The sequence below is a fragment of the Pyrus communis genome, chromosome 13 (genome assembly GCF_963583255.1).
Source record: "Pyrus communis chromosome 13, drPyrComm1.1, whole genome shotgun sequence".
NCBI lineage: Eukaryota > Viridiplantae > Streptophyta > Magnoliopsida > Rosales > Rosaceae > Pyrus > Pyrus communis.
This window is the reverse complement of record NC_084815.1, coordinates 11,988,426-12,049,373: the sequence shown is the minus strand read 5'-3', so window position 1 is coordinate 12,049,373 and position 60,948 is coordinate 11,988,426. Positions and strand designations below refer to the sequence as shown.

The window sequence follows — 60,948 nt, the reverse complement described above, 5'->3', positions numbered from 1 at the left end:
TGGCATTTTCATTTCATGACAAGTTTAAACAGGGACCATTGCTTTTTGTGGTAAGTCCCTGCTTAAATGTTGTGTGCTTTGCCCCATCACATGTACTTGGAACTCTTGTTTATGATTCCCATCTGTTGGAGCGTATTTATATTGGTTTTCTTGAAAATAAATGCTGCAAGTTTAGCCTAACTAGTGCTTTACTTTTTTAGTGTTGGAGTAGTGGATTTTGCTGCACCTACCCTCTCATATTTCGTTCGCATCTTCTTCCCTAGTTTGTTACTACAAACGCCGGATTTTCCAGCGACGAGACTTCATAGCTTATTTGTAGAGTTAGACTAGTGTAAGGTGTGATTAGCGGTTCCAACAAAGATAAACCGTTTTAGTTGGATTATTTCATATAATTACATGGGATTAGTTTGTATTTGATTACACTGGGACTGAGTTACTCGAGTCACTCGAGTGACTACATACTACATACGATACAATGTTTAAATAGAAGATACAGAGACAGAATCAGCTCCAGTAGTCCTGATGATATCGCTCGATTCCATTAACAAATCAATGGAGGTGAATGAACGCGGAAAGATTACAACCTCCATTTCCTCACCCGCGGACTCTAGCAGGCTCTGTTTGGGCATCACCTGCATTCAAGTAAGGCCAATTAAAATCATATCATCGTCGATTTCTCATCCTAACATGCAGGCAACCCAAGGATATGAAAGACGAAAATAGTAACGTTACAAGGTCGATTCGGTTACCTTCGTTGGGTCGTTAAACGAATTCTCGTCCATCTGGTTGTTTGATGTAAGCACAGTTTTTGTTGACCCAGACAGACTAATAGAATTTGGCTCCAACCCATCCACAAAAACCTGCAGATTCACTGTGTTGGTTCCCAAGTTCACAACCTGGACAAGGGCAATAATCATCAGAGTAATAAAACGTAACAGAATACGATATGCGTCATACTGGTAGAAACTGTATTTTAACTCGGTGATAGGAGAAGCAGTTAACATGCAGTTGCTTCAGTCAAGATATGTACGGAATTCCAAGGCTGAGCAGAAATGAAGAAAAAAATAGACAAGATACGTATTTATAACGAAAATAAAGAGTAGAATACTCCAGTCAAAGTATAATATACGTTATTCTGAAGCAACAAACAACATACGAGTTTAAGAGCAATGTGATAAACGAGTTTGTTTGTTTCTGTTCTAGGCATTCCAAGTATGTTAATATTAGATGGCTACAAACACTTTAATGGTATCGACATGTTATAAGCTACAAACTCAATTAAGCATAAAAAAGTAATACCTTTATTCTTAGGTAAGTATTCTCGTTTTCTGAATTTTGCCACGAAATTGCAGATGCAAGAAGTGAAGTAGAAGAATTCATTTGGAGTGTTGAGTTGTAAAGAGTTGCTCCACTAGATTCGTTGAACAGACATTGCACCCAGTAGCTAGGAGTCCCGTAGAGCTGTGAGGAGTCGAAGACAATTGCATCCGGATTCCACCTTGATGAAAGAAAAGTTTCAATTTTAGTAATAATAAACAGCATTGATCCGATCCTCTTTTGAAAACAGCATCAATCCACCGTAATACATAAAAGTTGCATTATACAAAAGGAATGAGAGGAAAAGTATACCGCCTGTCATGGGTATTGACAAAGAGTGGTGCATAGCTTGCCATCTCAACAATATCACTGCATTCGTACGTAGACAGACAAAAATAAGTACTCAATAGCTGCCATTTTAACAATTACAGATGTATACTTTTGCAAAAATTAGATGTAAAGATGACAACCTCAGAATCCCGGTGTACATATAAAAATGCTTAGGGAAGGAGTTATAAAGATTTACAGTGAAATTATGACGGGAAACTGTGATTTCTACATATTTTAGTAGTATCACGGTGAAATCCTATGCTACAGGTATATCGGGGCATCCTCCAACTTTAAATTTATTCAATTATCCATGCCACTGAGAACTCTTTCATGAATACCATCTTTATTTATCAGATTCCCAGACCACCTCCAAGGACTTTCCATCTCTTAGTCAGTTCAGTACTATTCTATTGGATCGGGTTGGGAAATACCAGAAAGATTCGAATGCAAAGAAAACATGTGCAGCTGGTCTTACACAAGGAGATCTTGTAACAAACTACGTGGTTGTGACATGCAGAAATGCAGGAATGATATACACTTTTTCAAGAAGAAATACTGTACTTGTAAATATATATAAAGAAGTCCAATCTTTAATGTTTTGTAGAACATATGCACAACAGACCTGTTTTTCTCCAGTCCAATAAGAAATCCGGCTTCAGCTAATGCTGCTAGAAGACTTCCTCTCCCAGCATCTTTTCCAGTCACGGCATACTCGCTCACAAAAGCCTGGATCATATTGAATACTAAGAATGGAAAAACAGGTAGGAACTTAGAGCAGATTAAATCATACAAAAGCTCATGAACTACCTTGGGGCCGTTACGTGACGTGTGATCAAAATGATTGGCCATAGAAAACAAGTTGCTAGCAGATGTATAGATCTAACCAAAAAACAGAAGGTAAGAGGACTATCGCAAATGTTATCCATGTAGCCAAATTTTCAATGGCCCCATATGTCGAATGGTAAAGAAGATTATTGTCAAGTGGAATACAAGTAGCGGTGTTATGATATTTACATGAAAATCATACATATCAGCTGGATGATCCAACTGACGAGAAGAACCGTCGCAGTTTGAAATCATTTTGATGTCAGGATAGGCATTTCTTATAGCACTAAAGAACTTAAGGTAATTTCCTGGTCAAGAGAAAGAGGGAAAGCATAAGTCTTGACATGCTGCACAAAACAGGCTCCCACAAAACAGAGGCAAAAATGCTGCAGCCCCACCTCCAAGGCCGCCTAGGCGCGCCCTGAGGCGAGTCTTTTAAAACACTGATAATAATCAATCAGTTCCATCTCAACAAGAAGCATGAACTACAAAACATACAAACCTCGGTAGTTCTTTTTTCCACAATCCTCATTCCCTATAGCAACATATCTCAAGTCAAAGGGCTCGGGGTGTCCCATTGCAGCACGAAGAGAACCCCATGTGGAATTAGGACTGCCTCTAGCAAATTCTATACCGTCGAGAGCTTCCTGTAAACAAGAAATGTGAAAGGTAATCCATAAATTTGAGATCTATCAGCACATACTGTGCATAAATAACAAGACTGAGAATTGAATAACAATAGTTATCCAATATTGACACCAAAAACGTTTATTTTATGTGTGGTTCTTTTTGTTTATGCACTAAACCAGCATTCAACAGATATATACAACTGATATTTATAATAAAATCATTGAGAAGTTAGAGCGTATTGCAGAGATTCCTAGTAACAAACAATGCATCACATGCTTTGTACTGCAGTTTTTTACAATGTTTGATGTACTCCTTGAGTGGCAATTTGGGGCTCGAAGCTCTGCCCTACCCTTGCCAAAGCAACCCTACTTGGCTTCTGAAGAGACTACATTTTAAGAGGTTCACATCCTCCTATGTGAATAATGAAGTTGGGCTTTGAGAACAGTGAATTCACTTGAAAACCAAAAAAAAAAAAACAACTAAATTTGATATCTTCATATCATATTTGGCAAATCTTATGCGTCTTACACCAAAGCACATAAAGTAAAGTCGTTCATTTTCAAGGCTTAAACATAATTTGAAAAACTGTTGTCATCGGCATATATTCACTTCAATTGAGAAGATATAACACAGATAAAGTAGTTAATGTGATGATATATCAATTTCGGTAACAGCGAGCCAGTTACTCATTAGTTACGGAGAAATGGGCAGCTGTTCGGGCATACCTGTACAAATGGTAAGACACTGGAAGTATCAACTTGATCATTGTGACTGATTCCTACAAATTGAGAAAGTTAATAATGACGTACATATGTGATGATATAAAGCGTTAATGAAATGTGTACCGTTATTGAACACCCATATTGGTAATGAGCCAAGGTCCTCTGATAGCTGCAGAAACAAAAGTTTTCTTTACTAATTGTTACATAGGGTAGCAGCATTAACCGGGGACCCCGATCATTCCACAACAATAACAAGATACCTACTTGGAGAAACTCAAAATAACCAAGTCCATCGTCAGTCCAGTACATCCAAACATCACCAAAGTGTCCAGGTCTCTCTTCCCAGGGTCCAATTGTTTCTTTCCAACGAAATGCATTGCGTAACCATTCACCTTCAACGAAACAGCCACCTAACCAACACAAATATAAAAGCCAACTGTATTAGGTTGAATTCTAAGGAACTAGTGTATATATAAGACTTATCTATTTACAGAAAAATCAAGGATTCTTAGCACTGTTTGGAATTTAATTAAGCTTCCCCAGATTATCTTTGTCAAGAGGTCAGGACACCAAGCATTAAGGTTCCGGAATAAGAAAAAAAAATATCATGTCCAAAAACGAAAAAAACTAAAAGTCCAAAGAAAACGGTGAATGTAATTTTATATCTGCAGAAAAAAATCGATAGCAGGCAAAGTAGGACAAGGTTACTTCTATTTGAGCTTGTTTTATAAAGATCTGCTTATTGTTTTTGAAACAAACAAAGATTCTTTTAATTTATTAAATATTTTGCTAAACTTTGCTCTGTGAAGTGTTCATTGCTAAGAGGATTGAGAAAATTAAGCATAATGGATAGGTGTCACTAAAGACCATGTAACCAAATGCAAATATGAAAGAAAATGAGCCATCATAGATGTCTTATGTGATAATATAGTTAAAACATATGAAAAACATGAACCTCGGCAACGAAAATGTCAAACCTAGAATCTTCCATCAATTTTGGAGCCTAATTTACTTTGACGGTACATTAGGGAGCATAAAAAAGAGTTTGAACTCATAATATACGTACATAAACGTCAGGATTGGAAATATTAGACTTCCGTTTGATGAGTAATCATCCTTCAGGAGCTTTTAAGTTTGGCAAGTGTTGTATAGTAACTTTGCGATCACACACACAAAAATACATATGTACATACAGTTCATCAATTGACCTGCCATAGCATAGATGTTTTCTTCACATTATTCATAGAAAATACCGCCCTCTTGGTATGATTGTAACTAATTTACACACAATAAAGCGAATATAAACAGTGTTTATTTCTTCATCAACAATATATTTCTGTAAGATCGTTAATACTTTCCAACCTTGAAAATTCACTACTAAATCATATATCAACAGTTTAGGCAAGGTGGCCCCACTACAGCTTGCATGTTTCAGCTCCCATATATTTTAAGTGAGAATTACATACGACGAGCTCAAGTTTAGCAGCAGTCAAGTATCAAGAATCCAGATTTACCTGGAAATCTGAAAAACTGAGGTTTTAAATCAGCCAACATTTGGACAAGGTCCTTCCGAAATCCATGTCCCTATGCCAAAATAATAGATTCATAATGAGTAATAAGTTGTATAAGGATATCAATAAGTTCTTTACAAGTTAGCATTACCAATTTCAAAAAAAAAAAAAAAACAAAAAAAAAAAAAAAGGAAGAAGAGTAAAATCTAAGTTAAACCATTTAGGATTATTTTAAACATAGAAAGTTTGGAGTGGCAATAACAATTCCATTTATTTATAAGAACATAATTTTACTAATAAAAAAGCACAAAATAACATAGACAAGGTATGAAAACAAAGGATACAAGGTCAAGCCACAACAACTAGATTAGATCACTACAGCTTTCCAATTATAAAACACCAAGAAAAAACAAAAAAATCCCTCAAGTGTGGATTCTTTTCCTTCCTCACACAACTTTATCCATAACACCCAAGCGACCGGACAATGAATAAATAGGTGAACTATGGAACACAACAATCTCAGTTGGAAAGAATTGAGGTTATCTCTAGCATAGAATCACATGAGAAAACCTTATATTTGTAAATTGTAATGACCTTGGAAAACAAGGGGAAATAAAAAGGTACCTTATATGTATCCAAGGGAATGGCTGACACTTGATCAAACCATATCACCCCTTTACTGGTTGTTGTCAATTGCAGTCTTGAGTTAGGATTTGTTCCTTGGGCTATCAACTGAACCTCGAATTTTGTCCAGTCTGAAACTTCTGAACCAGAAGCACTGCATATTCAACGAAAATGGAAATATGAATCTTAAATGCAGAATAAAAAAATTTTAGTAAGAAACTGTTGATTGCAAAATATATTAGAAGAGAGGTGCGTACATAATGTTCGCAGCAGCAAGTTTCTGCAACCCATCTGAGCCTGTCAGTGATACGGATACATTGATTGATCCAGATGAACGAACATAAAGAACAGCATTGTATGTCTTCCCTTTTTCTATATTCTGAACAAAAAACATAAATAAAAAGACAGTACCAAAGAGCAAAAAGGAAAATATGCAGTAGTTGTAGTTGTGTGTGTGTGTGTGTATTATCTTGCGATAAAAATGGTCGCGTTGCTAAACCATGAATCTGGACCACAAATTCTGGCAAAATCAACTTGATGAATGATCAAGTTCACAGCTTAGGTTGCCAGCCAGTCTGTCAAGAGAACATTTCCATATGTGTGCATGTAAGTTGCGAAGGTTAGGCATTACAGCGAATAACATTACTGCCCAAAAAACCCCTCGCAAATGGACAAAGGGGAAACTTTTCCCAACTTGTAAATGGGAGACCTAAAGCACTAGGTGGAAAACTGAACCCATTCAAATTAGGTGTAAAAGTTCATACCATGCCCCAGAACCCAGGGTTATAAATTCCAACACCCCCAGCAGGGCAGCTATTGGCACCTTGGGTGTCACATAGCACCTCCATTCGGAGTGCAACCTTATTGCGGTCAAAGCATGATGAACGGTCCGTTGACACAATCAAAAAGGACTCATTTCCAATTATCGCCCAAGGATCAATGTTAGAAGGAGTGTTAGGGCCCCCAGCTTCAAAACCTGTGGGAAAAAATTAATGAGAAGCCCAGCTTTAAGCATGCAGTTAACATAACAAAGCAGGATAGCTCATTATAATCTTTGATACAAAATATTTCTTCTCTCTGTATTGAATGCAGAATTTTCAACAAAAACTCGGTAACCTCATACTGAATAATCCAAACTCATTCCGACACTTCAAACAAACTTAAAACTGACAAGGCAGACGAAAAAATCGAAGGGTTGAAAAAAAAGAGGGATCTGGTGGTACGTATTCAATGCAGAGAGTCAGATAGATAAAGAAGGAAATAGGTGTCACACAAAAAGGAGAAAATTTCTTGATTGTCGTCCACCAACCACACTTGCACAAGCGGTAGAACACTTATTAACTCAAATACAATGGTTTTGCATCAAGAAAATTTATTTTGGTGAAGTACAGCCTAGTCCATCTCTATTTGCACATTGAAGCGTGACCTGATAGAAACATATAAAACCAAGTACGACAACTCAACAGAAAGAAGGATCGGATGGGACCACATGCGATCCCTTTCCTTTCTTTTCAGACTGGAAATGAGTCCTCTTTGATTTTTTCAACGGACCTCAATCAAAGAGGACTCATTTCTCTCAGCATTCCAATTATGCTGTGAGACATCCTGCAATGGTGGGATCCCTTTAAAGAAGCTGACTATAAATAGTTTGGTAATGTTCTCTTGCTAGCGAAAGAAGTGCTTGTGTCACCAGACAATTTGAACCACACGTTCATGCTGCAATTAATCTAATAAATGGTCTACATTCATAACTTAGCAACACAAAGATAAGCATCTGATATTGCCGGACAGTTTGTGGAGAAAACATTTTCCTGCATTTGCTATAATTTCACTTATTTTATTAGCTGGAGTTCAGAGAGTTTGGAAGTAACCTCTGTTGCTTACAAGCTCAGCCCACACCCCGCCAGCACCAGCATGGTTAATCTCCTGCAGTGAACAAGTTTTAGAAAGCTGATAATTCTGCACAATTCTGAAATTCAAGTTATTGGAACTGAAACCAAAGATGAATAACGCAACCTCAAAGAAAATTCCGAACAGCGTGTCAGATATTGGGCGTGCAGATGCTTGAGAAGCATCGATAAGCAGGTTTGCTGTCTGGTTTGCATCGACTCCAATGGCAAAGCAACGATAGACGGAGCAAAGCAAGACATATAGCAGAAGAACAATGTGAGGGGACTTGCAAGAGCCCATTGCTCCCTTCCCACACCCACTTCTGCCTACAGCCTAATAAAGTATCGATTTCCGAGATAATTTAGTTACATTCTTACCAATTAACCACACAGAAAGAACAAACACAAAGTGCAAAATGGTGTTTCAGGTGATTAGATTAGATTAGATATAATTAAGGCAGCTATACTATACACAGAAGCTCAATCAAACTAAGACAATTAACAGGAATTACTTCTTCCACCAACCATTAATTCATTGAACTGAAGCTACTATTTACCGAATTTACAAATTACATATAAAAATTAAAAAAAATTTAAATAAAAACCCAGCAGAATACCCAGAAAGATGGTGAATTTTGTTTCAAAAACTATGCAAAGAAATTACCTAATAAATTATCGTCGTTTCGTTTTGGGTGTTCGGTCTCCAAGACTCCAAGTCTCCAACTCCAATCAAAGTAAGAAAGATTAGTTTATAAAATCGATATTTCCAAGAGGCAAGAGGCAAGAGGGAGAGTGCGTTGACTCGATGATTCTGTATAATTATCCTTATCTGGTGCTACAGCCTATAGATATACGTGTGTGTATATATAGCGGAGCATCCGGGATTTGCCTTGCTTTCACGTAAACAAATGCACCAAGCAAGCAATGAAGCTAGCTAGCCGCGGCACACTCATTGGGCTCGCTCGCTCAGTGGAATGGATTGCAAGCAAAACCAATACCAAACCATTTTGCTTTGTTTAAGAAAAATCTTTTGTGGGTCCATTCATGTGTCTTTACCTGTAACAAAAAGAGCTAAATATAACTCCGTTCAGAATTATAGCGGTAGAAATCGAAATTTCGGTAAAATAAATGTTGACCAATGCATTAAAATTACAATCTCCACTCATTTCACCTATATCATTCACTTACTTCACCTACAACATCCACTCATTTCACCTACCTACAACCTTCACTCATTTCACCTACATCATCCACTTACTTCACCTACAACATCCACTTACTTCACCTACAACCTCCACTCATTTCACCTACAACATCCACTGACTTCATCTACAATCTCCACTCACTTCACCTACATCATTCACTTACTTCACAAAGAAAATTTGTGGTGGTGATTCATTCTCAAAGCCTATAAATAGGCTTCTCCATCAAGGTATCAAGGATCCTAAATCAACCAATTCACCAATACATTTCTCTACTCCCAAAATGGAAGAGAATGCTCCACACACATCCAAATCCTTGAAGCTTTGAAACTCCAAAGCTCTCAAGCATCCAAACTCCCAAGAATTCCGAAGGATCGAGAAAGCACTCTTCGTTCTTAGTCAAATCCTTGAGGCAATCGTTCATCCAAGATGAAGCCCCGACGGCCCTTGCATCAACAAACAACAGTTCTTCAAGATCAAGCCCCAAAGGCCCTTGAAGATCCGTTCATCTATTCATCAAGATCAAGGCCCAAGGGCCCTTGGATCAACACAACCACAATCTAAGATCAAGCCCCAAAAGCCCTTGGATCAACACACCCATTCCTCCAAGATCAAGCCCCGAAGGCCCTTGGATCAACACATCTGACAACCCTCAAGATCAAGCCCAATGGCCCTTGAACAAACTTCCATCAAACTTTAAGATCAAGCCTCGAAGGCCCTTGAAGAAACTTCCTAACCTTCAAGATCAAGCCCAACGGCCCTTGAAGAAACTTCTATCAACCTTCAAGATCAAGCCCAACGACCCTTGAAGAAACTTCCATCAAACTTCAAGACCAAAGCCTTGAAGGCCCTTGAAGAAACTTCCAACCGTTCATCCAAGATCAAGCCTCGACGACCCTTGAATCAACAAATCTACATCCGACGAAGATCAAATCAGAGGACCAAATTTGAGAAAGATCGTAACCCCAAAATCATTAAACACAAATATTATTTTGTACACGTGTTCTTGTTTCAAAAAATTTCCATGTTCACAATAGCACTGTAAAAAAGTTATTTTGATAAGTAGTGTTATGCCATACTTATATACTATCTCCAACCCAACTGAAGGAGCTAAATATAGCTCTCTTAATAATTTATTAATTTTAAATTTATTGGTTAGTTTAATTAAATTACCTTTGAATGTTTTCAAATCTAGTCTTTGGATTTAAATCAATTATTACAATTGAAGAGCTACCCAAAAAGGGCTAAGAGGGAGTTATATTTGGCCAGCTTGATGTCCCTTTAGTCAAATAATGGCAAGTTAGGCCATCTCCAACAAACCTGGCTAAAGGGCTTTTGGGCCCCACCGGGCCAAAACACCCAAATTAGGCCAGCATACTAGCCATTTTCAGCCTGCCAGCTAGCCCTCTGGCCCAGCCCACTTGCCCTCCAACAGCTACCTAGCGTCAGCATAACGCCAGTTAGCAACAACTAGCTAACGTCAGGTTACCGTTGGAATTTGAATTTTTTTTTTCTGGACGAATTTAAAATAATAATAATAATAATAAATTTCTAATTTTTTTTTCCTATAAATACCTAAACTATTTCTACACCATTTTTACATACTTTTCACTATTCCATACTATCCGAAAAATTATTAAGATTATATAACTATATTTTAGTATATCCGAAAATTTTATTTTAATATGGTAGTTTAATTTAATTAACTATATTAATTTAATTAAAATAATAAATTATTAAGGGGATTATGACCCTCCTTGGGTTGCAGATGGCTTTAGACTCCATAGAATTATAGCCTGTCATTGGTTATTGATGAGTTTTTATACAAATTAAACTAGGTTTTGGTTTTTGAACGTTCAGCACTGTCCACTGAAAGTGGCTAAACTCATGACGTACCGAGATGGATACATGAAAAATGTCTTGATCTTATCCCGTGGACCCCAACATTCATCCGTTTATCCGGCTGACGGATGACGAAACGGCTTGCACGGCACCTGCCGTATATGGAACATTCCACATCATCATTGGATTTGGGATAAGTCTAGTCCTTTCCAACCAAACAAAAATACCATATACATGGTCGTTTTCAGTTTTCTTTTTAAAAAATGTTATCTAGTTGTACATCATTCGTACTAACTCTCTTATAAAAATGGAATCCACGTACATTGACAGACCCTACCTTTATTAGAGAAACGATACAAATGATAATACAAAGAATATAAATGATGGTATAAGTAGATGGTAAATGTAACACTACTCTTTCTTTTTTACGTCAGTTCTCACTCAATTCATCCAAATTTTGGTTTTAAAGAAATTAAAGAGGAGTCACGGAACACTACCACGGTGACATGTAAGTCATTCTCTTGTTTAGTAACACTTTAATCACATTGCTTTAAGACTATCAAACAGATTAGTCCTGTCTTAGGAGGGCATAATGAATGTGCAATCTTTGAATCGAAACTTATAAAGATGAATGAAAATAACTCGTAAAGAATTTATGATGGCCTGCCCCATTGGACTTGGAAAGACATAACCCAACTGTGACAATTGAAAACGACATGTAGATACATCATTTCCAAGTAAAAAAACTAGCACAAAATAACTCATACAGAATTTCTGCTACTGTCCTGCCCCCATTATAGTCGACGAACCAAACTCACCATGAGAGAATCAGTGTGCGCGAGCGGCCAAGCAAAACACTAAATCATTTTATTCGCCCACTAATATTAAAATGTACCGTAGAATCGTTCACACGAAATTACCGCTTGAATTTGAAACCACACACCTAAAGCAGACCTCGTCGTACAAATGCCAACCTCCTACTCCTAGGGTACAAGTCACAACAACCTCCTCTTCTACCAGAAGAAGCTCTACAAACCGCAACTATGAACCTCGCTTACATGCTCTCAAAGATGGACTAATGGACAATATGATTTTGTACGATAAAATGACTTGAGTAACCATCACCAGGCTCCGGTCTAACAAGCTTGGGGCCTGAAGGAAAACACGAGCCCGCGCACAGATGGAAGCCGGTGCATGCCCTAGAGCAAATGCACTTATAACCCTGTGCACAAGCACATGGGGCTTAGGTCCTCCGATTCCACAAAGCAAGTCGTTAATAAACAAAGAAGAAACCTACTTTTCCACTAAAAAGGAAACCACACACAAGTAAATAAACTAATCCACAGGAAATCTCCTAGTAATTTTAATGTTACAAACTTCATACATTAATAGTACATTGACAATGCTGAGAACGGATCTCGCATGTGCCCATTAACTAAAGTCACAAGGGGGAAGTATGATGTTCCTCAATACCTGAAAACCAGATGCCTTCCAAGGTAATGAAAACAGCAAATGGACACACATACCGCATCACCCCCTTCTTTCTGCCAAAGTAATACAAACCAACTGCACAAGGGGCAAGGCAATATGGAAGGGTAAGAACTTCATTTAAATAGAAAAAACATGAAGTCGCGTATAAATATTTGGACACTGAGAAGTGTCAGTATGGAAATAGAGCAAATCATATATGCCCATAGCGACATAGTTACATTATATAAGTTTACAAGACACAAAATTTGATAGATCAATGCCAGATGGGCTGTGACCTAGTTTTACTTTTCTGCGTCTGGTTTATGATATTCTCACTTCTCACCATGAAGTGCGTAATAAGTGAAGACAGTTCCTTGAAAATTTAACGCATGGGTGGCTATGGCATTGAACTATTAAATACAGGATTCAACAATAAAGATAAGGATTGCTGGCCTGAAGGTGGAAGGGATGTAGATATACAATAAAGATGGATCATGGATAAACAGGACCCAAGTGAACGCCAAATACTAGACGGGTGTTAATGACACACTTTTACTTTGGAATCTGAGACAAAAATTGATTCAACCAAGACACAACACACAGAATCGAATCCTTCACACATTTTCTGAACCAACATTTTAGGAAAAGAATGTTCCTTCTACATATTTTGTCTTCGAACACGTGAGATATTCATGCCAAATCAACATATTTCAAGATAACATGAACCGTAAAACCACTACTAAGTGCCAAACGTAAACTGTTTTCATGATCATTCATGCTACGTTCAAGATTTAATCATTCTTTGAAGTCCGGTTAATTTAAGAAGCATTTATATGATAAAACAAGAAAACAAGACAAACAGAAAAAGTATCATAGTAAGAAATAAACTCAGTCAGGAAACTGAAGGCCTCTAACCTTTTTCTAGAAGGATAATTTATCAAAGTTCATCCTCATATGGTACACCCATTAGTAAAAGAAGCTTCTGCATTTTATTGACCCACAAAGGCACACTTTCTTCCTATGGTATGCTTTCTCTTGAGGGACCATCCCATAATCATATGTCAACTCTGTCATAGGAGGTATGTGTCCAACCGCATAAAACGCAATATGGAGGTCAGACTCATTTTTGTTTTCCCTTAAGACTGGCTGCCAAAGTACATTTGGAGAACAGCTGTGATTCATAAAACGAGCAACATTTCCATCAGTATTTGCACTTATAATTAGAGGAAATGGGGCCTTTGAAGTCTCAGTAGAATCACCAGGCAGAACCCCGAGTGGCTGACAGGTACGAGTAGCATCGAAAATGTAATCGTCTTCATAATCACTCCCCATTTCTTCTACCCCAGAAATATTAAGAACTTGTCCTGCATATTCACATAACAAAGAACCAGCGCGGATGGGATCCAAAGACCGCAGACCCCAACCTTTATCCTTAGTTCTAAACACCTCCAGACGAACTTTCAGGCCACTTTGAGACACTCGATTCCGACAATTAGGAGGGCACTGACAGGATGGACCACATTCATGCAGTAAGGATTTTTGGTTCACAAGAAGCCCATTTGCAGTATATGGGAGAAAATCTCCATTTTTCTTAATGCAAGAGCAATTGGAATTACCAGGGAGACACCCACCAATACAGAGACATCCATCAGAGGGTTCTGTAAGATTCACCGGTTTAGAATACTGCAGGCTAGAAATATATGTGAAGTGTGCAGGACCTTTCTCGCCATCAACATCATTTACGAGAGAAACAGGTAAATTTTCAGCTCCGGAAGTAAGGTCGGGCAATATAAGTCCAACCCTTGTAGTAGTAGTTTCTTCTTTCCACTGTTCAATTGATTTCCAAATGTTAAATGCTTCAGGCTGGCCAGGTAACCTTACCAATTTATACTTAAATACATTGCAACCACTCTTCCCCTTGTCGACCCATGATTCGTGAATTTTATATAGACCATCATAGACATATACCTTCCCAGTTGGATTAGATACATCCCTTAAACCTCGAATTACTCTGACATCATTACCCCGATGCAAACTTTTCTCCAAAGCAAGATTACCCCTTTCAAGCTTCTGATCCTTCATTTCCTTATCTCTCCTGAAATCATTGCTAGCATTACCACCTTGGCCACTGTATATCAACACATTCGAATCCTCCACAGAATCCTCATATCCTCCAGAAGAAACAATGCTCAATGCTAAAGGCTCTTCCTCTGTACTGTTCTTGACTCCCATGTAATCAATTCCACCCATAGTTGGAGCATGTAATCCAACCAAGCACAGTTCCATTCGGAAAAAGAAAATATCCCCGACTTCAACACCAGGCACTGCACCAGTCCTCTTCTTGGCATTTGTCCTAATTCCCTTATTCATGAAGAGTGTTCCTGTCCTTAGATCAGGGCGTCCTGTTCTTGGGGCTCCTGGTATTCTTTCCTTCATCTCTTCAATTTGTGTAATCCTTCTTCGCACCAAGTCATAGGACGTGAGTGCATATACAACCGATTCCCTGTCACCATCAGTTTGTTGGAATGTATTGGTATATGTTGTAAGAACATTATCAATTATTGCATCAATGTCAACATCAGGCAAAGCAACATTAATGTCCTGGCCACCCCTTGTCCTCTTTTGGGACCGGAACTTACTCCTTGAGCTCCCTACCTTCCTTGTATTTTCTCCATCAAAACCATCTTCCTCTGCATTCCCACTTTGGGATTGTGGCTGACCACGACTTCGAGCAAGCCTTCTTGCTGTCCTCGTATCTCCATTAGCGTCTGCGGATGGAGGCGTCCTAAATGAATTAATTGGGACTGCATTTGATATTGGTTTGTTGAAGACAAAAGATGCATTACCACTTGGTGTTTGCAGATTTTGTTCAAGTGGCCTTTGCGACTCCGGTGAAATGAAGAACGGAAAAAATGGGGCAACCCCGGGTGGGAAAGGGCCAGCAGGAGAAACACAAACGAAAGGAGCAGCACCTTGTGGAGTTGAAAATGAAGTATTATTAGAAGCTGACGGGAACAACGGAACAAGACGTCTCAAAGGCCTTACATCTAAAACCTTAGACTTGTCAAGTGACCCAAAACCAGGAACAGACTCTTGACCTAAACTTTGTTCCATTAAATCGTTTCAGGCAAGAAGCACGGTTTTCAGCTACGACAAATGCGGTAAGAAAGACTGCCTCCACTACGAAAGCAGCCACAACATAAACTTGTCACAGAATCAAATTGCAACCATTTCAACCAGAATACATTGCAAAATAAGCAGTAATCTTTGCAGAGTTCTTGAGGATACAAAGTTGACTAATCTCCTGCAACATGCAAAGTTTTAAATAAATTAGAGAGACGATAAAAACTAAATTTACCCAAAATTAATAGATTTTCATAGGGTGAAAAGAAAGAGGTAAATCCAACTACTACACTTTTTTGTTGGTGGAAAATATAGTAAATTGAAATAATAACTCGCTTTAAGTTTAAGCTAAGTTGACAAAATGATTTTTGCTCATCCGAACCCAGAAACCACATGCAACACATCATTCAACTAAAATTCTTTTTATTTCCCAGTTTTCACTTTAATTTCCCAGACTTCCAACAAGTGAGAAATTACCTTCAATTAAGTTGTATAATGAGAAAATGAAATCAAAACTAAAACGGTTTTCACTTTTCAGACTTCTCTCAGCAACCAAACAAAGGATATGAGGCATAACGTAAAACTAAGTGAGAAAAGTTACCTTTAATTCACAAGGTAAACCAGTGAAACCAAGAAAACTAACTTATTTTCTCATAATCATCCTATTTTCTCAGAAAATAATCAAGAAAACGAAAAAGTAAAACCCAATCAAAAAAGAAAAATTAAAGATCCATAGAGATCAAGATCGAACCTGGAGATGCAGCGGCTACGGCGGCTACGGGAGAAGATCAGATCGAACCTGGAGATGCAGCTGCTAAGGAAGAAATCAAGATCGAATCTGGAGATGCAGCGGCTACGGGAGAGGATGAGGAGGAAGGCCTACGGGAAAAGAAAGGCAGCGGCAGAGAAGATGGAAAGAAGATGAACGAATTTTCGGAAATTTGGAGAAGTAACCAAAATTTAGAGCCTGTATAGAATTATAATCAGCCTTTAAAATTTATGGTAATTATAAATAAAATTTGATATGAAAAATACTAATATATCATTAATACAACAAATTTTAGTTAAGGGTGTGTTTATTACATCGGATTATTTCGGAGTAGATTAACTTCAGGAACTAAGCTGAACTGACATAAACTAGATTAAAAAGAATTAATTTAGTGAAATATTTGGTGCATTGTCAGACAAAAAAAACAGAATTATAAACAAACTCTCCAATTATATTATTTAATTCTTATCTATTAACATTTTATTATTAATTCTATTTTTTCCTATATCTCTCTCGAAATCTCAACCATCCTTGCCTACATCAACCATGCTTTTCAAAGCTCTCCAATTCAGACACATTTTTTTTTTTCCTTCATCAACCATCAGAGCCAACATCAACCATGCTATTGAAAGCTTTCCAATTCAGACACACAAATCGTTTTACCTTTATCAACCATGATTTCATGGAATTCCCATTTGCACAGATTCCCATATGCTAAAAATCACATTTCAAAATCCCCAATTCCTACTAATTGCCATTCCATTTTCTCTATTAATTTTCTCACCAATTGAACACCTTTCAAAATTCCCTATTCCTACTAATTGCTCACCTTATCTGTCGCACAAATTCAAATTATGGTTCGCTGAATTTTGGCGATGAAACGCGATTGGTGAGGGAGAATCAGCGAAAGCAGGTATTTGGTAAGGGTGGAAATTTAGGCGTTTGTGAGGTTTTGAGAGTGATGTGCATGTAGTATGAGATAGTAAAAGACCCGTCTTTGCTGTGTTCGGGTCAACCCAGATGGTGGAAGACAAACCGACGTTGGGTTTGCGGGATGGTGGAGATCGGCGAGAGTTGTCTCTACTCTGGTCACTAGAGAAGGGGGATGCAGCTGTTGCTCATGTACGAAGGAGAAGGATTGGGTTTGTTGCTTGTAGACAAAGGAGAGGGGACTAGCAATCCCATTGTTTTTTTTTTGGGGGGGGGGGGGGGGGGTCTAGAGGTGGGTTTAAAAAAATCGAAAACTGAAAAAAACTGAAACCCAAACCGGACCAAGGTTGAAAAAACTGAACCGGATCTGCCCAATTCGATTTCGGTTTTTGAGGTTTGGAAATTGAACCGAACCGATATATATATTTAATTATTTGTTTCAATATTTATAAATAGTTTAGTCATACAATCATAGCAAAACAAAACCTATTGCCAAGTTGGTTTCAGTGAAACTTTTCAAGTTAGAGTGCATGGGTTCGAACCCTGCCTTTAGGATTTCAGAGAATTTTTTTAATTTTTTTGAGAAATCAACAAAAACCTTTAACCTTAGCCACCAGTAATAGTAGCCACACCTTTTCTATTTTTCATTCCCCTCTCCTCTCTCTCGTTCTATGATCTTTAACCTTAGCCACCAGTAATAGTAGCCACACCTTTTCTATTTTTCATTCCCCTCTTCTCTCTCTCGTTCTATCCATTCCTCCAATTTCTCCATTCTTCTCCATAACTTGCATCTTCCTTTCTATTCCAAGCTTCATATTTGTGAGACCTTCCATGTCCATGCCTCCAAATTCTTGCAAATTTGTGTTGCTAGAACAGTGTCGTTTTACCCCAAGTGTAACCCTAACCCAGTGACCCTCTCACGCAGCCTGAGCCTCCTCTCTCTCGCTCGGTCTTTAACTTCAATAGCTCTGTCTCTCTCAATCTCTCAGGCGACTCGTTACGGCGCGACCCTTCTCACTCTTAATCTTTCACACCTCGCCATCAGTTTCTCATCTCGCCGTCAGCTCTTTCTTGCCGTTTCGAGTCTCGACAGCAAAAGGTTAGCCTCATCTCTTTCTCTCGGTCTTCAACTTCAATAACTCTTTATCTCTCTCAAATTCTCTGTCTCTCTCGGTCTTGAATCCCAGGTGACCCGCGACGGCGCGACCCTTCACATTCTCAATCTCTCACACCTCGCCCTCGTCGTCAGTCTCTCATCTCGCCGTGAGCTTCTTCTTGCCGTTTCGAGTCTCCACTGCAAAAGGTTAGTCTTATACTCTCATTTCTCTGTGTTTAATTTTATGTTCTATTTATCCATTGAAATTGGTTCTTATTAGAGAAAGATTCATTTCATACTTTGCATTTTCTATTAATCTACCGATTTTCTGGGTTTCTTTCTGCTATTACTACTTATTCTTGGATTTATTAGTGTTATGAAGTGACTGAGAGATCTATGAATGTGTGCTCATTTTCAGTGTGATTGTTTATGGGTTTCTTTCTGCCGTTACTACCACTTTTCGAATTATGGTTAGAAGGATAAGACTTTGTGACTCCATATCTACCTTTAAAATTCAATGTGATTGTTTTTCTATTTTCTGGATTTTAATCTTGCTAGCAAATTAAAAAACAGTAGGCTAAAGAATAACTGGGCAACCTAAAACAACTGGGCAATGGGAGAGCTAGAACTGGGCAACTGGATTTAATCTTGCGAGCAAACTATTATCTGTTTGTCATGTTTGAGTGTGCTACCAGTCCAATGGGAGAGCTAGAACAATTGGGCAATGGATCACTCCCTAATTAGAAAGCTAGACAGTTAATTGTCAACTAATTAGTTTCTATAAATAAGTCAAGTTTAGGCTGATCCCCCACTAATGAAGTAGAGCTCTATACATTGTACATGTATAGACGATTGCATTGTACATGTATGCTGATTAACGGGGTGGACAATTTGCAACAAATGTGTTTGAGAAAATTGATGGTAAATGGTTTATCTGTATTCACCATGCTTCAGTTCTTGACTTGTGAATTTTACAAACTTAAATACATGTACAATGTATGACTTCCCCGTTTATATTGACTTGGGGAATTTTACAAACTTAAAGTAGAGCTCTCTTTCATAGCAACCGTTGCATTGTTAACCTCCCTCTTATATATATATATATATATATGCTGATTAACCACGTACTGAGATAACGGTTGCATTGTGAATTTGCTATGTTGCCTCCTAGGCCACCTAAGCGTTGAGCTTGAGGAGTTGAAGAGAAGAAGTGCGTGGAAGACATGAAATCTTGAAGGTTTATTTGAGTTTATGATTTTAGTTAAGTGGAATATTTCTGTAAAATGTGGACTTTGTTATGTTATGATTGTCTTGGAGTTGTTAGAATTTTAGATTTCAATTTTTATTCATTTAAAAAATAAAAATAAAATCGAACCGGAAAAAACCGAACCGAAAAAAAACCGAACAAAAAAAAATCGAAAAAATTGAACCGAACCAAACTGTTTATGTTTTGGCAAAAAATTGAACCATTTCAAACCGAACCCAGCCCTAAGGGGGTCTCGCTAAGACCTCTTAGTGAGGGACTTAGTCGATGCGAGTCCTCCTTTGTCCCATTAAACTTAATCCTGCCTAGAACAAACACAAGCCTACACTAATGTCTAATCCAGTCCAGTCCAGTGAAAACTTAACAAGACCAAACAAACGTGCCCTAAAGTCCTTGGATGTCCTTTTATTTTATTAATTTTCTTTGAACTACAAGTGTAGTGTGGTATTATTTATTGTGCCTGCTAAGCACCTTTGTTGTCTATTCCTTTTAATCCTGGAATTGATGTGCCATTTGCTTTATTGGTTACCCTTTTTTATTTTTGATAAGTTGCATAGTGCCTCCAGCAATGAAGATGAGGTCTTGAAGGGAGAAGCTACTGCTAAGATTCAAAAGTTTACTGAATGGGCTCTGAAATGTTATAGGTTTTCCATTCTCGTTTCCTAGGCAATAAGGATAGAATTAACATAGCTGATTGGTTGAGATCCAACTTTAGTTATCAGCATTTAAGTCGTTCATTGATCTTGTTGGTAACCAGCTTTCCGGGAAGGGACGAGCTAGTGCAAAGAGCGATTAGTTGTTTTAATTTTTTCACGGTTAAGAACATGAGGAAGTTTATAACTTTTCACCCATTAGGGGTACATTAGTACTTGCATATCAAATTTTGGTTATAATTATCATAAACTTAAAAGGATGGTTATAATTCTCTATGGGGTCCATATTATGGTTATTTTTCGAAATTTTCCCTAGAATTTTGGGTTTGTTTTATGATTTGGATGGTGTAAATATTGAGAAAGATATGGGGCATTTTTGTCTTAAAATTTTATAATTTTGTGTTCCACGGGAGTGGAACGAGTTGTTCTAAAGGGGGAGCTGGAACAAAAATTTAATCAAAATTCGTTCTGTGGGACAGCGCGTCCCACTCTCTTTGGTGCACCAAACATGGGATGAGCGCGTTCCGTCCCATCACACGTATCAAATGGTACCTAAAGGACATGATAAGTGTTATATTTTTTTGGCCTATAAATTACCCTACCTTTTGCCACTTGTCCTTTTTTTTTTTTTTTTTTGTCAAATTTGCCACTTGTCCTTCTAACTCGATGTAAATTTCACTTTTTCAAACCTTCTAAATCTCATATTTCGGTAATTAATGAAGAGTGAGGGTTAGGGGTAGTTGAATTAGAATTTGATAGAATTTTAATAGACTTGAAAATACAGGTGTAGTCAATTATAGTCTTAAAAGAGGATTTTAAAAGATTTTGAAATCATAGTGTAGTCAAGTTAGGATTTGAGAGGATTTTAAGAATACATCCAAATCCAACGATAGTCGATTAGAGCATCTCCAAAAGAGATGTCAAAAGATAAATGTCATATGTTAATTTGATGGCTGATGTGGCAATGTTAAATTTTTTCTTTTTCTAACCGATATGTTTTTTTGTTATAAATGATATTTGTATGACCCACTTTAAAAAGAAATCAATTAAAATAAATTTTGACGATCTATAATTGATGCATTAATGGAACCCACACAATAAAATAATTAAAAATAATTTGACACCGCGTTTTATCATATGTCAAATTTGACATATGAAAACTCATATGTCAATCCACATAGGATTGATATATCGGTTGGAGCTTGCTCCTACCTTCAAATTTGATTACATGACATTCTACTTAGGATTTGACATCTTCGGAGATGGTCGTAGAATTCTAAAAAAGGCCACACATTCTAGGTGGTGAGAATATCAAAGATTTGCTAGGATTTTAATGGGTGAAGGATTTTGATGGATTTGAGGGTAGATGGTATAAATACCAAATACTTTCAACAATCCAAACTTGATAGGATTAAAAGCACACCACAAAGTAGCACACAAATGTCCTATTGATTTTCCTTATTAACACTAATATTTGTCAATTGTAGCATATGAAAATAAGGGTCTTTTCTGCAGAAGATTGTTTTATCTAACTACTTAAAATGTCACAAAAACTGGGCTGCTGTCCCTACTGGCCAGCCACCGAAAAATAATTATTAGACCGACATACACTTATCTAAAGTCTATGAAATTTTATATGCAAACACTAGACACATAGAGCTACACTCACACAAATGTTTGGGATTTTTGGAGTTGATTTGCTATTTAAATTAAATCGAACAAAAATAGAACAGAAATAGATTTTAAGTAGTTCACAAATTAAGAAAAACAAGTTAGGGGAATTGCTATCCACCACCAAATAATCATACAAACATGTTATGTTTCATTCAAATTCCTTTTATTTCCGGATGAAGATGCTCAAGTTGGCTCAATGTTAGAACTCAACCTATTACTCTTTCTTATGTACTATGTTAAGAGAATGGCGTTTTCAACTTAACGTAGTCCCTAACGTGCAATCTAGAATGGCGTGTTCATAGATTTAACAAGTAGAAATCATTAAGAACAAAAAGAGTTTGAGTCATCACAAGGCATCGTAAGTACTGGCGTTGTCTTACTTATTCTAGAAATTGGTTCACATGTTAATCGCAATTAACAAGTACTACTCTAGAACATATGTAGGTCCTCATTCGACAAGGGCAGACACACACATATTCATAGTATTAGAATCCTAGATATGCTTACTAAGTATGCATCTGTAGAAAACACATAAAGAATTCATCAATGAGACAAGTAATGAATCAATTTTCATCCATTCATAAAAGTAATTCAAACGAAATGTCATAACAAACTTGCAATCATATTCGGGGCTTCAAACAGCCCCTAACTACTAAAAATTTAGTTACACAATCCTTAAGTTAAAACAAAAGATAGACATGAGTTTGAGAAAATAGAACCGAAAGAAATTGACTGAGGCCTCCCCTTTCCTTCATTCCCCAACGCTACTTTTAAACCAATTTTTGCTGCATCAATTTCTTCTCCTTAACTCACCCACAATAGCCAATTAGTGATGACAATAAATGAGAGGAAATGGTAAAACAATTGTAACTCCTTGGGGTAGCCTTTATGCCAATTACTCCCTCTTAATCCTCATCTTTAATTCCATTTCCTCTGATATTTGAATAGGTGTCAGCTGGTTTGTTCTTGATTGCATCAGTTTTGGCTGCTAGATTTATTGGATTTATTGCTTTCAATGCTTTCTTGTTAGTTATAAACTGCTCAGCCTCTTGGGAACCTTTCAGTGTTTAAATGACCATAACTTCTTCTAGAAACATGATATTAGTAATCCGTGAAATGATTCAGAAAATAGACATCCGTAGCTTTCCAAGCATATAAGGCTCATTCTCTAATTCATTCTGAGCTGTCCACAACTTGCTTCCAAAGTCAGCTGACCTGCACAGGCAGTTTTGACGAATTTGTTACTTAAAATCCCACTTGTGCTGTTTTTCTTTTCTTTGCTTGACAAATCCTACAAAACACAAAAACAAAGTAAATAGCTCAAAAATATAAGGAACTAACTAAGAAAAGACAAGTGAATTTGATATAAAAAATATATAAATATAGGCTTATCAAAACTTCACTGCAAGGATTTCTTTTCAAGGCCAAAGAATTCTCTCTGTAGAAATAGCCTTTCGCCACCCCTCATCCCAGCAACCCACCCACTGACATTCTGCCATGTACAATTCCAATCCAAACCACATGAGATAACAGTGGGAGTTCTTCAAGCTGCGTAGAGGTCCCCCTAACTTCAGTGATTATGAATGGGTCATTGCCAATATATTTTGAAAATATTTCTTCAGTTATAGAAGCATTTACAAAACCCAGGGCATATGAAATGGATTCTACTTGTGCAGGAGCACCCATGGAAAATAAAAAGCAATATCCCACATAGAATGGATGGGACAAAACTTAGAATATAGACAACTTATTCTTTGACTTTCCTTTTGTGTGTGTATGCGTTTGTAGTAGATTTTAAATTTAGTTGAATGGCTTCATTCCTTATTTTAATTTTGTGGGTTGAAGTTATTATTTTCAAGTTTAATTTTATGATTGATTGGGTTTGAAGTGGATGGTTCCTGGTGATTGAGTCAATGATGCTTGTTTTGGTTTGTTGAATTTTTTTTTAATTGTAAGTCAAATGAGAAACGGAAAAGACATATTTGTTTGGTTTGTATTTCTATATTAATATATGTATGTTTATGTTATTTTATTTTATTTTATTTATTTATTTTCAGATTGTGCACTAAGAAAGTAATTCATTTTTTTGTTGTAGAAGTCAACTACAAAATCCTAAGAAATTCATGCAAGAAATCCCTACAAATCCATATAAATCTACCAAAATCCATATATAATTGTAGAGTCTATTAAAATCGTTTGAAATCAGTCACTTAAAAAATATCTATTAAAATCTTCTGAAATCCAAATTGATTATAATTCAATTAATCACCTTCACTGGACTAGACTAGACTAAGAGTTAGTCTAATCCATGTTTGTTACATGCAAGTACAAAGTTTAATAAGATTAAAGGGGACTCGCCCCAACTAATTACCTCGCTAGCCGGTCTTAGCGAGCGCCCCTAAGGGGCAGCGGATTCCTAAGACCGTATGTTTCGCTTTGCCTTCGACTCATCCCATTTGTTTCGCTTCCGACTCGTCCCATCTGCTTTGCTTCGCCTTAGACTCGTTTCATCATCTTCGCACTGTCCTTGCAGTCGTCCAACAAGTAGACGATCGACGACGAACTTACATGGTTGCCGATGGGTTTCCGTTGAAATCTTCTGCAGCCATATTTTCTTGTTCTAAAAGGTAAAAAGAAATACTTGGATTTGATTTTGTCTTGATTTAGATTTCGATATCCTGCTGATTGGGATTTGGATTTGGATTTCTTAAGCAATCGTATTCATATATCGATTATAAGAAAATCTCTTTCAAACCTTTTTCCCAGATTCCCGTCCCCCGCAAAATCAAATTGAAATTCCAATTTCCGAGGTCGTCTAGAAATGGCTACATTGGAGTCTCCGAATGCTTTGGATTTTTTTTTGAAAAAAATCCCATTAATTAAATTCTTTTGAACTGTTTAGTTTAGTTTGAGTTTTTAGTTTCTTTATTTTATTTTATTTTATTTATCAATGGTGTTTTTATTTTTATAGGTTTTCCATTTTGTGCAGTGATTGTTCATTTAAGAGCTACCAGTGATGCTCCTATACCCAAGCCCCAAATTCAAGGTGTGCCTTTGGGGTTGCAGACTTGCAATAGTGTTTATGAATCTTGAAATTGAATTACACTTTATTTTATAATGTATGATTTATGATGAATAATTTGTGTTGGTATTCCTTGTATATATGTTTGGGCCCAAAATACTATTGTTGGGCCGAGCAGCAGGATGTGCTCGGCCCAAGGTGATGACAAATACTATGGGCCGAATAATAAATCTCGGGCCAGCTGGCAGGGTTGGCCAAATCCTATCCTAAGTAGTCCGGATGAATAGAAAAGGGCGAGGAAGTCCTGGTGCGACCAGGATTCTCGACCGGCAAGGAATGGAGTCTAGGAAAGAAGGAAAATTCAGAATCCCAGTGGGAGTAGGTTTGTTCGAGTTAGAGTCGAAATGGGACAAGGACTCCCAATCCAAATCAGAATTGGTTTCAAGGAATGGGGTACTATAAATACAAGAAATCATGCAACAGAAAGGCCCTTCAAAAATCAGCATACAATTGCCCTGCGCAAAACCTCTCAAACATCTTGAGATTTTTCCTTTTCTTTTCCCGCCGACACACCTTCAGTTTGGATAAACAGCACTGTGGAAGCACCCGGCGAGCATATTCAGTTTGGATAAACAGCACTGCTGCCGCAGGATCAGCCGACCGAGAAGCATCTTCAGTTTGGATAAACAGCACTGCGACAAGGTCGACCGGTTATCTATCTAAGTCTCGGCCGAGAAGGGTTTTCGAACCTTTGTTGGCAGAGGTCACCTTACTAGCCTTCTCGGCATAGTCAGGTGTTACGAATTACATTGCTCGGTGTATTGGACGCCGAGTGATTTTATGATTGGATACTCGCAAGTAAGTTTCAGGGTTCGGCATTCAGACGGCCGAACTACTTTTACCATCAAGACATACATCACGTTTGAGTACCTATGCCCATACAGTTTGGTCTCGATTCGACGTGCTTATACTCTCACGAATATAATCACAGTGACCGAATCGGGCTTCGACGATTTGTGAACTCCGCAGAATTGGTAGCCTTGTCTTCAGGCTGTAGAACCCAGAGACCGAGAGTGTTCCTTCCTCGGTCGCAATCGCAAGATAGAGAAGTCAACGACGCGCTCAAAGCTACATCAACAAAATTTACTCCTCGGCCAAGCTCGGCCGACGAGTTGGCACGCCCCGCATTCGACCGAAGGACGTAGTTAGCTTATTAGTTACTCGGCCTGCGCGCCACGTAGGTTTTTGTAATTTTTAGAGTCAACAATATGTGAGAGAGTTATTCTTCACACCAAATCATCATTCTATTCTAGCTATATGCAAATGTTTTAAGCTGATGAAAGATGAATGCTTGAGGAGATGATGAATGTAAAATTGAGTATCATATCTAATTTTTGCTTTAGCATATATAGATGAACTTAGAATCTTACTGTTTTAGAACTTGCTCTTTATTTGATTTGCATATTGATTTGTGAAAGTCATATGGCTCGAGTTTTCCCTAGTGAGCAAGTTGTGTATACTGAGACTTCACATGATTTTATTTTTATCCTTTACATAAACTTGATATTCTCGTTTTCACTGCTATTCCAGTTCAGGGCGGGATTTTGATGAGTTGTAACATTAGGTAATGTATCTTGTACATCAAGTGTTTTATCTTAAGCGTAAGTCTTAAGATGAATATATTGGGGGTAGTATGCCTCATCAAACTCCATTCCCTAAGTGTTTCAAACAGGGTTATGGTACCCTTTTATGGAGGAGGCCAAGCGAATCACTAGCAGGGAACATACATCGAAAAAGATTGTTGTTATTTCTTGAAGGGCCTTACATGGTATAACATCTTGTATGGCGAGACCAAAAAACAAGTTTTCATGTTGTAACTTCCATTGTATAACCAATCTATTTGTTTTGAGATTCCAATACACAGTTCTTTTGTTATGTTCATGAGTTCTTTTCTAAATTTGGTCGCTATTTTTTTTCTATTAAGGCTCACTCATCCAATAATATTAATTTTGATAATCTTAATAGAAAAGAAATTAAAATAGAATTATTTTCATTATCATGCTTCTTAGTCTGACACTGCACCAAAAGCTTCTCTAAGTCAGTCCAGTTTAGTCTAGTCTAAGTCAGTCCAGCTTAGTCCTTGAAGTTAGTCCATTCGAAGATAGTCCAATGGAACAAACACACCCATATTGTCGTATTTTCTCACCTACATTTTAATCGAAATGTTAATGAAGTAATTATTTATTCTTTAAACTTTTAGATCCTTATTTATGAAAATTCATTAAAATGTTTAGCTCAAAGAAAAGATAACAAATAAAAAAAATTTGAAAAAGCCCAACAAACTTTCCCCTACCCTACCCACCCCGTTTCTCTCCTACTACCGTCTCACTTTTCTTCTCTCTCTCATCTTATCGCACGTTGCCTAGATTTTGTCAAATCCTTTAAATAACTGTTAAATTTATTCATGTGACTTCAAGGTTGATGTGGTGACATGTCATATGGATTGAACATATTAAATTAAAATTGTAAATTTTTTTTAAAGAAGAAAATTTATACAAAGAAATTCTCTACGGATCCTATTTCCAATTTTATCAAAAAGTGACCTAGGTACAGTTACACGAGGAAAATTAGTGAACAAGATACAAGACTAACTGTAGGTATATGCCAAATCAGCAAAACCATCAGTGACACACCCCGACCGAGATCAGGGCGTGCTGGCCGTCACACGAAGGTGACGTAGCCATGTGCGCATGCGGAAGCGATTAAGATAGTAATATAAAAGTACGAATAATTAAAACCTACTAGCATACAAAGTACTAGTGTATGTGAGACACAATTTCAGAGCAAGTCTACAGCAGTCAAAAAGGAAAAAAATGCGACATATATACACCCGAAGGTGACCCTACAATGGTGAGTGTCTGTCAGAAAGGCCGGGACGCCCTCTGGGATAAACCACCGAACTTGCTAGACCACTAGAACCTGGAGGGGCGCAACAACAAAAACGTGAGTGGGCAAAAACAAAGTTCTTTGAAAACTCTTTAGCAAAATACATTCTAACCCCTCGCCGTAAAACCTGTATACTTCCCAGAAAATGAACATATATACGTATGTATAGATATGTCAATCATGCTCCAAAATATGCCATTCATGCTCGAGAATATGCCACAACAGAATCTCATAATCAAATGTAAATGCTCAAGCGTAAATCACATCAATAACATATAATCTAGCAGCCGGGAGTCACCTAACGTGACCTGTACGGCTGCATATAGAGCTCTAATCTCAACTCAATATCTGAATCTGCACACGAGTCAGAACCACCTAACGTGGTCTGTACGACAGGCTGGGTGTAATATATATATATATGTATGCTCTAGTGCTACGATCACGTGAAGCTGGGCGATAAATCGCGGGTCACCTACAAGTCGGAACCACCTAATGTGGTCTGTACGATAGGCTTGCACCTAACTTGGATCCAAGGCGAGCATGCGGTGCGGGTGAACATACACGTGAAGGCTGTGCCCTGGCCTCGGGCGGGAGCACTAACACCGGGGGTGCAGATTATGAGCTCTCTAAACATCTCAAACTACTATTGCATAACAACATGAATACCACTTACCTGGCACTTACCTGTGCGTCCACGGCACCAAATACACATATATATATATATGTATGCCACTACTAATACATGCGATGATGCGTAAATAACATTCATATGATGCATGGCATAAAACAAATAACCTTTTCTATTTAATTTCTGGGAATTAATATGTATATAGGTATATACGGAAAACAAAAGCCCACTCACTGATAAGTGGAAGGGTCGTAGCCCCCCTGCCTTGAGTGTGTACCCTCGTCCTCGGGATACGTATCACCTATACGCGAAAAAGCTACGAAAACGTTAATTTAAAAGCACATAACCAACTTCTCGTAATAACTTCTCATACATTGCTCAATTTGGACAATTGAATATACCAACGTGCTCTACACAACCTCAGGATCACACCCATATTTTTAAAATAATTTTTGGACCACGCACGCGCCCCCACGCGCCGTCCTAGGCACGGATCTACGCGCCCCCACGCGCGGCCACGTGCCATGCACACTGACGGCGTCAACTGACGCCGTCAGGAATATTCCGTTAAACTGACGGAATATTCCGTTAACCTTAACTGACGCCGTCAACTGCCGTTAGGAATATTCCGTTAAACTTAACGGAATATTCCCCTTTCTTCTCCGGCGAGCCTCCGGCGCCGGAAAACTGGGAAATTTTCAAACTTAGTTTTCTCCTTCGTTTTTCAACCATTTTTCACGATCTTTATACCAAAATGAAGCTTAGGACTAGTAGAATGACGATAGGCTAGTTTTAAGGCCTAAAAATCACACGATCATACCTGCAACAACGATCCAAGTTCGGCCAACTTTACATCCAACGATCGTGACGTCCAAATTCACCCAACGAACCACTCCGAGGCTCCTTGGGACCTCACAAACACATCTACAAGCTTAGAAATTCCAAAAACACACTAGTTTAGGTTTGCATGAACAGTGCTCAAATCGGCCATGGTGATATCGACGTGAAAACGTCAAAGTTCTTACCTGGAAATGGCACCACTGGACTCCTCTCAGCCTCACGAGCACGAGGGTGGTCTTGGTTTCTCGATTGGTGAAGATTTGAGTATGTTTGTATGTGTGTCTGTGTGTTGAATGAAGAAGAAGGAGAACTCGGGGAGAGAGAGAGAGAGAGAGAGTGACAGAAAGTGAGGGAAAGAGGGAGGGAATCCCGGGAGAAAAAGAAAGGGTATGAGTGTGTGTGTGGGTGTGATCCAATACATTCTACACCACACCAACAACCAATAACATGACAAAAACGATCTAGGGGTAAAATCGTAAATTCACACGTACGTTTCGTTAGTTTCGAGACGGGAGGTTACAACCTACCCACCTTAATAGAATTTCGTCCCGAAATTCAAAATAACTAAATACACCCCTAATGGTCAAAGAACAATCTAGGATACAAATCCCTCATCCTATTTTCTGTCTCCCATGTCGCTTCCTCGACTGAATGATTCCTCCACAAAACTTTCACCAAATTCACCGTTTTGTTCCTCAGAACCTTTTCTTTCCAATCTAAGATCGTTAACGGTTCCTCGTCATACGTCAAATCAGGATTAATCTCTAACGGTTGAGGAGGTATCACATGCGACGAATCAGAAACATAATGTCGGAGCATAGACACGTGAAAAACGTTATGCACTTTAGCCAACTCCGGAGGCAACTCCAACCTGTAAGCTACCTCACCAACCCTTTCTGTGACCATGTATGGTCCGATGTACCTGGGACTCAACTTCCCCTTCTTTCCAAACCGCACAACACCTCTCCACGGTGAAAGCTTCAGAAATACCCAATCTCCGACCTTATACACTCTGTCCGTAGCATGCCGATCTGCTAAACTTTTCTGCCTGTCCTGAGCTGCTTTCAGGTTAGACCTAATTACCTGAACATTTTGAGTAGTCTCCTCGACAATCTCCGGACCCACTAAGACTCTTTCTCCAACCTCGGACCAACACAATGGAGTGCGACAAGATCTACCATACAAGGCTTCAAATGGCGCCATGCCAATGCTCGAATGGAAACTGTTGTTGTAAGCAAATTCCATCAAATCTAACCGCTGGTGCCAAGCATCACTGAACTGTAACACTGAAGCTCGCAGCATATCTTCCAAGGTCTGAATAGTTCTCTCAGACTGTCCGTCCGTCTGTGGATGATATGCCGTACTGTAAAGTAGTCTCGTACCCAAAGCTTCCTGAAAAGCTACCCAAAACTTCGATGTAAATCGTGGATCACGATCCGAGACAATACTTACAGGGACACCATGGTACTTCACAACCTTTGAGATAAACAATTCTGCTAACCGGCTCAAAGAGTACTTCTCTCTCACTGGAATGAAATGTGCCGACTTAGTGAGCCGATCAACGATCACCCAAATGCCATCAAAGCCATTATGTGTACGCGGCAACTTGTACACAAAATCCATAGTGATATTTTCCCATTTCCACTCTGGAACGGGAAGCGGCTGCAACAATCCAAACGGCTTCTTTCTTTCTGCTTTAACCTGCTGACAAACAGCACAACTGCTCACATACTCAGCTATCTCCCTTTTCATACCCGGCCAATAATAAAATGGTCGAATGGTATGATACATTTTAGTTGCCCCTGGGTGCATGGCATAAGCCGAGATATGTGCTTCATCGAGAATTTCCTTCTTCAAATCCGCATTACTAGGCACGAACATTCTACCCTCTAACATCAACATGCCATCAGAATCACGAACTCTGAGATCTCGCCTCCTTCCTTGATCTCGAGCTCGAATTAGTTCTTGAATCTGTTCATCAGCTACTTGAGCTTCAAGCACCCGATCAACCAAGATTGGTCTAACTTGAAAATTAGCAAGTAACGCCACTTCTTGATCTTCTGCTTCTAACCTTACACCCGTAGCACGCAAGTCCACCAAAAGAGGAATACGACTAGCGTACAACGCATTGATACGGCCCTGTGACTTCCTGCTAAGTGCATCGGCCACTACGTTCGCACGACCAGGGTGATAATCAATCGTGCAATCGTAATCGCTGAGCAACTCCAACCACCTCCGTTGACGAAGATTAAGTTCCTTCTGGGTGAAGAGATACTGAAGACTCTTGTGATCTGTGAAGATCCTACACTTCTCTCCGTAAAGATAATGTCTCCACAACTTCAACGCAAAGATGATAGCAGCCAACTCCAAATCATGTGTAGGGTAATTCATCTCATGGGTTTTCAACTGCCGCGAAGCATAAGCAATCACCCTACCATGCTGCATCAATACACATCCCAGACCATTCAAGGAAGCATCGCTATAAACCTCGAAATCACCACTATCGTCCGGGAGTGCCAAAACAGGTGCATAAGTGAGACAATGCTTCAACTGCTGGAAACTTTGCTCACACTTATCATTCAACTCAAACTTAACGTCTTTCCTTGTTAACCTCGTCAATGGCAAGACAATTACCGAAAAATCCTTAACGAATCTCCGATAATATCCCGCCAAACCAATGAAACTTCTCACCTCAGTGACGGTTCGTGGTTGCTCCCAACTCTCCACAGCTGCAACCTTCTGAGGATCAACCAGAATACCTTGAGCAGAAATGATGTGCCCCAAAAATGCGACTTGATCTAACCAGAACTGGCACTTGCTAAACTTAGCATACAATTGGTGTTCCCTCAACCTCTTCAACACTAAAGTAAGATGTCGAACATGCTCTGTTTTGGACTTAGAATACACCAGAATATCGTCAATGAAGACAATAACAAATCTATCCAAGTAAGGCTGGAATACCCGGTTCATTAAATCCATAAAAGCTGCTGGTGCATTCGTCAACCCAAACGGCATAACCAGAAACTCGTAATGACCGTAACGAGTCCTGAACGCCGTCTTAGGAACATCATCCCTACTAATCTTCAGCTGATAGTACCCAAACCTCAAGTCTATCTTAGAAAATACACAAGCACCTCTTAGCTGATCAAACAAATCGTCGATACGAGGCAATGGATAACGGTTTTTAATCGTCACCCGATTCAATTGTCTGTAGTCGATACAAAGCCTCAAAGTCCCATCTTTCTTTTTCACAAACAACACTGGAGCGCCCCAAGGCGAAGTACTAGGCTGAATGAATCCCTTATCCACTAATTCCTGTAACTGCACTTTCAATTCCCTTAACTCAGCGGGAGCCATACGATAAGGAGTTAATGAAATAGGATTAGTACCTGGAAGCAACTCAACAGTGAACTCCACATCTCGATCTGGGGGTAAACCAGGTAAATCCTCAGGAAAAACATCAGGGAAGTGTCTAACCGCTCTCACATCCTCAATTCTGCTAGGAACGGTCTCCTCTAGCACCACATGAGCTAGATACCCCTGACAACCTTTAGACAACAACTTCTTTGCTCGCAAAGCCGAAATAACGCCGTGTCTTACCCCACTCTGCTCACCCACAAAAGTAACCTCAGGTAATCCAGGACGGTGAAACGTAACTACTTTCCCGTAACAATCAATGTTGGCACGATAGAAGTGCAACCAATCTGTGCCCAAAATCACATCAAAATCGACAATATCTAACGGGATAAGATCAGCGGGCATAACAACACCCTCTACTATCACTGGACATCCTGGGTACATACAATCTACAACACATTTCTCTCCTCTAGGCATAGCGAATTCTAAATCGTACCCTAGAGGTGTGGGGCGAGGTTGCGTTACTTGAGCAAATGTATGAGAAATAACGGAATGTGTAGCTCCACAATCAATTAAGACTCTAGCAAAATAACCAAGAATGTTTAACGTACCCATTATCAAGTCCGGGTTGTTTTGAGCATCCTGCAGGGAAATATTGTGAATACGCCCCTGGCCCTGCTGTCGTCCGCCACGACCTCTGCTCGCTTGAACACCGCGACCTTGAGCTCCACGCCCCTGACTGGGCTGACCCATCTGTCTCGAAGACCCTGCACTATTAGTGGCAATCTCACCTTGCTGATACTGTCCTCCTTGGTACCATTGAGAACCACCTGTTGGAGCTGGAGGATACGGCATGTAGTTGCTGGGATACGGGGGATAACCACCTTGTGAATACGGGTCCTGGGGGTACTGATATTGTCCCGGAGCATAAGGAACAACATCACCCTGATAGTGATAGGCACCACCTCTACCTGCTTGACCATAATTACTCGGACCCTGGATTTGCCGAATCGGTGCAGGTGGCAGCATAAAGGTCTGCTGCGGCTTCTGCTGCTAACCCTGAGGATAATTCACAGCTATATGTCCCATCTGCCCACATGTGTAACAACCACCTCCGCCACGCCTGCACTCGCCGAAATGTCGGTTATTACACCTACGGCAAACTGGGGGTCGGTTTCGGCCACCATCACCTTGTCTCTGGCCTCGAGCACCTCCATAAAACCTACCTCCTCGTCCTTGTCCAGAGGTACTGAAACCACCACTAGATGAACTTGAACTAATACCACCCCTCTTGAAGTTTTGAGTCTGGCGAGGCCCAAGCAACACTTGACCTTTCCCTTTGTCATCTTTCTTTTCATCACTGTCACTCGACATATTCTCTGAGTCCTCTATCCTCAATAGTATTTCATAGAAATCCTGGTAGGACTCACAGTGAGTAGTAGTCGCCATAGAACGCCATCTCTTCCTAGTGCCTAAGCGAAAACGACGAAGCATCTCTGCCGGATTACCAGCGACGTCAGGATAGTAACGAGACAAATCAGTGAACTTACGATAATACTCGTTAGCCGTCATCTTTCGCTGTTTCAACTCGGTGAATTCCTGTTTCTTACGATCAATATACTCAGGGGGTACAAACCTCCTCTGAAACACATCCTTGAAAACATTCCAATCAGTCCTCTGAACTGGAGTCAACCTACGAAGCTCCTGTTCCCTCCAGGCTGCAGACTCCATCTCCAGAAACCATGAGGTTGTCTCGACCCACCTCTCCATAGGAAGGTTCCCCTGGTTATGCAACACACGAAAAGTCTTCTCTATGTGTTCCAACCAACGTTCTGCGCCTTCGTGACCCTCACTACCTTTAAACTTTTCCAACTTCAGATTATACATAGTCTCCAGAGGGGTCCTCTGGGGAGGGCGCATCACTGTCTGAAGGGCTGTAGCAATAACTTCCCCCAACTGAGTAAGATCGGGGAAACTAGACTCATTAGAGCGACGTGGTTCCCGACGAGGCGGCATGATTCTGACAGAAGACACCAACTATTAGAATACTCACAAAGACACAGGACTGCCAAACCTAGGCTCTGATACCAAGCTGACACACCCCGACCGAGATCAGGGCGTGCTGGCCGTCACACGAAGGTGACGTAGCCATGTGCGTGTGCGGAAGCGATTAAGATAGTAATATAAAAGTACGAATAATTAAAACCTACTTGCATACAAAGTACTAGTGTATGTGAGACACAATTTCAGAGCAAGTCTACAGCAGTCAAAAAGGAAAAAAATGCGACATATATACACCCGAAGGTGACACTACAATGGTGAGTGTGTCAGAAATGCCGGGACGCCCTCTGGGATAAACCACCGAACTTGCTAGACCACTAGAACCTGGAGGGGCGCAAAAACAAAAGCGTGAGTGGGCAAAAACAAAGTTCTTTGAAAACTCTTTAGCAAAATACATTCTAACCCCTCGCCGTAAAACCTGTATACTTCCCAGAAAATGAACATATATACGTATGTATAGATATGTCAATCATGCTCCAAAATATGCCATTCATGCTCGATAATATGCCACAACATAATCTCATAATCAAATGTAAATGCTCAAGCGTAAATCACATCAATAACATATAATCTAGCAGCCGGGAGTCACCTAACGTGACCTGTACGGCTGCATATAGAGCTCCAATCTCAACTCAATATCTGAATCTGCACACGAGTCGGAACCACCTAACGTGGTCTGTACGACAGGCTGGGTGTAATATATATATATGTATGCTCTAGTGCTACGATCACGTGAAGCTGGGCGATAAATCGCCGGTCACCTACAAGTCGGAACCACCTAATGTGGTCTGTACGACAGGCTTGCACCTAACTTGGATCCAAGGCGAGCATGCGGTGCGGGTGAACATACACGTGAAGGCTGTGCCCTGGCCTTGGGCGGGAGCACTAACACCGGGGGTGCAGATTATGAGCTCTCTAAACATCTCAAACTACTATTGCATAACAACATGAATACCACTTACCTGGCACTTACCTGTGCGTCCACGGCACCAAATACACATATATATATATATATATATATATATATATATATGTATGCCACTACTAATACATGCGATGATGCGTAAACAACATTCATATGATGCATGGCATAAAACAAATAACCTTTTCTATTTAATTTCTGGGAATTAATATGTATATAGGTATATACGGAAAACAAAAGCCCACTCACTGATAAGTGGAAGGGTCGTAGCCCCCCTGCCTTGAGTGTGTACCCTCGTCCTCGGGATACGTATCACCTATACGCGAAAAAGCTACGAAAACGTTAATTTAAAAGCACATAATCAACTTCTCGTAATAACTTCTCATACATTACTCAATTTGGACAATTGAATATACCAACGTGCTCTACACAACCTCAGGATCACACCCATATTTTTAAAATAATTTTTGGACCACGCACGCGCCCCCACGCGCCGTCCTAGGCACGGACCTACGCGCCCCCACGCGCGGCCACGTGCCATACACACTGACGGCGTCAACTGACGCCGTCAGGAATATTCCGTTAAACTGACGGAATATTCCGTTAACCTTAACTGACGCCATCAACTGCCGTTAGGAATATTCCATTAAACTTAACGGAATATTCCCCTTTCTTCTCCGGCGAGCCTCCGGCGCCGGCGATGGCGCCGGAAAACTGAGAAATTTTCAAACTTAGTTTTCTCCTTCGTTTTTCAACCATTTTTCACGATCTTTATACCAAAATGAAGCTTAGGACTAGTAGAATCACGATAGGCTAGTTTTAAGGCCTAAAAATCACACGATCATACCTGCAACAACGATCCAAGTTCAGCCAACTTTACATCCAACGATCGTGACGTCCAAATTCACCCAACGAACCACTCCGAGGCTCCTTGGGACCTCACAAACACATCTACAAGCTTAGAAATTCCAAAAACACACTAGTTTAGGTTTGCATGAACAGTGCTCAAATCGGCCATGGTGATATCGACGTGAAAACGTCAAAGTTCTTACCTGGAAATGGCACCACTGGACTCCTCTCAGCCTCACGAGCACGAGGGTGGTCTTGGTTTCTCGATTGGTGAAGATTTGAGTATGTTTGTATGTGTGTCCGTGTGTTGAATGAAGAAGAAGGAGAACTCGGGGAGAGAGAGAGAGAGAGAGAGAGAGAGAGAGAGAGAGTGACAGAAAGTAAGGGAAAGAGGGAGGGAATCCCAGGAGAAAAAGAAAGGGTATGAGTGTGTGTGTGGGTGTGATCCAATACATTCCACACCACACCAACAACCAATAACGTGACAAAAACGATCTAGGGGTAAAATCGTAAATTCACACGTACGTTTCGTTAGTTTCGGGACGGGATGTTACAATCAGCGGTCATGTTAACTTCTCAAAACATGTGATAAATTGTGTAGTAGAAAATCAGCTTCAATAAATGTCAAGTATTCTTGATAATAGATGAAATCTACCACAGAACTCGTATCTTTTTCTTAATTGCCTAAATTAAAATTTTTCAGTCTCCTTGCATATTAATCTTTCCAAATCGCATTTGTATTACCTATTTGAGAGCTCAACTTAAGGATGCAGCTTTGCAACATCCCGTCCCAAATTTTATTGTACTTTATTCCTAGAAGCAATGAAATTACCTAAATGCCCATGATGAACTAAGTGGTATTCTTACGTGTACCTCTAAATTTCTTACATAATCTTTCCATTTTCTATACTATTCTCATCAATTCGAACATGTGGGCACAAAGAGGACATAATTCTGACATGTAACGAACAAGTTATGAACGTTTCATGATGAGGGGCAAAATGGTAATTTGCACATTAAAGAATTTGCAAAACCGTTTTCAAGGCGGCTGGGTTGCCATCTTTATTACAGGCTGCAAGCTTCTAACTACCTGTCTGATTACAATTTCAAATTAGGTTTGCAAGTGGGGCAAGTGGGTTGTCTTTGATAATTATTTTATTTGAGCCTAGAGCCTATAAAGTTATTGTTTGGATCTGACCCAAATACACATGCACACACACATTAATCAAACACTAACTCTCTTTCACTTTCTCTATAGTCTCTCTTCCTCTCTCACTCTCTGCACTCACCATCTTTCTATGTTGCACAATGCAACATCGTAAGCCACTACCACCATTCACCACCCAACCTTCGAACCCACACCACCAAACCATCATCATTGTTCTCCCCGACTCACCACGAGTCCAGAAACCCCAAGAAAATTCTTGAATTAGTCATCAAACTCAACAACGAAGAACTCATGTTTGAACCGAGAGGAACTCCGACGAATTCTGCCTTTCTGACCAAGGTTTCCCTGTCGCGTTTTTTGGCCAAATATCACCGAATTGTGCGAGTTCGAGAACACCAGACAACTCCCTATCACTTATATCCCAAGATTCGAGCATGTGCTCGAACCTGCCTTTGTCTCAACAAACTCCAATTTGGCCATGGCGTTCAGGCTAAATTATGATCAACTTCCATCACTTTTAGACCTCGAGATAGGTATATTTTGATTCCTCGTCTTTAGCTTCAATTTGATATGAATTGTGTGAATTTTAGTTGAGAATTCAACTAGTTATGACATTCTAAAAAATTGGACTCACCAGAGAAGAAGATGGAATACTCTATTAACGGTGTGTATACCGTTAACTGTGACAGAATATTCTGTGCGATGACGAAATATTCTACTCTGGTAACTGAACACTCAATCTGGTGACCAAATATTCCATCTCCAGCGTGTATCGGTGAGTGACTATTTCATGCTTTATACCATCAATTTCTAGTCTCTTTGTGATGCTTTTGACTTAAACTGGTTATATTTTACCTTATTTTGTGTTAATGTGCAGTTACATGTACTTTAGGATCAATTTGAAGGCAAAAGAAATGAAAACATTCCATTTTTGGGGTTGACCCTTATTCAAATGTGGAAAAAAGTTTAGTGACCTGTTTTGAAGCCCAAATAAAGAATCCAAGATGAATCTGGTTTGTTAGAAGACCAGGAACACAATGGGAAAGGAATTGGGATATCTGGCCTGATTTGGAGGTGCTAAATAAGGCAAAAACGTGCAAAATAAAGGCTAAGTTGTTGGGATCACTTTGTAATATCTTGCAGCCCCATTTAGCATATAAATACTAAGGTTTCAGATTACTTTTACACAAGCCCCCTTGGGGTCGGCTATAGCTCTCTCTCTTCTCTTTCTTTGGCCTTTCTTCCAGAAACAAAACCCTATTTCCCTTCGCCATCCGTTGCCACCGAAGAAACCACGCAGCTGCGCTGTTCTTGGAGAAGTTCAACATCATAATTGCTTCAAAGGGGTTTCTTCTTTAAACTTGAATTTCACTCATGTTGTTCTTGATATTTATATATTTTGTAATCATGTTGTGTAATTAAGTTCATAGCTGGGGATTTCGATGTAGCCTTGCAAACCTACTCTATGTTATTCAAACGTGGAAAGAAGTTTAGTGACTTGTTTTGAAGCCCAAATAAAGAATCCAAGATGAATTTGGTTTGTTAGAAGACTAGGAACACAATAGGAAAGGAATTGGGATATCTGGCCTAATTTAGAGGTGCCAAATAAGGCAAAAACGTGCAAAATAAAGGCTAAGTTGCTGGGATCACTTTGGAATATCTTGCAGCCCCATTTAGCATATAAATACTAAGGTTTCAGATTACTTTTACACAAGCCCCCTTGGGGTCACCCATAACTCTCTCTCTTCTCTTTCTTTGGCCTTTCTTCTAGAAACAAAACCCTATTTCCCTTCGCCATCCGTTGCCACCGAAAAAACCACGCAGCTGCGCTGTTATTGGAGAAGTTCAACATCATAATTGCTTCAAAGGGGTTTCTTCTTTGAACTTTAATTTCACTCATGTTGTTCTTGATATTTATATATTTTGTAATCATATTGTGTAATCAAGTTCATTGCTGGGGATTTCGATGTAGCCTTGCAAACCTACTCTATGTTATTAAGTTAAAGTATTCAACTTACCAATCTGTGTTCTTGTTTCATTCACTAATTTTATAGTATAATTTGTTTATTAATCTTAATGTTTGATCACCATTAGGGCTACTTATGAATTATTTGATCAAGGTTATAGTACACATCATGCTTAATCTTGGTGGACATGTGAATGAATGAAGAAGCTGCTATGCATGCATCCTGCCATGTGATTTCTTTGGTTGTTTGAAGTTTTCTTGTTCTTAATGGATTCTTACTTGGTAATCATAGTTGAGCATCACAACTAGGTTGCAGATTAGGAGTACTTGATCACAACCACACACCAAATGGTGATCATAAATAAGTAAAACGAACCCTAGTTGTAGATTGGAGAGTTGATAAGCTCATATTTATATATATTTTACATCAAATTCACTTGTCTTTTCTTAGTTAGTTCCTTATATTTTTGAGCTATTTACTTTGTTTTTGTGTTTTGTAGGATTTGTCAAGCAAAGAAAAAAAAAAAATAGCACAAGTGGAATTTTAAGTAACAAATTTGTCAAAACTGTCTGTGCAGATCAGCTGACTTTGGAAGCAAGTTGGGGACAGCTCAGAATGAATTAGAGAATGAGCCTTATATGTTTGGAAAGCTACGGTTGTCTATTTTCTGGAGCATTTCACAAATTGTTAATATCATTTTTCTAGAAGAAGTTATGACCGTTTTAACACTGAAAGGTTCTCAAGAGGTTGAGCAGTTTGTAACTGACAAGAAAGCATTGAAAGCAATAAATCCAAAACTCTAGCAGCCAAAACTGATGCAGCCAAGAACTTCAACTGACACCTATTCAAATATCAGAGGAAATGGAAAATTAAGTGGGAGTAATGGGCATAAAGGCTACTTAAAGAGTTACAATTGTTTTACCATTTCCTCTCACTTATTGTCATCACTAAATAGCTGTTAGTGGGGTAAGTTATGGAGAAGAAACTGGGGCAGCAAGCAAGAAGAAAAAGGATGTAGGTGATGTTAGACTTACTTGACACTCAAATTAAACCCTCGTTGGACAATTGTAGTAGAATGGATAAGTGAGGGATCGTTCTAGACCGGGGATTAGGAGGGCTTGCTAAAACCTTCTAAATTGACTTAAAAACATAAAAACTAAATTAACATACTCTTAACAAGACTACTATGACTCAGAAAGGCTTTGAAAAACTCAAATTGTCTAAAACAATCAAATTGACTCAAATAGAAGCTAGAACTTGATTTAGACGAATTTGCAATTGTTTATGACTCCAAAAGCTTAAAGATACAAAAATAAAACAAATACGAATGATTAAGACTTAACAAAATAGGGGGGGGGGAATTGTGGTTGGACGATATTAAATTAAAAAGACAGAATATAATTAAAGGCAAAATGTAAATATGAATGTGATGAAAATATGGATGATGGAATAGCCAAGGGGTTCTTCTCCACACATGTTACACTTGCAAACAAAATTGATTCTCAGTTGGTCTTTCGATAAGTTGTGAAACTCAATGCTCCAAGTTAATTTCGATAAGTTGTGAAACTCAATGCTCCAAGTTAATTAGATCCGCTTAGATTAACTTTCAGATTTCCCTAAATTTGTTGGATTGAATGGAATACGCATTACAACCAAATTATTCTTAATCAAAGTCCCTAACTATGGAATACGCATGATAGAGACATTCAACAAAGATCATTAAGTTCAACGGAAATCATAAACATCGACGAGGCATTCGTTACTATGGAATACACATGAAACTTATGCCAAGAATTCGTTTAACGCGATTGTTTATAAGCAACCTCCACTACTTGTGAATATAAGTTCATAACGATTAGGTGAAATTCACTTATATTCTAGCGTCATATTTATGCATGAAAATTAAGCTTGCAATCTCAATGAACATAGATAAATAAGTTATCAATCAAACAGTTAAACGAATTGAATCCACAACTTATGAAATTCCAACCAAACGTAATCAATTCAAATTGCAAATATAAACATAGTTTCGAATCACCCCCTAGCTAAAGGGGGTTTAGTTCCTCATAACTTTGAAATCAAAGAAACACCTAAACATTCCAACAACTCAAACGTGAATTGTATGAACGTTTAGGCACTCTTCTCTTCCATTCTCATACGTACAAAACAAAGAGAATTAAATTTAAACTTTGAAATCAAAGAAACACCTAAACATTCCAACAACTCAAACTTGAATTGTATGAACGTTTAGGCACTCTTTTCTTCCTCGTTGTTGTAGCACAAGGTCTAAGGTGAGCTTTGGGGATTATGTGAAGTGTTTTGGAGGGATGGGAAGTGGTTGGATAGTGGCTGCAATGAAGGAGAAAAACTGCACAGAAAATGGAAGGGGAATTGCGGCAATGGATGTGTATTTGTGTTGTGTGAAGTGTTGTGAATGGAAATATGAGATATGAATTGAATGGGGAGTGAATGAATGAATGCTAGGGTATTTATAGGGGTAGTGGAGGGAACATATGGCTGTTTGTTTAAGCATTTGTGTGGAGGAATGATGGAAAAACAGCTAGGACACATGTGAAAACTGGAATTGCACAAGGGGAGCAAAGGGAACCCACGGCAATTAGAGTTTGTTTGATGATGATGCATGTGATAGGTGGGAACAAAGGGTGAAACATGGCACAATGGGGCTTGAATGAATGATTGAATGTGCATGTGGATTTAAAGAATGAGTGGTGGTGTAATGATGAAGTGAATGCATGTGGAATTAAAAGGAGGAAAGCTGAAATTGTGAAGGGAAGGCACGGCAATGTGTTTTGTAAAAAGGAAGATGGTGTGTGAATGCATGTGATTGTAATGTTTGTTGGTTAAAGATGCATGTGGATGTATTATACAATGGGAAAGTATGTGATTGAATTAAAGGATGCAAAGTGAATGAATCATGAATCATTGTGGATGAAAGGTGGAAGTGCATGTGTTGATGACTAGGTTAGTGGGTGGAAATCTGAAAATGGCATATAGGAATGGGAGCTCACGGTTTGAATGTGTAAAGTGTGTGTGAATGCATGTGAAGATGCAATAAATAATGCATGTAGGGTTAGGAAATAATGAAGAAATGCATGTGAGATGTTTGGAAAGGAATAAAGAATGAATGGTGGAAATGTGAGTGAATGATGTGCATGTGTGAGAATGCATGTGGAATTAAGAGGAGTATGGAAGTGAAATAAATGAATGATATGTTAAGTGATAAGTGAATGATATGTGGTGAGTGATAAGTGAATGGTTTGATAAGTGATAAATGAACTAGTTTAAAGGGCTAGGGTTTAAGTACATAGAATGGGCCTAAAATAGGTTGGTTTGTATGGCATAATGTGTTATGTGATTGGGTTAGGGCCATTGTTTTGTGTCTTCAAGTGCATACAAGGCCTTCAAATTCGTCCATCCTCTTGGCTCCATGGATAAGCTATCCAATCCATGCCCAAAAATGCTCCAAATGGCCTCAAAATGCACTTACTTGCTCCCTAGGCCCTTAGAACCTGAAAACACACAAAAGAAGCATAAAGGACTAAAATAACGAGAGAAACATAACGTAAATACACGAGAACAAGCCATTTAAGTCGCATGAATATGCTCCTATCAGTAGGTTGCAACGGGAAAGGGGGAAAAAAAGATAGGAAAAAAAGATAGAAAAAGAAAAAAGGAAGGAAAGCAAGGAAAAAAAAAGACAAGGCAGTTGCGTTGGGGAAGGAAGAAGAGGAAGGAGGAAATCTTGGCATTCTCTTCTTTTGGTTTTATCTTCTCAAACTCATGTCTTTCATTTGGTTTTATTTAAGGATTATGTGTAACTAAATTTTTAGTAGTTAGGGGTTGTTTTGAAGCCCCGAATATGATTGCAAGTTTGTTATGACATTTCGTTTGAATTACTTTTATGAATGGATGAAAATTGGTTCACTACTTGTCTCATTGATGAATTCTTTATGTGTTTTCTACGGATGCATACTTAGTAAGCATATATAGGATTCTAATGCTATGAATATGTGTGTGCCTGCCCTTGTCAAATGAGGACCTACATATGTTCTAGAGTAGTACTTGTTAATTGTGATTAACATGTGAACCAATTCTAGATAAGTAAGACAACGCCAGTGCTTACGATGCCTTGTGATGACTCAAATTCTTTTTGTTCTTAATGATTTCTACTTGTTAAATCTATGAACATGCCATTCTAGATTGCATGTTAGGGGCTAAGTTAAGTTGAAAACGCCATTATTTTAACATACTACATAAGAAAGAGTAATAGGTTGAGTTGTAACATTGAGCCAACTTGAGCATCTTCATCCGGAAATAAAAGGAATTTGAATGAAACATAACATGTTTGTATGATTATTTGGTGGTGGATAGCAATTCCCTTAACTCGTTTTTCTTAATTTGTGAACTACTTAAAATCTGTTTCTGTTTTGTTTCTGTTCGATTTAATTTAAATAGCAAATCAACTCCAAAAATCCCAAAACATTGTGTAAGTGTAGCTCTTTCTGTCTAGTGTCTGCATATAAAATTTTGTAGACTTTAGATAAGTGTAAGTCGGTCTAATAATTATTTTTCAGTGGCTGGTCAATAGGGACAGTAACCCAGTTTTTGTGACATTTTAAATAGTTAGATAAAACAATCTTCTACGGGAAAGACCCTTATTTTCATATGCTACAATTGACAAATCTTAGTGGTAAAAGGAAAATCAATAGGACATTTGTGTGCTACTTTGTGGTGTGCTTTTAATTCTACCAAGAGTTGAACGCATTTTGACTTCATTTTCATGGAATTGACTTGTAATGGTGAAATCGATATCCTTAGTTCCATTCCATAATTTCTGAATCAATCTATCATTTGTCTTTATCTTGTATTGCATTTTAAGTTATTTTAGCTTTCAAAACAAAAATCTAAATTCAATTTTCATTTTCATTGCTTAGTAAGGGTTTACATAAAGTTAGTAATTTGTAGAGTTCTAATCAGTCCTTGTGGTTCGACACCCTTACTTGTGCCATCATACTATCTTTATATTTACACTTGAAAGGAACACAACAAAATTTTGGCGCCGTTGCCGGGGACTAATTTCAGTCCTTTATAATTGCTTGCTTTATAAACCCTATCTGTTTTACTTTCTTAGTTTAGATTTTTAATCTACATTTTAGGTTGTTGGCTTTTAGATGGTATAGAGAAATGTATGATGAATGTCCATTATGTGCTAAAACTTGTTATCCTTTTCAATTCTGCCCAAGGAGAGACGAGTTTCCTACATTTGTCAGAGAGCACTCACATCGCATGTGTTTCTCTAACCAAGGACCACAACAACCATTGTTAAACACATATAACCCTATTTGGAGAAACCTTAATATTGACTCTTGGAACAACATACAAGCTCCAAATCAAACCTCTTCTGTCACATCCCGGCCCGGGGAGGACCACTTCCCGGGCCCACTCCACCATCGTAGCACGATATTGTCCACTTTGGGCCCCGACCACGCCCTCACGGTTTTGTTTCTGGGAACTCACACGAGAACTTCTCGATGGGTCACCCATCCTGGGGATGCTCTCGCGCGCTACTCGCTTAACTTCGGAGTTCCTATGGAACCCAAAGCCAGTGAGCTCCCAAAAGGCCTCATGCTAGGTAGGGATGAGAATATACAATTAAGGATCACTCTCCTGGGCGATGTGGGATGTTACAATCCACCTCCCTTAGGGGCCCGACGTCCTCGTCGGCACACACGCGGCCAGGGTTAGGCTTTGATACCAAATTGTCACATCCCGGCCCGAGGGGGGACCACTTCCTGGGCCCACTCCACCACTATAACACGATATTGTCTGCTTTGGGCCCCGACCACGCCCTCACAGTTTTGTTTCTGGGAACTCACACAAGAACTTCTCGATGGGTTACCTATCCTGGGAATGCTCGCGCGCGCTACTCGCTTAACTTCGGAGTTCCCATGGAACCTGAAGCCAGTGAGCTCCCAAAAGGCCTCGTGCTAGGTAAGGATGTGAATATACATTTAAGGATCACTCCCTTGGGCGATGTTCCAGGTGACGAAGCCAACACAGCTCAATTTGGGATCCTAGTGGACATTCCGGGTCGGGGTGTGTCATCCCCCACAACAGACCCCTTTTGACACTTCATTGGAGGACACTTTGGAGCTACTTGCTCAAAGCACCTTACAATTTTAACAATCAACGAATAGCATGATTCAAGAACACTCGACTGCACTTACCAAGTTGGAAATTCAGTTGGGGTAGATTGTTCAAGCATTAAATGAACATTAATCTGGTGGTGATGATCAAGAAGAGGAGAAAGAACAGCCAAAGGAAGCTTGTTGTGCGTATTTTCATAGTGAGGATCTTGAGCTTTACAAAGATGAAGAACTTTACATTCTTCCCAAGCCATATGTTCTACCAATTCCTTTTCCAAGGAGATTTGTCAAACAACAGCATGATGAACCACCTATAGATATGCTTGGTGAAACTCTGCCAGACATAGTGTTTGAAGCTCTTCCTTTATCTTCTAATTCAATTTATTGTTTTTCAAAATCTGTGTCGGATTCTCCATGTTGTTTTACATCTTTTCAGGTGCCATATTTGGAGTCTTTGGAAAATGATTTTCTAACATTTCAAGAGGGAAAAAAAATTGAAGTTTGATAACGAGACCTTGCTGCCATGTCAAACAAAGGAAGATGATATGGTCTCGCATTTTATTCACAAGGAGAGACAAAAACGCCATCACAATCAAGTCTTTTTGGAAATTCAACGCACCATATTCAAAGTCCCTTGAAAGAAACCACTTCTTCCAACCAAGGTTTGGAGGTACCTTGACTTCTTGCCACCATAGGCGTTCATCTATCATGGTACCATGTCTCACCTAGACATTAAATAAAGCAGTTGCTAGGAGGCAACCTAGCTGGGTTTGGGTTCTTTCCTTTTATTCGTGTCTTTTAGTTTTATTTTATCTCCATTCCACACACTTTGCCTATTTGCATTGCATGTATTCCATTCATTTTTAAGCATCGAGGACAATGCTTAGTTTAGGTTTGGGGTTGTGGGATTGAAAATTTTCATTTGTTTTTAGTTCTAGTTAAGTTTGCTTTTGCTTACTAATGTGAATATATATGAGGGTTATGTTTACAATCAAAACTACAGTGTTATCATGAAAAAGTTTCGTATCTTATTTTTCTTTTACAAAGTTGTTACTCTTGGAATTATGATGGTAAAAGTACCATGCTCAAATTCTGGAAGAAGAATGGTGGAGACTACCCTAGTGAGTTATTTTGAGCCTATTTGCTTCTTTGAGAAGGTTTAAAGTGTTAGGTGTTTCTGCTCCTATCTTTTTCTTTCAATTTCACTTTAAATGATCTCATTATTTCTCTTTGATTGAATGCTAAGAATAATCCTATGTTGCAGATACTATGTGTTTATTATCACCTATGAATGAACTCATTGAGGCGATGCTAGGCTATGCATGTTTTAACCACTAAAAGGCCTAATTCCCATCCCTTTGTGTGCTCCATTCACCCTTATTGCAGCCAAACACTTTTAGCCTAGTTCTTTCATCACCTACACCAAACTCTACCCACCTTAGTCCATTACAGCCATACCTTATAGTTTGGGGAATACTAAAGTGATGAAGACACATATATATTAAGCTCTAGATTAAGAATGTGGCGTGTACCAAGGTAACATGTGCTGGAATTGCAAATAAAAAAAAATAAAAGTTACAGAAAAGAAAAATTGAAGAAGATGCAATTCCCAAATCTTCCTATTATCATGCATGGATCCTGGACGCCAAGAACAAATAACAAAGACCAATTCAAGTGAAGAGCATGCTTATTTCATAACAAAGACTCTTTGGTATATCCCAAGCTCTAGTATTTCCTATCCTTTCTTTCATAGCCTATAGCCTAAGCCTTACATTACAACCTTGTGAAAGACCTAGCTAATCTTTGAGGATGTATTCATAGGTGCTGGTAAGTACGTGTGCCATCCCTATTCTTAGTATTTGATTCATTTCATGAGATCTGTTCAGAAATTGTGCTTTTATTACATATTTCATATGTGAGAAAATTTTAATCCCCTTTACATAATTTCACTCACGTGTTTGTGGAGAGACTACACCTTAGGAACTGAGTGAAAATTTGAGTGATATCTTTGAGGACTAGAGTTGAGGCGAATTCTATCTTTGGCATTTGAGTATGGTGTCTTTGAAGTAATGAGTCATAGAGTAATATTTTTACACTTTACACATGATACGATTCTTTGAAGTGGTAGATTTTTGGTTTAGATGTATGATTAAGCTTTCATTGGTTCTTATGTTTGTTTCAAGTATGCTTTAACCAATTTGTTTGCAGAGTATGTAGATGTTTGTGGGCGTCATCACTGTAAACCCTCAGGAGAAACAACTCATTCGACTAGGGACACCTAGAGGTTTAAAGGCTTGTTGCACATGCTCAATGCAATCGTTTAGCCAGTGAAAGTGGTATAGTTAGATTTTATTGTTTTTGTGTGTTATTAGTTATAGTTTTGCTCGAGGACTAGCAAAAACCAGGTTTTGGGGTATTTGATAACTTATATATTTCATGCATTTATACCATCCATCTCTAGTCTCTTTGTGATGTTTTTGAGTTAAACTAATTACATTTTACCTTATGTTAGTGTGCAGTTACATGTACAGATAGGAGCATATTCATGCGAGTTAAATGGCTTGTTCTCGTACATTTACGTTATGTTTCTTTAGCTATTTTAGTCCTTTATGCTTCTTTTGTGTGTTTTCAGGATCATAAGATGTGTTTGACGAAATGATGCATTTTGGAGTAGTTTGGGGCATTAAATGGATTGCATATGCTTAAAGCCAAGTAGATGGACGAAATTGAAGACCAAACTATCATAACAACATATCATACACTTATCATCACCACATATCATTCACTTATCATCACTTATCATAATCATTCACTTATCACTTATCACTTATCATAACCATACACTTATCACTTATCATACCCATAATCATCTACACCTTGCAGCCATAATCATTTACACCTTGCAGCCACATTCATCTCCAAAAACACCATCATTGCCGTGCACCTCCCTTGCCATTTTCAGCCATCACACTTCATCATTGCAGCCACCATTCACCCTAGTTGTCAATCACATACTTTCCCATTGTATAATTCATCCACATGCATCTTTAATCAACAAACAAATCAGCCACAACACACAAACACACCCTTTGCCGTGCACATCACCATGCAATTCCAGCATTCCACCAAGTTTTCCTAGCTGTTTTTCACATGCATTCATTCATAATCATTCACTCACCTTGTAGCCACATTTCCACCCACCTCCTAGCTGTCATGTTCCCTCTTATTTACCTATAAATAAGCATCCATTGCAGCCACAATTGATTCATTCCATTCACAACACAAAACACAACACAAACACAACCTTGTGCCGTGCATCACCTTCCATTTCTGCACCATTTCTTCTCCTCCATTGCAGCCACTCCAACAATTCCCCACTCCATTCCACATACACCTAAAGCCCTAAACATCTCCTTAGACCTTGTGCCACAATGAAGAGGAAGAGAAGAGTGCCTAAACGTTCATACAATTCAAGTTTGAGTTGTTGGAATGTTTGGGTGTTTCTTTGATTTCAATGTTTAAATTCAATTCTCTTTGTTTTGTACGTATGAGGAATGGAAGAGAAGAGTGCCAAAACGTTCATACAATTCAAGTTTGAGTTGTTGGAATGTTTAGGTGTTTCTTTGATTTCAAAGTTATGAGGAACTAAACCCCCTTTAGCTAGGGGGTGATTCGAAACTATGTTTATGTTTGCAATATGAATTGATTAACTTTCGTTGGAATTTCATAAGTTGTGGATTCAATTTGTTTAACTGTTTGATTGATAACTTATTTATGTATGTTTATTGAGAATGCGCGCTTAATTTTCATGCATGAATATGACGCTAGAATATAAGTGAGTTTCACCTAATCGTTATGAACTTATATTCACAAGTAGTGGAGGTTGCTTATAAACAATCGTGTTAAATGAATTCTTGGCACGAGTTTCATGCTCATCATAGTAACGAATGCCTCGTCAACACTTATAGTTTTCATAATGCTTAATGATCTTTGATTGTATCTTTATTGTGCTGTTCACGTAAAGGACTTTTGGAGAATGTAGTGAATTGCGTTGCGCAAACCCATCCAATTCATTAACTTAAGGAAAACCTGACGGTTAATTTAAGCGGACCTAATTGACCCGGGGCGTTGAGTTTCATAATTTATCGAAAGACCAACTGAGAATCAATATTGTATGCAAGTGTAACATGTGTGGAGAAGAACCCCTTAGCTAGCCTTTATTCCATTCATTAAATCCAAATTCGTTTTACAATTTGCTTAGTTTATTAACTTGTTTTATTATTTCAATTTTCGTCAAATCAAACTTCCCCCCCCCCCCCCCCATATTTTGTTAAGTCTTAGTCATTTGATTTGTTTTAAGTCTTTTACGTTTGTTTAGTTTTGCATTCTTTGAGTCTAGTATAGTGTTTTATATTGTGTTTTTACGTTTCTGAGTCAAATCCAAGTGATTAACAATCCCTCCTAATCCCCGGTCCAGAACGATCCCTACTTACATCATTACTACAATTGTCAAAAAGAGGGTTTAATTTGTGTGCGTATAAATCTCGCATCAAATTTTGGCGCCGTTGCCGGGGATTAGCAACTTTGCTAATCCCTTGGTTCTTTTCTTTTTGATTTAGTTGTTTTCGTTTTAGTTTCTAACTTAGTGTTGTTTTCTTTGTTTGTTGTTACTTTTGATATTTTTTAGTTCTCTTTCTTTGATTTTAGGTACTAGAGAAGTAAGATATGGATTTTGCTAGCATTCAAGCTCAATTGGCAAATCTTACTTCTCAATTGTCGCCGTATGCCGAAAGGACCACAATGCAGAGTGTCCCTACATTTGGTGCTTCATATAGGCAAGGATTTCAAGCCAATCAATGTCCACAAAGAGATTGGAGGGATCATTCAAACTCTATGTGGTGGGAAGCTCAACAAGTTCAACGTGAAGCATATTGGCAGCCATATGAGGAGTTCTATTCAAGACCTATGCAGCCACCACAACTTCATATGCAATATGCTCAATTAAATTCAAGTTCCTCAATAGATTATAATCAAAAGCTTGATGAATTAATTTGTTTGGTACAGGGCTTACAAATTCAAGAGCAAAGTGAACTCTCCAACTCAACTATTGAAAACTCGAAGGAAGATTTTGAAATCCATAATGCTATAACTTTGGGAAGTGCTATGGAGGTTGGAGCTGACCTAAAAATGTCCAAACATAGCTTAGAAGTGGATGAGGAGCTGCTAATTGAGGAGGAGGAAGAAGACATGCACACGGCAAGGGTAGAACAACCCTTGCCGCAGCCCCCTAAGCCCTCTAAACCACCCACCACAAGTAAGGACGTCCCAATTCCATGTTATTTTGATGTTATTCCACCCAATGTCCCTTTTCCTAGCAGGTTTTTGATTCCCAACCAAGAAGAGAGTAAAAAGGACATCGTGGAAGCCTTCCCAAAGGTGCAAAATGCTATTCCAATTCTTGGTGCAACACAGCAAGTTTTAGATGGTGTTGAATTCTTCAAAGGACTTTGTACACCAAGAAGAATGATTCAAGAAAAGGTAGTGGCTGGAGAAGATGTAGAAGGCATCAAAGAGGACAGATTTGAAACCACAATTCCCAAAGAAGTTGGATTTTATGACACGGGACAAGTCATAACTTTCGAAGGGCTGTTTATTCTTGAGTTCATTTTGGAGCACACAGGTAAGCCGCCTCCCCGAATTTCAATTTTCTTTTATACTAACATGTTGTTAATGATTCAGGCACCCAATCTTGAATTTAAACTATTACCGGATCATTTCAAGTATCACCTTCCATTCAAAAAGATAAATTCCATGCCATTTGATTCAAAAAAAAAAAAAAAAAAAAAAAAAAAAAAAAGTAAATCAAAATAAAAATGGCAGAATGATGGAGCCTTCATAAAGGATGTTTACGTGAAGCCCCACTACGAGGCATAGAAGCGGGAGGCATCGAAGAGGGAGGCATCGGAGCTAGATCATTTGAGGCCACAATACTTGGTGGAACGCTGGATGACCCAGGAAAAAGGTGCCTCTGGAGATAAGCAGCAAGCCTTTGACGATCACTTTGAATCCGACCTTCAGACTCTTGCAGCTCATCAAGCTTCCTCTTCATGCCCGTCGAATAGTTGTTTGCAAGCACGTGCAAACTTCTATTCTCATACTTCAGCTGCTTGATCTCTTGCTTGAGATTTTCCACCTCTGCCATCAACGATTCAACCTGACGGGAGCGAGCAAGTAGGCGTTGGCCCATGTTGGACACAGAGCCTGCACACTGAACACTGAGAGCGAGGGACTCTTGAACGGCCAACTCATCGGACCGTCCTGAAAGCAGCCTACTATCCTTAGGAGTGAGGAGGTTCCTAGCTACTATCGTAGCTGTTGTTGCATCCGTCATCATGAAGTCTTCACCTGTAAGAGGACCGTTAGAAGATAAGAAAGATGGGCGCCATACATTACCTTGACGGGGCACAATCGGATCGCTGCTGAAACTTAAATCTAAGCAAAGGTTCGATGGGTTAGTCATTTTTCAAAGGTGTTCAGAGAGAAGGGTTGGATAGAGTAAAATTTCAAAAGGACGGAGACGATTTTCAAGAATGGGCAATCTTCAGAGTATGTATGTTGGAGGTGATCGATACCTCTATAAAAAGCCAAGGCGCCGCGACCACCGATTCAAAGAGCCGGATTTTCCTGCGTAAAGTTCGGCGACGATCTCTCGGCTTTTCAGAAAACGCGTTCAACTTTGTCAAAAGATCTCTGACAAAGTTGAAAACACGTGGAGGCCATCATCGCAACTACACATCTTTTGCCGACAAGCGCAAAGTTCGGCGACGCTTTCTCTGCTTTTCAGAAAACGCGTGCAACTTTGTCAAAAAGAGGCGCTCGTTCAGAAATCGAAGAGGCGTCATTCAGAAATCGAAGAGGCGTCGTTCAGATATCGAAGAGACGTTTGTCGACAAGGGTAAAAGAACAGTACCACCACTTGCTATTGAGAAATCCCTATATATGTCGACCTTCATCTCTTATGCCAAGGCAGACCTGAAGAAAATGCCCAACTCTTCCTCACCTCTGAGGGCGCACTCCCAGCAAAGCCTTTCAAAATACTCAATTTTTTCTTCTTCCCCAAAGATGATACCAGATGCCTGGAGTATAGATGACCCAGGAGGAAACGGTAGATTGAAGCATGTGCTGATTCATTCACCGCTTCTTCAAAAGCAAAGGTATCTCATATCATTAAGGTCAAAAGCAAAAGTATCTCATATCATGCTCTTTCCCTGTCTTTTTCTTTGTCCTTGTTCTTACTCGCATGGCAAAGTGAAAGAAGCAATCAGCCGGCACTTGGAGTCAGTCTTCCGATCTGGTTCCGACTACCTGGAATCTATTCCCTGGTTGCTTACCTAGCGTTGCTCTCGAGTAGTCATCTTCAACGGTTGATACACTTCCAGAGAAGGGACCACTTCTGTAAAGGGGAGCAAGTAAGGCAAGTGAAAATGATACATTGAAGCATGTAGAGACAAGCAACAACTGCATATGCTGAGCTATCCTCTAACCCTCTTCAATACGAATTGGAGAGATTGAACAAAGAAACAGATAAAAGGAGTAAGCTCAGACCTTCGGGGAAGACCAAAAGAATCCTGCTGCCCAGTTCAAGAGTAGCACAAAGGAAAATCAACGATGGGAGGAAACCAGTTCAAGATTAAGCCTGTGGAATCACCAAGATCAACCCATGCATTCAACCAAGGAGAAGATGGAATTTACACTCCATAACCAGATTTGTGTCCCTAAACTCTTCTCTTTGTTATTTACATTCTGCCATGTTTAGTGTGTTTAGTTGCTGTTTTTATGTTTACTTTTGTTTGGTATGATTTTAAGCTTAAAACATTGAGGACAATGTTTGATTTAAGTGTGGGGGGGGGGGGGGGGGGTAACTAAGTATATTTGATGCAAATTCGTTGGATTTTATCACCCTTAACTTCAAATGTTGTTCCTTGCTGTTTTAAGGTGTTTTTAAGTTGTTTGAGAGTGTTTTAGTATTTGTTGTTTTATAACTCCGAAAAACACATAAAAATTTGAAAAACATGTTTTGAAAAGCCTAAAAAGAGTGTTTTGAGTCGTTTTTGTGTCTTAGGATACCTTCCAACACAATGATGAGGATTTGGTTTGTAATTGCATGACTGTTAAAAAGAGTTATAAACATGGAGAAAAATTTGATTTACTCTTGGTATATGCTTGGTTATGGTTATAATGTATGACTTCACATGCAATCATAAAAGAAAAATTCGTTTCTGTAACATGCTTGAAGGAAGAAACTCATAATAACGCTACATCCCTGTGAGACTCGAGCCATTACTTTCTTTGGAGAGTTATAATCTGTGATTCTTTGTTTTCTAAAGTTGTTGCATGATCTCATTATTCCTTGCTTGGTTGCTACTTAGAATGCAATTGTATAATGATAGAACTAAATGCTAGAACTTATATCCGTTTCATTCAAAGCATGACATTGAATTGCATAACATAAATCAAGATGAAGTTGTGTAGTTGCCACCATAGCCAAATAGCCTTACTTCCCATATTTCGTATTTATTAGTTTTAACCCCGTTGAGCCTCGTTTAGCCTATGTTCTTTGTTAACCCTTATCATCCTCACCTAGCCTAGATTAGGACCATCCGTACCCTTGTTCTTGAAGCATAGTAAGCATGACGGAAAATGAATTCCTTTTGAGTTACATTATGCAAGAAAATGAGTGTGGGGGAGTAAAAGTTTGTTCTTAAGTTTATATGTATGTTTTGAGATTCAAAAGAAAAAGAAGAAGAAAAGAAAGAAAAAGAGTGAAAATAAGTAAGAATGAACTCACAAGCGTTGATGGTTGAAGAAAGGGTCCAAAAAGTTGAATATGGCCCTAAGTTTTGTGTGATTCCCCCTTGGGTGATCAAAGTTGATTTTTGCGTTCTAAAGGGAATTCTAAATGTCTAAATCATTACTTTGCTCACTATTGCTTAAAGAACCTTTGTTTTCCATATCCCTTCTTTGTTATCCAAACAACCCAAGCCCCATTACAACCCGTGACTTCAATCTTGAGTGTTATGTGTTTTAATTTGTGGAGTTTAAACTTGGTATGAGCATATGGTGTCACTGGTTCTTGCATCTAAGTAGTAGCATTCCATTCATGAGATCATACCTAAACATGCTTATTAACTCCAGAAATTGCTCTCTTTATGATACATATATGTGAGTGTTCGTTTTTATGCTTACATCAATCTTCTCACATATAACTAGATTAGGGTGTGTAGTCAGAAAATCTGAGTGAAAATTGAGTGCATATTTTGTAAGGAATTGAGCAAATTCTCTAAGGCATGTTACTACATTCAAAACATGGTTTTAAATGCTTAATTGTGAATTAGTATGTGGTGACTATGATTAAGTATGTACTTAAGTGTAAAGATAACCAAAATCTGTGGGAATGATGATTTTTAACATGTCATGTGCATTGGAAATCCCTGAGGCAACGTTGGAAGGTTTAAGATTGTGTTTGGTTTGTTTCGTTTCGTTTTGTTTTGTTTTTCTGTTTTGCTCGAGGACTAGCAAAAGCTAAGTGTGGGGGTATTTGATAGGAGCATATTCATGCGACTTAAATGGCTTGTTCTCGTACATTTACGTTATGTTTCTTTAGTTATTTTAGTCCTTTATGCTTCTTTTGTGTGTTTTAAGGATCATAAGATGTGTTTGACGAAAGGATGCATTTTGGAGTAGTTTGGGGCATTAAATGGATTGCATATGCTTAAAGCCAAGTAGATGGACGAAATTGAAGACCAAACTATCATAACAACATATCATACACTTATCATCACCACATATCATTCACTTATCATCACTTATCATAATCATTCACTTATCACTTATCATAACCATACACTTATCACTTATCATAACCATACACTTATCACTTATCATACCCATAATCATCTACACCTTGCAGCCATAATCATTTACACCTTGCAGCCACATTCATCTCCAAAAACACCATCATTGCCGTGCACCTCCCTTGCCATTTTCAGCCATCACACTTCATCATTGCAGCCACCATTCACCCTAGTTGTCAATCACATACTTTCCCATTGTATAATTCATCCACATGCATCTTTAATCAACAAACAAATCAGCCACAACACACAAACACACCCTTTGCCGTGCACATCACCATGCAATTCCAGCATTCCACCAAGTTTTCCTAGCTGTTTTTCACATGCATTCATTCATAATCATTCACTCACCTTGCAGCCACATTTCCACCCACCTCCTAGCTGTCATGTTCCCTCTTATTTACCTATAAATAAGCATCCATTGCAGCCACAATTGATTCATTCCATTCACAACACAAAACACAACACAAACACAACCTTGTGCCGTGCATCACCTTCCATTTCTGCACCATTTCTTCTCCTCCATTGCAGCCACTCCAACCATTCCCCACTCCATTCCACATACACCTAAAGCCCTAAACATCTCCTTAGACCTTGTGCCACAACGAAGAGGAAGAGAAGAGTGCCTAAACGTTCATACAATTCAAGTTTGAGTTGTTGGAATGTTTGGGTGTTTCTTTGATTTCAATGTTTAAATTCAATTCTCTTTGTTTTGTACGTATGAGGAATGGAAGAGAAGAGTGCCTAAACGTTCATACAATTCAAGTTTGAGTTGTTGGAATGTTTAGGTGTTTCTTTGATTTCAAAGTTATGAGGAACTAAACCCCCTTTAGCTAGGGGGTGATTCGAAACTATGTTTATGTTTGCAATATGAATTGATTAACTTTCGTTGGAATTTCATAAGTTGTGGATTCAATTTGTTTAACCGTTTGATTGATAACTTATTTATGTATGTTTATTGAGAATGCGCGCTTAATTTTCATGCATGAATATGACGCTAGAATATAAGTGAGTTTCACCTAATCGTTATGAACTTATATTCACAAGTAGTGGAGGTTGCTTATAAACAATCGCGTTAAATGAATTCTTGGCACGAGTTTCATGCTCATCATAGTAACGAATGCCTCGTCAACACTTATAGTTTTCATAATGCTTAATGATCTTTGATTGTATCTTTATTGTGCTGTTCACGTAAAGGACTTTTGGAGAATGTAGTGAATTGCGTTGCGCAAACCCATCCAATTCATTAACTTAAGGAAAACCTGACGGTTAATTTAAGCGGACCTAATTGACCCGGGGCGTTGAGTTTCATAATTTATCGAAAGACCAACTGAGAATCAATATTGTATGCAAGTGTAACATGTGTGGAGAAGAACCCCTTAGCTAGCCTTCATTCCATTCATTAAATCCAAATTCGTTTTACAATTTGCTTAGTTTATTAACTTGTTTTGTTATTTCAATTTTCGTCAAATCAAACTCCCCCCCCCCCCCCATATTTTGTTAAGTCTTAGTCATTTGATTTGTTTTAAGTCTTTTACGTTTGTTTAGTTTTGCATTCTTTGAGTCTAGTATAGTGTTTTATATTGTGTTTTTACGTTTCTGAGTCAAATCCAAGTGATTAACAATCCCTCCTAATCCCCGGTCCAGAACGATCCCTACTTACATCATTACTACAATTGTCAAAAAGAGGGTTTAATTTGTGTGCGTATAAATATCGCATCATGTACTTTAGGATCAATTTGAAGGCAAAAGAAATGAAAACATGCCACTTTTGGGGTTGATCCTTATTCAAATGTGGAAAGAAGTTTAGTGGTTTGTTTTGAAGCCCAAATAAAGAATCCAAGATGAATCTGGCTTGTTAAAAGACCAGGAATAGAATGGGAAAGGAATTGGGATGTCTAGCCTGATGTGGAGGTCTCAAATAAGGCAAAAATGTGCAAAATAAAGGCTAAGTTGCTGTGATCACTTTGGAATATCTTGTAGCCCCATTTAGCATATAAATATTAGGGTTTGAGATTACTTTTACACAAGCCCCCCTTGGGTTTGCCCAGAGCTCTCTCTCTTCTCATTCTTTGGCCTTTCTTCTGATGTGATAAAAGATAGCACTCAAATTAAACCCTCTTGTTGACAATTGTAGTAAAGATGCAAGTAAGGATCGTTCTAGGGCAGGGATTAGGAGGGATTGCTAATCTACTAAAAATTGACTCAAAAATACAAAACTAGGCTTAAAAACACTTAACTAGACTCAAAGAACTCAAAACAAACTAAAAAGACTCAAAATAGCACAAAACAATCAAATAGACTCAAACAAGACGCTAAGACTTACTTTGGACGAAAATTGAATTGGTTTTGACTTAAAACACTTAAAAACACAAATTAGGACAGATTCTAACTAATTTGACACAACTAAATAAAGGGGATTGGGTTTTTGACGAATTTGAAGTAAAAACAAGTAAATTGCAGAAACTAAGTAAAGGAATATGAATTTTGGTGAATTGATGGGTGATTAGCTAGCTAGAGGGTCCTTCTCTACACATGACACACTTGCATACAAATTGATTTCCAGTTGCTTTTTCAATAAACCATGAACCTCAACACCGCAGATGATAGGAGCATATTTATGCTACTTAGTTATGTTATTTCCTTACATTTAGTGAGCTAATTACTACTTATTATAGTGTTTTAAGCTATTTTTGTTTGTTTGTAGGTCCTAATGACAAAGTTGGCAAGAAAAGGCAATTTTGAGCCTTTTAGAGCAGTTTTGGGCTTATTTTGGATAGCTTGTATATGGAGCAAGGTGGATGGACGAATTTGGAGTCAAAAGAGGTTAGAAACATGCTACAAATCAGAAAAGGAAAGTTCATGACAAAGAAGATAAGGAAAGTGCAAGAAAAGAGGAAACATTATCCAAAACCTTATCTAACCTTATCTTATCCAAACTCGTAGTTCTCATCCCATTCGTGAGAATATCTTGGAGTTTGACGACGATTTTGAACGAACTTTGAGAAGAAATAGGAAGCAACCAGAACTTAATCCACCTAGTTCTAGTTCTGAGGCCGAATCTGAAGAAGAAGAAGTGGAGGAAGAAGAACAAGTCATGGCGGTGGATAATCGAACAATCAAGGAGCTTTCTGCCTCGGGATTAGATAATGCCATGCCATTATGCATTCAATACCCTAGGGCGGCCCGAGGCAAGACCGATGAGTTCGAATTGAAGTCAAGCTTGCTGCATCATATTCCCAAGTACCATGGGCTATCCATGGAAGATCCAAACAAGCATTTGAAGGAGTTTGAAGTTGTATGCTCAAGCATGACACCCATTAACGTTGATGGGAATATTTTGAAGATGAAACCTTTTCCATTCTCTCTTGTGGAAAAGGCTAAGGATTGGCTTTATGAATTGGCACCCGGGACCGTTACTTATTGGGAAAGCATGAAGAGAGCATTCTTGGAGAAGTTCTTCCCTACTTCAAGAGTCATTCTCTTGAGGAAGAAAATTAGCGGAATCCAACAAAGTCAAGGAGAATCTTTTCCGGCGTACTATGAGCATTTTAAAGCCCTTGTTGCATCATGTCCTCAACATCAAATCAAGGAGGAGCTTCTACTTCAATACTTCTATAAAGGCCTTTTTCCCATTGAAAGGCAAATGCTCGATGCTTCGGCGGGAGGTGCATTGGTGGACAAAACTCCTATGGCAGCCAAGACCCTAATTGCAAACCGTGCTCTAAATGCACAACAATATGAAGGACTTGGGCAAAGGGACCCCCCACGGCAACAATTGCATGAGGTAAGTTCTCAATCCGACATTTAATCTCAATTAGCTAATCTTACTTCTCTTGTGTCTCAGATGGCCGAAGGAATGAAGATACAAGGACCAATTATATGTGGTGTATGTTCTATACAAGGACATCCTTCGGAAAGGTGCCCTCAATTGATTGAGAATGGGGGATGGGAGAGTGCAAATGCCATTGGATTTCCAAGCCAAAATCAGCCAAGGAATGATCCATATTCCAACACATACAATCCAGGTTGGAGAGACCATCCAAACTTCACGTAGAGGGAGCCTCAAAAACCTCAACAACAAGGAGGCTTTAGGCAACAACCCCCAGGGTTCTACACCAAGCCATACGGCTCCAATCCAAACCAATCCCAACCTGCTCAAAACAACCAATGTACGTCTTTAGACAATGATACACTTATTAAATTACTTACCAATTTGTCTCAGGGGCAAGATAATCAAAACAAAGCGATGCAAAATCAAGACAAAAGGGTGGACCAGTTAGAGAAACAAATTGGGTAGATAGCGGAGTTTGTAGGACAATTCCGAGACCAAGGCAAACTACCTAGCTCGACCATCGTCAATCCAAAAGGAGGTTTTGAAACCGCTAAGGCTATCACCTTGAGAAGTGGAAAGGAAGTTGGAACTAACCCCAAACCAACCAAATCAAGTAAAAAAGAGGACGAAAAACTGTTGTTCGAAGAGGAGGAATTGGACAAAGCCATGGCAAGGGTGGAACAAACCTTGCCGCAGCCCCCTAGTGCACCAAAACCATCCCAAACCACCAAGGTAAGTCCAAATTCAAATTTGTCTAGTTCTATTCCACTAAATATGCCTTTTCCTAGTACGTTTATGCAATCTAAGACAGAGGAGGATGAAAAAGACATCCTGGAGACGTTTAGGAATGTGCATGTTAATATCCCGCTCCTTGATGCAATAAAACAAATTCCAAAGTACGCTAAGTTTTTAAAGAAGATTTGTACAACAAGGAAACGGATTCGGGAAAAAGAGGTGGTACATTGAAGTGAGAATGTCTCTGCAATATTGCAAAGAAAGCTGCCACCTAAATGCAAAGATCCAGGTAGTTTCACTATCCCTTGTGTAATTGGTAATACAAGGTTCGAACATGCTATGCTAGATTTAGGTGCATCAATTAATGTCATGCCATACTCTGTTTATGCATCTATGAATCTAGGAGAACTTAAAAATGATGGTGTTATTATTCAATTAGCCGATCGATCTAATGCATACCCGAGAGGAGTTTTGGAAGATGTTTTGGTGCAGGTAGACCACTCGATTTTTCCTGCAGATTTCTATGTGCTTGACATGGAGGATTCAACCCACTCTCCACCATCGCCACTCTTACTTGGATGACCTTTCATGAAAACAGCCCACACCAAGATTGACGTGGCCAAAGGAGCCTTAACTATGGAGTTTGGTGGTGATATGATTAACTTT

At 38.8% G+C, this 60,948-nt stretch overlaps 2 protein-coding genes across 2 annotated transcripts; both read right to left on the bottom strand.

Moving 5' to 3' along the window:
- Positions 1-357: 357 nt before the first annotated feature.
- On the bottom strand, positions 358-8,801 carry LOC137712528 (alpha-L-arabinofuranosidase 1-like). The gene is made up of 18 exons (XM_068451605.1): positions 8,513-8,801; positions 7,976-8,182; positions 7,831-7,885; positions 6,724-6,935; positions 6,217-6,338; positions 5,960-6,113; positions 5,339-5,408; positions 4,089-4,234; positions 3,948-3,993; positions 3,828-3,880; positions 2,975-3,119; positions 2,662-2,780; positions 2,455-2,526; positions 2,270-2,373; positions 1,630-1,686; positions 1,300-1,498; positions 750-896; positions 358-632 (listed from the first exon to the last, which is right to left on the bottom strand). The coding sequence occupies exons 2-18, from the start codon at positions 8,147-8,149 to the stop codon at positions 480-482; spliced, it is 2,028 nt and encodes a 675-aa protein (XP_068307706.1). The 5' UTR covers positions 8,150-8,182; positions 8,513-8,801; the 3' UTR covers positions 358-479.
- Positions 8,802-12,165: 3,364 nt separating this feature from the next.
- LOC137713172 (histone-lysine N-methyltransferase, H3 lysine-9 specific SUVH1-like) lies at positions 12,166-16,432 on the bottom strand. Its single transcript, XM_068452439.1, has 3 exons — positions 16,237-16,432; positions 13,278-15,666; positions 12,166-12,458 (listed from the first exon to the last, which is right to left on the bottom strand). The coding sequence occupies exon 2, from the start codon at positions 15,474-15,476 to the stop codon at positions 13,329-13,331; it is 2,148 nt and encodes a 715-aa protein (XP_068308540.1). The 5' UTR covers positions 15,477-15,666; positions 16,237-16,432; the 3' UTR covers positions 12,166-12,458; positions 13,278-13,328.
- Positions 16,433-60,948: the final 44,516 nt, after the last annotated feature.

What these genes read in the sequence shown, in the direction of transcription:
- LOC137712528 (XM_068451605.1), bottom strand. Translation starts at nt 8,149, where the DNA reads ATGGGCTCTTGCAAGTCCCCTCACATTGTTCTTCTGCTATATGTCTTG. An exon ending in TGAGCTTGTAAGCAACAGAG is followed by an intron (nt 6,936 to 7,830) that starts GTTACTTCCAAA and finishes TTTTTCCCACAG; the next exon opens with GTTTTGAAGCTGGGGGCCCT. An exon ending in CTGATATGTATGATTTTCAT is followed by an intron (nt 2,527 to 2,661) that starts GTAAATATCATA and finishes TTTTTTGGTTAG; the next exon opens with ATCTATACATCTGCTAGCAA.
- LOC137713172 (XM_068452439.1), bottom strand. Translation starts at nt 15,476, where the DNA reads ATGGAACAAAGTTTAGGTCAAGAGTCTGTTCCTGGTTTTGGGTCACTT.